The sequence below is a fragment of the Pyrus communis genome, chromosome 9 (assembly GCF_963583255.1).
Source record: "Pyrus communis chromosome 9, drPyrComm1.1, whole genome shotgun sequence".
Lineage (NCBI taxonomy): Eukaryota > Viridiplantae > Streptophyta > Magnoliopsida > Rosales > Rosaceae > Pyrus > Pyrus communis.
Window position 1 is genome coordinate 4166254 of NC_084811.1, and position 51813 is coordinate 4218066.

The 51813-nt window shown below is 37.6% G+C and overlaps 6 protein-coding genes across 7 annotated transcripts; 3 read left to right on the top strand and 3 right to left on the bottom strand.

The window, feature by feature from the left end:
* Positions 1 to 3328: 3328 nt before the first annotated feature.
* LOC137745537 (uncharacterized) lies at positions 3329 to 3742 on the top strand. Its single transcript, XM_068485497.1, has one exon. It carries the CDS (start codon positions 3329 to 3331, stop codon positions 3740 to 3742), a length of 414 nt encoding a protein of 137 aa, XP_068341598.1.
* A 4960-nt stretch (positions 3743 to 8702) lies between these two features.
* On the bottom strand, positions 8703 to 12712 carry LOC137745072 (uncharacterized). The gene is made up of 15 exons (XM_068484944.1): positions 12311 to 12712; positions 12044 to 12174; positions 11823 to 11955; positions 11575 to 11731; positions 11414 to 11492; positions 11056 to 11096; positions 10856 to 10972; positions 10685 to 10765; positions 10361 to 10423; positions 10237 to 10288; positions 9996 to 10070; positions 9857 to 9904; positions 9660 to 9695; positions 9495 to 9569; positions 8703 to 9025 (listed from the first exon to the last, which is right to left on the bottom strand). Exons 1-15 carry the CDS (start codon positions 12468 to 12470, stop codon positions 8951 to 8953), a joined length of 1323 nt encoding a protein of 440 aa, XP_068341045.1. The 5' UTR covers positions 12471 to 12712; the 3' UTR covers positions 8703 to 8950.
* Positions 12713 to 13804: 1092 nt separating this feature from the next.
* On the top strand, positions 13805 to 17742 carry LOC137745081 (ethanolamine-phosphate cytidylyltransferase-like). Its single transcript, XM_068484955.1, has 9 exons — positions 13805 to 14367; positions 14467 to 14702; positions 14816 to 14997; positions 15235 to 15306; positions 15628 to 15695; positions 16337 to 16457; positions 16748 to 16813; positions 16919 to 17041; positions 17239 to 17742. The coding sequence occupies exons 1-9, from the start codon at positions 14021 to 14023 to the stop codon at positions 17308 to 17310; spliced, it is 1287 nt and encodes a 428-aa protein (XP_068341056.1). The 5' UTR covers positions 13805 to 14020; the 3' UTR covers positions 17311 to 17742.
* Positions 17743 to 18356: 614 nt separating this feature from the next.
* On the bottom strand, positions 18357 to 19267 carry LOC137744703 (protein LURP-one-related 5-like). The gene is made up of 2 exons (XM_068484487.1): positions 18955 to 19267; positions 18357 to 18761 (listed from the first exon to the last, which is right to left on the bottom strand). The coding sequence occupies exons 1-2, from the start codon at positions 19213 to 19215 to the stop codon at positions 18357 to 18359; spliced, it is 666 nt and encodes a 221-aa protein (XP_068340588.1). The 5' UTR covers positions 19216 to 19267.
* A 24410-nt stretch (positions 19268 to 43677) lies between these two features.
* LOC137744906 (probable serine/threonine-protein kinase PBL8) lies at positions 43678 to 46924 on the bottom strand. 2 transcript variants are annotated; one of them, XM_068484721.1, is made up of 6 exons: positions 46762 to 46924; positions 46441 to 46663; positions 45845 to 46315; positions 45612 to 45748; positions 45401 to 45524; positions 43678 to 44320 (listed from the first exon to the last, which is right to left on the bottom strand). In XM_068484721.1, the coding sequence occupies exons 2-6, from the start codon at positions 46490 to 46492 to the stop codon at positions 43854 to 43856; spliced, it is 1251 nt and encodes a 416-aa protein (XP_068340822.1). In that variant the 5' UTR covers positions 46493 to 46663; positions 46762 to 46924; the 3' UTR covers positions 43678 to 43853. The 2 variants fall into 2 exon arrangements, with proteins under 2 accessions (XP_068340822.1, XP_068340821.1); XM_068484720.1 differs by having other exon boundaries at positions 46441 to 46924.
* Positions 46925 to 47912: 988 nt separating this feature from the next.
* On the top strand, positions 47913 to 50485 carry LOC137744908 (large ribosomal subunit protein bL17c). The gene is made up of 2 exons (XM_068484722.1): positions 47913 to 48191; positions 49860 to 50485. Exons 1-2 carry the CDS (start codon positions 47939 to 47941, stop codon positions 50267 to 50269), a joined length of 663 nt encoding a protein of 220 aa, XP_068340823.1. The 5' UTR covers positions 47913 to 47938; the 3' UTR covers positions 50270 to 50485.
* Positions 50486 to 51813: the final 1328 nt, after the last annotated feature.

Genomic DNA, 51813 nt, shown 5'->3' on the forward strand with positions numbered 1-51813 from the left:
TTTACTACTTAACTTTTTACTTACTTTTACAGCCAACAAAAGCCTAGCAGTAAAAAACTATGTGGCCTTGTTTGACCCTCTCCCACCGCTATATGTTGCCCTAGATTAGGAGATTAGTATTTGCTAATTAAATTTTCTAGCTAGGCTTATGCATGACCATCATTAAGCAAGGGGTTTAGGCAAAATTGAACATAGAGAATTCAAGAAATTTATTATTTGGTGTAACGGGAATATGTTGACATGACGTAATTATGAATTCACTCAAATTATTATACTTCATATTATAACGTCAAGCATTTATAATTGAAAAGCATGTTATTATTCACAATTATATTAAGCATATAACTTATTAAACCAAGTTTTAGTTGATATGCCGAAATTTGTTATTTCCTTATTATTAACTACGAGGTACAAGAAAACTTGGTACAAGTACAAAAGCATCTTTAGCATTGTTACTCAGTAACAAGTTAGGAATACGCTAAAAGATTGTTTAAGACTACTTTTCAAATCACTTTCTGACAATCAAAAATTTTCTAAGTTTCTAACTACGTTTGGTAGAAAAATTCATAAGTTATTTTGGATCTACTATTTCTTATGAAAGCACTTGCACTTTGTCAAAAAACGCTTTCAATTGTTTGAAATTTTTATAAGAGTACTTATAAATAGAAGTGTTTTTGACAAAAAAAGTTCCGTACAAATCTGAAACTAAAAAGAATATAAGAGCACTTAGTATGACATTTGTAAAAGAAAAATGCTATAGAGAGTCATATTTTTAAACTATATTTTATAAAACATATTATGTGTTTTATAAAAATAGTTCAAATTAGATTATCTCTCTAATGTCAACTTATTTTTGTAAAATATGTTATAAGACTTTTACAGTGAATTTTTTTTTTTGTAAATATCTAACACTTTTGCAGCTAGAGAACCAAAAACAGATGCGAACAAAAAGCAGCACGTTCTACCACAAAAAGTAAGCCGACTTATTTGAATCCCTAATACATAATTAGAGAAAGTAATCAAAAGATTAAATAATTTACTGTAAATAATCAAAAGATTAATAGATGAAGCAGTTCGATCAGAAGTACATAGATACATAATATGGTGTGGGCATTGCATGTAAAAGTTATTCGTCTTTTCGACCGTCGTCCTCTCGAACTCTTTCTCTTCTCCTTTTCTTCTCTTTCTGCATTTCTGACAGTCACAAGCTAAGAACACGTGAAAGAGAGACAAATTAATCAATATTCACCAGAACCCACCCCTTCCTTCATTTTTGAGATGTGAAGATTTCGACCACACTAGTCCTTTTCACACATTTCTGGACGAATTTCAATTCGTTAGCTTTTTGTTTTCCTCTTTTACCACTTTTTCTTGTGTCTTTTTACTCCATCACCATTCATCATGCAGGCATGTCTCATTATCTAAGTTTCTGGGTTCTTGTTCTTTTATGCAACTTCTTTTTCGTTTTCCTTTTTCTTACCTACAGTACATGGCACTACAAATTGAATGTTATGTAGCAGGGGTGGCCATTTGGCTTATACGTACGTAACGTCGTGGAGCAACTTGATTCTGGTACTACAAAGAAAGTTGAGATTCTTACATAAAATTCATCAACAATATGAGAAGTATCCAACTCTTCATAAGCAACAATATTTGATAAACTTTTAACGTGAGATATTTCTTTATAGTACGACGCTATGAGACTCTTGTCCCTCTGAAAATTGGATTTGGATCCTCTCTGGGGATCCCGAGGATCAAGACACAAGGACCGTTCATCAAAGATCGTGCAGCCATAATTAAATGTTTTTTTTACACAAAATGGGATTGCTTTACTTTTAAAAATATAAAAAGCATTTAATTGTGATCACACAATCTTTAATGAATGATCATTGTACCTTGATCCTCGGGATCTCTAGGGACGGGATCCGGACAGGATCCAAATCACTGAAAATTATTCACAATTGCCTTTTTTTCTATGAATAGCGCTTATGATTGTCCATATTTATTTAAAACTGGAAAGATCAAAACCAGCAACTTGACAAACAAAATCTGGAAAACGACAATCATGATGATGACATGGCCTACTATGCTATTGCGCTAGCTCCTTTCTCTGCATTTGAAGGACAGCTAGATAGAGATAGGGCATGCATAATTCCATTTGGTTGGGGTCCGTTTGGATATATATGGAGATGGACGTGGACTCTTCTTGTGAAAAGTGTTGGTGTTTTTTGGTCTTACTTGGATCATCTCCAACCGAACGAAGGATAAAGGGTTCGTTTTAACCCTCTGATTCTTCAAAAAATTAATATTTTAATAAACAGCATGATCATATTTCTTATCATCTCAAACCGAGGGTCAAAGGGTCATAGAGCTCATTTTAGCCACAAAAAATTGTCTCCAACAGAGGGCCATAGGGCCAAACTTAATTTATTATTTAAATTTAAAAACTACAACAACTTAAATTTATAGGAAAAAATGAGAATTTTTTAATTTTTTTTTTTTTTACAAATTTTGGCCGAAAAATATTCAAATTCAAATTCAATGGCTAGTTGATGTTAGCATGACGTTAGCTAGCCGTTGGATTTGAATTTTTTTTTTGCTGTTCACACACACCTTTGAATTCAATCTATTTCATTTCAATCTCTTTCAATTCAATTTCTTTCAATTCAAGCTTACAATGAATTCCAACTTTGGATGTCACATCCCCACCCGGGCCCCCACTACATTTCGGGCTCGACTCCACCGTAGTAGGATATTGTCCGTTTTGGGCCCCGACCACGCCCTCACGATTTTGTTTCTAGGAACTCACACGAGAACTTCACAGTGGGTCACCCATCATGGGAGTGCTCTCGTGCGCTACTCGCTTAACTTCGGAGTTCTGATGAACTCCGAAGCCAGTGAGCTCCCAAAAGGCCTCGTGCTAGGTAGAGATGAAAGGTATTGATTTTTGTTGATTGCTAGTTCATGATGCGTATGAACTATTACCTTACTGTACTATACCTATGCTCTGTATCACTCGTAAAATGGATCTAGACCCGCTCACCGCGCACTCGTGTACTTAAGGCACTTTTAAATTTTAATTTATTCACATTTTATACATTATCACACTTTATGGCTTCGTCACCTTCCAGGTGTCGGCCAACACGGCACGATTCGGGGTCCTAGTGGACATTCCGGGTCGAGGTGTATCATTGGATCCTCTTCGAATTCCAACTAGGGATCCTTATCCAATTCCGAATTGGAAGAAAAATGGGCGCTGATGAGATGAGAAGATGAGGAGTCTAATGAAGAAGATGAAGCATGGTGTAACACACAATATGTGGTAGCCATGGATGTGGCCATGGTGTATCAGCCAATTGAGGAACAACGTCAATGGGGTGGCTCTATTGTTGGTTGCTTTTACAAACCACGAAACAGAGTGATGACACATGCCAATATGATGAACAACTACTTCAACCCCAACTCCGTGTACACAGAAGATGATTTCAGACGTCGCTTCCGGATGAGGCCTCATGTCTTCAAGCGTTTACTTCATGATGTCCATCAGGTAAATCCATACTTTCAACAGAAGCTGAACAGAGCAGGTCGCCCTAGTTTTTCACCTTATCAGAAGGTTACTGTTGCATTACGAATGATGACCTATGCCTCCCCAGCTGATTCGATGGATGAAACCTATGGTATGTCTGAGTCTACATGCCCTGATACTTTTGCTGAATTATGTAACACAATTGTTCAGCTTTAAAAAGAGGAGTATCTCCACAAGCCAAATAAAAAAGATCTGGATTGGCTCATTCGCAAAGCTTAAGACCATGGGTTTCTGGGCATGATAGGGTCATTAGACTGCATGCATTGGAATTGGAACATGATAGGGTCATTAGACTGCATGCATTGGAATTGGAGAACTATCCCACCGAATGGCAATGAGGCTTTAGCGGAAGGTCGAGAAAGCCAACTATTGTGTTAGAGGTGGTTGCCTCGTATGACACATGGATCTGGCAAGTTTTCTTTGGAGTCCCTGGATCCCAAAATGACATTACAGTTCTTGGGCATTCACCCCTATTCAATAACATGATGGAAGGTAAATCACCTCAACTTGACTACTACATCAACGACTTTCAGTACAATATGGGATATTACTTGGCAGATGTCATCTACCCAAAGTGGTCGACACTTGTCCAAGCAATTCCAATCCCTAAAAATGATGCCGAAAAGTGTTTTACCTTATACCAAGAGGCATATCGAAAAGATGTTGAGAGAGCTTTTGGTGTTCTACAAGTACGGTGGAAGATCAATAAGAAACTGGCAAGAGGATGAAGTCGATAAAATTTGGACTCTATCATGATGTCTTGCATCATATTACATAGCATGATTGTGGATGATGAGCGAGATGGGTATATTGATGGAGAGTCCGATGACGACCAAGAGGATCCAAATAGGTCAAGAAGGGCTCGTGCAAAAATATATGATGGGCCTAATTTGCCTTTCAATCCAAGAACTGGTAGTATTTCTATAAATGAGTACATGAGGCACTATAGGATGATACGTTCCCGTACCACAAACAAGTACCTAAAATAGGATCTTGTTGTACATCTTTGGGCCAAAAGAAGCATGGAGTAGGCATTTAAGTTCATAACTTCTTCAATACTCAACGAAATCGAGTGATTCAAATATAAAAATCATACTTCTCAACGAGACGAAGAGAATGATACCTTTCTCGAAGGCTAACTCACCGTGGTTTAGCTAGAAAACGGCTAAAAAATGATTGTCTTGGTTATCGAGTTTGACATTTTGAGCCGTTTTCCGGCCAAACCAAGGTAGTTAGCCGTCGAAAAGGTAACATTCTCTTCGTTTCGTCAAGAAGTATGATTTTTTTTTTTTGAATCACTCGATTTTGTTGAGTACTAAAGAAGTTACGAACGTTTAAAGTTCACCCAATTTTCGGCTAGTTTTCCAATTTTCCCCCAGACCAGTCACCTTTCAGGCTATTTTCCCACCATCTTTAGCAATCATCGAGCTTCCAAATAGGTATAATCTTGTTCTACACTTTCCTACCTTCATTTTGATATATCATGGGTCAAATTTGGTTAAGAAATGATTGAGTTACGAAGCTTTGAAAATTGCCCAAACTTCCGGCCAAGAGCTTCTGGACCCTTAACGGAGTTTTTAATGAAATGACCAAAATAATGGATGGTGGACAATCTCAGGGATCGTTTATATTGATTTTCAATCTCAATGACCAAAGTGATGTGTTATGCAAATCTTAGGGACCATTTTGGCTAAAAAACCTTTTTATAAATGAGTACATGAGACGTTATAGGATGATATGTTCCCGTGCCACAAACAAGTACCTACAATAGGATCTTGTTGCACATCTTTGGGCCAAAAGAAGCATGGAGTAGGCGTTTAAGTTTTATGTTGTTAAATGTTTTTAAAAATGTTGTTTAAGTTTCATGCATGTTGTTAAATTTATTTTTATGTTGTATAATTTTTATGTTGGTTAATGTTATTTAATGTTGTTTCATATTGTTTAATTTAATTTAATGTTGTATAATGGAAGTTATAAGAAAAAAATAGAATTTAAAAAAAAAATTTAAAATTTGTAAAAAAATAACAAAAATAAAAAATAACAGCTAGTTGTTGGTTTTTTTAATCGTGGCCCATCCCGGGCCCGGTTGGCTGGCTCATTTGGACTGGCCGGTTGACCCTTTGACTCTTTTTTGTCCAGTGGGGTCCAAGAGCCCTTTGGCCTGACCCTTGGTTAGACAGTTTTCGGACCATTTTCGACCCTCAGGTCCTTTGGACCATTCGGTTGGAGATGATCTTAGCATCTTCACCTCTCAAATAGTTCGAGCCCCCCGGTCACAAACTCAATCCCCAGACCTCAACCAGTGCAGGGATCATGATTTGGTAGAGTTGAGCTTGGATAAATATCACTAAACTCAGAACTAATTTATTATAGCACGATTTTGATTCACAATCTTTTTAGAAAAGACTACAGTACAGGTTACTGTGTGCAACAAGTATCCTATTTCTTTAGTGCGGTGCTAGTACGATAATATGCCATGCAACTAGCTGACTTGCACATTACATATTAAAAAATGTTATTATTTGGCCGTACAAAAGTAACACATTCTCTGTGTGTTAATTTTGTGTGTTTAATTTATCTTGTCGTTATGAAAATTGATTACATTAAGAAGTGAAAGGTATAGTGATTTATTTTGATATAATTTCTACATATAATTGCAAAGGTGACAACAAAAACCTTTTTTTGGAGGTAACATGAGATAACTTGTGGGGTAAAGGTTAGGGCCCAAGACTTCCATTAAGAAATTTTTAGTTATAACGGAAACACGGATAATATACTTTGTGTTTTTATATAAGTGGTGGAAAATTTTAATTTTTAAGTTATTAATCTTTTAACACACATAAATCATTATTTATATAAGAACATGTGATGTACCACCTCGTGTGACGATCACACTGAAAAATCTCTCTAGCTTTTGATACCAATAATTACCCAATTATAACTCTTGGCCTTTGAAAAGACACGTTTGGCTACAAACACCCTCCCCTAAAAGTAACATGTTGACCAATGAAGACTTCCATTCAAACCCTAGAAACATATGGAGGGCTGGAATATTTGATGTTTCAGCTACCAATCCCGCTTCCATTAGTTCTTGTTCCGGATGCGTTGTTATACTGAGCGTGAGTTTGAATTTCATTCCTTACAATTTAGATTAGTTTAAGTTAACTTTCCATGATGTAGTAGATCGACTACTCGTGTTATAATATTGTTTGGTATGTGAAGAAAAAATAATTCTTTCATTATACACGATTTTGTATATATCTCTTTCATCACATGAAGAAAGATGGATCAAAATTTGTGAAAGGGACCGGTGTGGCATGGGCAGCGCAGGCAATGTCACATTATCATGTTAATTAATATTGTTAAAGTGATTGATCAAAAACTGAGGTAGGTCACATGGATGATATTGATGTATAGAGCATTGCACGCATTATATAGGTTAAAAATATTGATGCAGAAGGCGATAATCTGCAGTTGATCGAAAAAAGACACACAAAGGTTGTACCAAAACATTCGAACATTTACAACACAACAAAGGCATCCATTTCAATTTAACATCAAATTTAGAGTGTGGCTCAAAGCATAGGCCAAAACTTGCCGCTGGCTGTTCTTCTTAGCAAAGATATTCATAATTCATCTACAAAAAGCTAGCAAGCACACAGAGTCATGCATGCCATGATATGCCATGCCCTTTCAATAACTCCAGTCCCATCTCTCTCTCTCTCTCTCTCTCTAGGTCTCCCTCTCTCTCATATAAGTTTTGATAAGATCACTTTCGTGTTCGATTTGATTGATCTGTGATGTGGCCATACGCTGATCCACGCAAATTATATAATGTATTTTGGCAATATTATTGAAAGAGAGATGTGTTGGAAGGAAAATTACATTTGAGTGATTCCACAATAATATCTCCATGATTTCTTCCTCAAGGGGAGATTCTCACTGTCCACCCATGTACATACACACAGTTTTGTTTCACTGCTTATTTTTTGTTTGGTTTTTCTTGTTCCACAGTTGTCTTTGTTTTTTTTTTTTTTTTAATTCTTTATTATTGGGGAATTTTTTAAAAAAGTGTTTCTTGCTACAGATACACGGACATATATTTGATCTTCTAATTCAAATATTTAATTCTTCTTAATTAATTTGCATGCCTGGGTAGGGTAGTTTACTACTTCAACTACAAGTATGAATATTCACTTTGAAGACTAATGGTGGGTGAATAATTTTCAGTGTTTAGTTAATGCATCTCCAAACTTAAGAATACAGCAGCAATACGGCAGCAGCAGCTCCTGAGCTCTCCCTCTGACTCGAGTGCGGCAGCTTTAGAGATTGCTGTTGAAGCTTTTCTCCATCTTTGGCATTTGATAACTGTATTGGAAGCTCCTATATGCACGAACCAGGTTATCATGGTCCATTTCTGTTGAATTCAACTTGGCTTGATGGATTTTCTAGATGACTTTCTCTTATAAAAACAATTTTCAATTGCTTTGATTAGCTTGATGTTAGTTCCCTGCCGTTTGCTGATGATATTCTAAATATATTACTAATGAAAAACAGGTGTGAGTGATAAATTTGTATTTTAGTTATTAGCTTTCTTGTGACTAATAGAGCTTTTGTTATATAGGGTTGTTGTTACTAAGATTTTTAGTCATGAAGATTACTTGTGACTAAATACTTATTAGTTATTATAAGGGCGTTGTTACTAAATCTTTTAGCCATGAAGAGTGGTTGTAACTAAAAGATGTTGTGACTAAAAGTTAGACTTTGGTTTAATTTTCTAGTAATAAGGTGTGTTGTGACTAATACCTTTTTAGTTGGTCAATGTGTTGTTTTGGTGACTAATAAATCAATTAGTCACACAGGTTTCGGTCTCATTTATAGATCTTTTTCGTGACTAAACATTTTAATCACAATATTTTGTACTTTTAGTCATGACAATCGTTGTCTCTGAAAGCCAAATTTTTATCGGGCCTTTACAGAAATCAATTGGGCCTCCCTCTGCCCTCTTGCAGACAAGGAAATGCTCCCCTCTCTGTAAATGGTGATGCGCAAAGAAAGGAACGGATTCTTTCGGCACTTTAAAACTTTTCGGTTACAAATTTCGACAAATAAATGGTCATGGAATTTTGCTGATGGACTTGAATTTTCGATAACTGGTTGTCGGGCAGATAGGTAATATACGAAGGATTTATAATACAACATTCTGTGCGCCATCCAACCATCGCATGCCCCGATGATGCAACGTAAAAAAAAAAAAACGAAATGAATAACGTGATACAATTCAATGCTGACGGAAAAGTGAGAGCATCCATGCGGCATGAAGTTAAAACATCCACTCTTCAATCTGCGCAGATGCGAAAACACTCATTCTTCAACCTCATTCGCAGGTTGCACCGACTCTGCAACTGGCGGTATGCAATCTACCTTGAAGCGCAGAACCTATATTCCAGAAAATGAAAAGATAAAAATGTAAGAAAATTCCCATATTGGACGTACCAAACAAGAAACATCGGCTCAAAACTGGTACCAAAAGATAACAATGATGCATGTAGAGTTCAAATGCGATCAGTCATAGCAACGATTGAAAAATGGTCGGATTTCACTTTCGATCTCTCAAGTTCATAATAAAGTCATCTGACTACTTTAGCTACTTTTGTAGAGATGGAGACTTGGCAGCCACTATATGCGGTAACAAACGATGATTGAAAATAAACGTAACAGAATATATGGAAAAGACGCCAATTCTGTTGATAATGAGTTATGATCAAACAAAACTTAATGGTTCAAACTTCAAAGTAAAGCTTTCAAGTAGCATCTAAGGCCCAGTCGTTTTCAAGCAAGAACACATAAAGTGGCGTAGTAAAACAAAATAAGAATATATAGAAGATACCGAAACATGTCTGCGCACCTTCTTAAAAAAATTCGAATAGGAATTGTCCCAAATCAGTTTGTAGTTTCCAGCCTCGCATGTGCAGAAGTTTCCCTGTAAACAAACATGCATATTGAGGCCAGAACATTTAATATCACAAATGATGATCTAACACCACAAAAAGCCCGAAATAACAAAACTTACTTGGTCAGAATCATAGCGTCGGTAAGGTAAAATAAGCTGTGGTAAAACCAGCAATGCCCCAAAGTAATTACAAGAAAAGAATTAAGTTAGAAACAGAAACGAGAAAGTGAAAAAGGACGCAACAAAACAAAGGTTGAAGAGGAGGAGACCAAAGTGAACATAGTAATTAACAACGGAGACATCATAGTTAAACTTACAGATTTTTCCCCAGAAGAATTTGTATACTCGACACTAAATCCAATATCCTGACCAACAAACATAAATCTCAATATGGAATTTACACTGTAAAAACTTTTAAGTAAACAACATATGACCAACAACGTTTAGGAACAATACCAAGTTTATTTTCCCCTGTACAAGCGAGAAATCCCAAGCAATATATGAATTTATCGCATCCACAGCCAATAAAACCTATAAGAGTAATGAAGCCACATTAATTACTGGCTGGGGTAATAGTTAAACGGCCAGCGTTGTTAAGAAATAAATCAATAGATTTACACACACATGCATGTGAACACAAAGCATCTTCAGTCATGAGGAAAAAGAAAAAGTATCACAAGAAGATATATAAACAAACCTCATGAGTTTTCCCAGCTGGAACACTCGTTTCTTGGTAATCATCATTATTCCTATATAGAAGAAATTAGCAAAAGTTATTATTTCAAAATTACAAAAGATAGTTTAGAGCTTCAGTGCCTCACCTTCCTTCTAATGCGCCCGCAACCTCTGCTGGGATAAAAAAGGGGGAATTTGCAAAGACCTCACTGAAAAAAAAAATGTATACGTAAATTGATATAGCAATAAGCACAACCTAGCAGCAGAACAAAGGAAAAACAGGCTTGCAGCCCAATAAGACAACACAGCTTTATTTTGGGTTTTCAAGCGTGCAAGTTCTATTATGCATGTAATACACAAGCAACCATGATTAGCAATTTTTTTCCTCGACACTTTTTTATGGATCAAAAGGATAGTCAAATCAAAACCTTAGCGAAAGGAAGGGGTATATAAATTGATAGGAGTAATACCTGATGAACGTAATAAACCTTTCAAATTCAGTGGTGTAGACATCAACAGCTTCTTCCAAGACAGCTAACTCTTGCTTCTTTCTGCCCAAGTCATAAAATAAAAGAAAGTGTCACCATAAAGATAAATAGAACTACATCTTGAACATAAGCCAAAGATAAAAAGATTCTCACAATTTTCTATTCTCAAAGCGCCCCCAAGACAGCGAAATAAGAAGTCGTATAAGAAGCACCATAGTTGTAAGGCTGTATAAAGGGGGTCCATAACGTTGCCGTTGCTCTTCCATGGGCCTATTAATGAAGGATACAATAAGTGTATGAGAAATTAATTTACTATAGGAAATGCAATTAAAATACTACCACGAAAATCTTACCCATCATCATCATTTATTTGGCGAATAAAATCAAGTAGAACCTGCACCCAAAAGGAAGTGCAGGAACAGTTACCAACACATGAAGTCAATAAAACATACTTTTGAAGTTCATCTACAAATACTATAAATAGAAGCTCCATCGAATAACCACCCTCTCACTGATACATACAAATGCAGAACAAGTAATCTAAGCAGATAGGCAAGTCAAATTGTTAAGTATTTATCACGCCATTAAGAAAATTAACCATGCCAAAGAACAAACTAGCAGTGGACATTCGGGTCGAAACCCAGCAGTGGATATGGAGTAGTAGGCAAACCCAGCGAATAATGTGGCAAGCAACTGCGTAGAGGAGCATACCTGTGGAACCCCAACCAAGTACTTGACAAGCGTCTTGTAGACACCAGTTGCAGAACCAAGCTGCGCCAACAGTCTCCTCCTGAAAAGTTTTACGGCCAAGTAGAATGTAAGGTGGAGCACATGTTGCTTTTAACCCGACTGGCAAACGAAGGGAGTCTCACCTCTCCATTTGCTGATTCCACAAGAGAGCATAACGTTCACGTATAGTTGCTCCAGAACTAACCAAAGCTTCAACCTCTGCTTGCTTATTCCTCTCTGAACGCTCCCGCTGTTGTCTGATGAGCCTTCCCCGAAAATCCTGAGGAATGTAAGTCATAACTGCAGGCAGATTCAGCAATTCCATTATGATCAAAGCAGATTCACGAATACCTCATCTAAACACAACACGGGCAAGCGATAGGGAACTAACCCGTGTTGAACACACGTTCGGAATTTTTCGCTTGGAAAGACTCCAGTGTCTTCAAACTGGTTTGAAATTTCTGGCGGAGGCGATCAATCACAGTCGCAAGTTCAGCATCATCAAGACTCGACTGCTCTCGAAGCTGCCCAACAAAACACGAATAAAAAAACAACGAAAAGGCAGCATCTTTCGCAGCAAAAACCGCTTACATTAACTTAGCTTAGACTTACAGTTCGAGGCCAATGGGGTTTTTCAAGCAAAAATAGTATTTCCTCCATATGTTCTCGATTCTTCCACATGTTTTCGTCTACTTTGTGCGGCGGTTCACCCTCCAATTCACACACTAACAATCTCTCCTCGCCTAAAAACCACACCCTTTTTATTCATTCATTATCCAAAATACTGAAATTTTAAAAATTGCAAGCAAAAAATTGAAAAAGATGATCACTTTAGCAAAAATATGTAAAATTTTCAAGAGGGTTTGAAACTACGATGACCTTGAGCCGCCGGAGAGTGGTGGAGCAAATCGGCGGTGAAGGAGCGAATCTCGGAGGAGAGGCGAGCGACGCCGTTTGAGAGAGGGGGAAATTCGTATGTGTCGTAGTAGGAAGCGAGAAAAGCTCTGGTTATTGGTACTATACCCTCCGTGGAAGCCATGGTTACTTGTGAGCAAGACCAGTCCAAGGCGATCTCTCTCTATCTCTCTCTCTCTCTCTCTCTCTAGCTTTCTGAGTTCGTCGGCAGGAAGAGGAGGAAGGGAAGTTGTGGTGGAATAACGGAATTTGAAAGGGAATAAACGAAACAGAGAGTAGTAAAGTCCACGCCACCGGCCCACCGCCCACCACCCTCCACTCACCGATGCAGTTATTTTTAATTGTATTTCAACTCATCTGGTTTAGTGCAAGTTTACAGATTGTAGGCTTCTACCTCCTTCAAATCTCCTTTTTAAAACATCGTTATGAATTTGATGAAGAGATGAAAAGGTGATCTGTGATAACATTTATCGCAATTTAATAATGTTGATAATTGGTGAATGGATCAATCAATAAAGTAGAGCTCGTTTGTATGTACTTCTAAAACGATTGAAACCATTTTTTGGTGAAAATGTTTTTAAAACCAATATTTATTAAAAATACAAGTAAATTCTCGAAAAACACTTAAAGTGCTTCCTGGAAGAAGCATATAAATGGTGCTTATTTCAGAAAACACTTTAAGTGCTTTTGGAATCAAAAAATATTTTCTCTAAAAACGCTTTCAATCATTTTAAAAGTACATCCAATCCAGCCCGTAAATTCAAGGTTTTTTTTTATTTTTTTTTATAGCCAAAATGACTTTTAAAATGAACATAATTTCTCACTTTGGTTATCGATACTTAAAATCGATATGAATGGTCCTTGAGTTTGTCCAACGTCAGTCATTTTGATCATTCCGTGAGAAGTCTCCTTTAAATAAGACCAAAATAATAAAAAATACTCTTAAATTTTGTTAAATCATTTTGACATATTGTTTACTAATTTGAGGATATTCTTATTATTTTGGTCCTTATAGAAACAAAGATGTTTAACGAATGACCAAAATGATTAATAGTGGACAAACTCAGACCACTGCTACCAAAGTAAAGAGTTATATCAAGATTCGAACTATTTTGAATAAAATGCCTAAAATCAATAATAACTTACAAAATTTAAGGAAAAATAATGAAAAAAAATGCTTGAAAACTTTGAGTTTTAACGATAAGGACAAAATAAAGGGTAAAGTGAATAGTACTAGGATTGACTTTTTTAGTGTAAAAATGTGGTTTTTCGTTAAAATGAACGATACCGGAAACTTTTTATTAAAGTTTCTCAAAATTTACTCAAAAATTTTTTTTTTGGCGCAACTAACTTCATTTTGAAGAAAGAAAAATGGGCTTAACAAAGTCCAACTCAGAATCTCTTTGACCCAATAAAAATCAAAACTTTGAGTTGGACTGCAGCCCAAGACCAAGAATCACCCGCCGCACATGAAAAGGAAAAAGTGAGAAAATTGAGCGAGGGGGAGAAAAGTGAGGAGAACCCCGAACCGAACCCAACAATTTGCAAATCAGAAAGTGCCTTACTTTATTCGATTTCCCGATTCGATACCCGAAAAGAAATGTTGGGTTGTATCAAATGACTGAAGCTATCACTTTCATTTGATTTTATTTGGGAAATTTCGGAAGCTGCGAGATGGGTTTGGAAGATGGGAACTCAGAGAACGCGCGAAGCTGGGCGAGGTTTCTGGCCACGTGTCTCGTCGGTGGGGTGGTGGTAGCGGTGGGGGTCGGCGTCGGGGTGTCGCTTCTGGGTTCACAAGAACGCGGCGGACCTCATCTTCCTCTGGGACTTCGATGGCGGAGGAAGAAGAACAGACCCGTGCGGGTTTATATGGACGGCTGCTTCGACATGATGCACTACGGCCACTGCAACGCCCTCCGTCAGGCGCGCGCTCTGGGCGACCAATTGGTCGTTGGTGTCGTCAGCGACGCCGAAATCATCGTCAATAAAGGCCCCCCTGTGACTCCTCTCAACGAAAGGTACCGACTTTTTGTGTTAATGGAGCTGATTAGATTCGAAATTTTGGGTTATGGCATTATGTGAACGTGTGGTTAATCCTAATTAGTTGTCTTAATTAGGATGATTATGGTTAATGCTGTGAAATGGGTTGATGAGGTGATTCCAGATGCACCTTATGCCATAACCGAAGAGTTCATGAAGAAGCTGTTTGATGAATACAATATTGACTATATCATTCATGGAGATGACCCATGTGTGCTTCCTGATGGAACTGATGCTTATGCTCTTGCGAAGAAGGCCGGCCGCTACAAGCAGATCAAGCGGACAGAAGGCGTTTCCAGCACCGACATTGTTGGTTAGTTCTATTTCTAACATTGGAGCTGATTAAATAATATATACTTATGTTCTGCATGGAATTACAGTTGTTTTTGTTAGTCTAACTTTGCTATTTGCTAATGCCGTGTATAGGTCGTATGCTTCTCTGTGTAAGAGAGAGATCTGTTAGTGAAATCCAACAGCATTCTTCCTTGCAAAGACAATTCAGCCACGGTCACAGCCAGAAGTTTGAAGATGGTGGGTCTGGAAGTGGAACACGTGTGTCTCATTTCCTACCGACATCTCGAAGAATTGTTCAGTTTTCAAATGGAAAGGTAATGTTGTCTCCGTAACTGTTTCTCTTCTGGTTGTTTGAAGCGGAGCAACTTTTAGTATTCAATCCCTCACTTAGATTCCGAAGTTTGTCTCTTTATAAACAAGGGAGATGAAAAGGGAAAGACAAAACTTGATTTCTACATCACATTATCACATACGCTTATTTTAAGTGCCACACTCTGGCATTGCATTACTACTTTGTCACTTTTTAGTGAATGGTTTATGCCTGACTGCAGGGGCCTGAATCGGATGCGCGCATAATTTATATAGATGGTGCATTTGATCTTTTCCATGCTGGACATGTGGAGGTAATGTGGATGAGTTTGCTCACATGATATTTATCCTTAAATGATTCCTGAAAATTGCCACCTCTCTCTCTGTCTCTTTCTCTCTCTCTCACACACACACACACACAAACCTAAACACACAACACAGACACATTACACTTTATATCTGCACTGTTGTTGTTAGACGTGGGATTGGTTTTTTTGTTCATTCTACTATATTCATGCTATTACGGTCTTCTTGTCTGTTTTTCTTTTGTTTTCCAAATTTTTCTGTAGATTTGATAAGCTATTGAGGGATAAAAAAACTTACCTTTTGTTTACTTGGCCATCTTTTTCATATAGATCTTAAGGAAAGCACGAGAGCTTGGGGATTTTCTTCTTGTTGGAATACACACTGATCAGACTGTCAGGTATCATCTTCATCTTACTCTCACTCTCACATGTCAATTTCTATGACCAATAACACTTTAATCATTTGGGTCTACTTTAGAACCATATATAGTGTGACCATAATAGAAAAATCAAATCCAATAGTAGTGACTTCCACACACGTGTGTGTATATTATCTCTTCACATGAAAAACAAATTTATCCGTAAGTCAATTTTGTACCTATTGTTCTAGGTTTTCTCATTGAATGGGTTTTCAGTAGCATACTAGTTGCAATAGAACCTTGTCAATGGTCACCACTTTGAAAAATTTGGCTGAGTATCAGTTTATCTTTCATGAAAGTTGATTTACTTAATCTACCCTTACGGTTGGTGCCCTTTTCCCTACCCTCTGTGCATTTTGGTGTTACATAAAAGCGCAACTTTGCTCTCACCATATATGTGGATTATTTCTAATTCCTGGGAAGCAACTTATCTTTATATAAATCTCACTGATAATTCAATTCATGAACTTCCATCTCTTACAGATGTTCATTTATTCTTGCAACCTCTGATTAGGGTATTTTGTTTTACTTCCAAGTACACATCCTTTTTTTACTTCCGTCTCTTATACTGTATTTCAAAACCCACTAGGTAATAGCTGTTTCTAATAATTACATTACAGTGCTAATAGAGGAGCACATCGCCCAATAATGAACCTTCACGAAAGAAGCCTAAGTGTTTTAGCTTGCCGCTATGTGGATGAGGTTATAATCGGTGCTCCGTGGGTAATCTCAAAGGACATGGTGAGCTTGTCCTCTATTTTGTACTGAATTTGCTTCATTATGTATTTAGTCAGCCTTCATGCTTTTCCTGTAATCTTCTGGTTATTTTTCTCATCGCAAAATTTTCCTATTCTTGAAATTGGGTATAGTCTCTTTTTTTTCTCCCTCAGCATTAGTGTTAATTGAACTAGAATTTGGGTCTACCCGTAATCTCGTTTTAGTACTTTCCATATTTTTGTGAACTTGACTTGTTTAAAACAGTGCTCACACTTGTATTATATAATTCCTCGTGGAATATCTTATTGCTGCAGCTCACAACCTTTAACATCTCCTTGGTGGTCCATGGAACGGTAGCAGAGAATAGCAACTTTGAAAAGGTAAATTGCAAAACAAGTTCCTAATGCTGATGTCTTTACTTCATTAGCTTAATTCTGGAGCCGCCAAGATGCATTGGTTAGTAAAACTTTTTTTTTTTTTTGCAGGAAGAAGGCAACCCATATGAAGTCCCAATCAATTTAGGCATCTTCAAAGTTTTGGAAAGCCCGCTCGATATCACCACTTCCACAATAATTAGAAGGATTGTATCCAATCATGAAGCATACCAGGTTTTCCCCTATACCTGAGCTTCCTTGCAATACTATTGTTCGAATTTGGACCCGTCATTTATAATAAAAATTTCAAACATTATAAATATAACGAGCAAAAGAATTTTTATGTTTGACTATTGTTTTACTTGATATCGTTTGGATTTCTACTTAGCATGCTTCAAAAGTATGGCTTATCACTATTTCCTTTCCTGCAGAAACGTAACGAGAAAAAGGCAGCAAGTGAGAAAAGGTATTACGAAAGCAAGGGTTATGTTTCCGGTGACTGATAGAAGTAGATCTCCGAGGCCGATACATGGCTAGGCATTGAGTGCACCTGTTGTTGTGGCACTTCTACGAAATATTACTAACTTCACAGATGACACAGCTGGGTTTTGGTACATTCACATGATGTTATTCACAGATCCTATTTTACAAGTGATTCCCGAGTCCTGTTGTCTTGCAGCTATCTATTTGTTGTTTACATCGCTATTTTCGGATTCAATCCAGAACCTCTAGAGCTTGAGAAAAACTAGTTTGATGGGTTGATCTTGGCAAGCTTTTCGGAGTTTGCAAGTTCACGCCCATATTTTTTCAAATTAATACAAATTTAGCATGCAATATAATTATCCTGCTGTTTTATGTCATACTGCTCTCGCATGACGCGTGAGAGGATGATGTAAACGTTATGATCTGAAGAGAATTTTACTTTCTTTTTGTTTGTTTGTTTGTTTTTGTTTTTGTATGGGAAATTGATTGAATTTATCATTTTACTGTTTTAGTTGTTGAACCGATCAAAATCAAATAGTAGTGATATATGGATCAAGATTTAACTTAATATCAACCAATCATTAAAAAGAGAGCATCTCAACGAGAATTGTAAATGGATCATTTTGGCCAATTTCCTTGTTTCTTTGAAAGCAATATTCAAATTTTCCGACTTTCGGGAAAAGAAATATGAACTGGAGTGCAAAAGGGCACCGTCATGGCCAGTTGACTTAATCCAAATACGCAAACTTCTGTTTTCATTTAGATACAAGTTTTTATGTAGATACAAGAAAATTGGAGTGATGGCTCATATTACTGGCTCTCTCCCCTCACATAATATAAGATTCGGTAGGGTAAAAAAGAGGAAACTTTAACGAAAAACTCCTAGTACTGTTTACTTTAACAAAAAAATCATATTTTTACACTAAAAAGTCAATCATGATACTATTCACTTTACCTTTTATTTATCCTTATCGTTAAAACTCAAAACTTTTAAGCTCTTTTCATTAGTTTTCCTTAGAAAATATCCTATTTACATGGGTTTATTTCTGTACATCAGAAGGTAAAATCAAGAACACAAAATTGGTGTAAATGTCTTCCCACAAATCCGATCCAAAACCATTACAAAACCCATAATTAATTCAAGATCAAATCCATGTTGCACCACCAAGCTGAACACATCGTTTTCAAGCAAGACTGAATTATTTACTCTTTTTCTAGACACAGTGGCAACAAGTTCTCCACTGCGATCTCTGATTTTGCAGTTTCTTCTCCCAAAACAACCTTCAATTCTGAAATCTGGTGTATTATTTGAACTTGGCCCTCCCATGAACACCTCAGCCGCTTCACTTTTGTTTCTGCTGCCAAAAAGATTTGATCCACTTTTCATGGTGAAGACTCTGCTGGATTTAGGGTTCTTTCCATATCCATCTTCTCCTCTATATGCATTCCATTGATCTTGCAAGCTAAACATCTGTTCATTACAAAAATGGATTTGAATAAGCTTTCATGTACCAGATAATATATAGAGAGACGAGCATGTTGCTCTGGTCAACTGATCTAATTCACGCTTGCTTTAACTCATATAAGTTCGACTTATTATTATTTGTATTGGCTACTAAACATGCATAGTACACTAAAAGGAGGATTTGATAACAAATAATTACCTGGGGTTTGAGGGTTAGCAAGGCTCTTCCAGCTCCATCCATGAGGACAAGCCCTCCTCTAACACAACAGCTCTTCCTCGAATAATTGTCTACTCGAAAACTTAGTATTCCGCGATCGTCAAACACTGTAAATCCATCAGTTCCCTGGAAACTCATGCTAGATCTCTTCCACACGGTGAGCACAGACGGAGGCGCATGAACATCTTCCACCTGATGATGAACCCTTTCTTTCAACGCCGATGCTGGATGTATCCTCGACATGGCTAGCTAGCTAGAGAGATGGTAGAGAGGAATATGAGTAGTGACAAATGGCTTAGCTTTGGTTTTGCTGTCTGAAACTTGAGAATAAAACTATGTGCTAGCCAGAGAGATGGTAGAGAGGAATATGAGTAGTGACAAATGGCTTAGCTTTGGTTCTGCTGTCTGAAACTTGAGAATAAAACTATGTCCAAAGATGTGTGTGTATATAGAGGCAGGAGCCTATATATATAGAACTTGGTATAGACTCTGAGGACGTATGTACGTCGAAACAAAGAGAGAGAGCTTTGTGTTCTCTCTGTTGTCTAGCATAGTGGTTAGTAAAGAATTCTTACGTAGGTCCCCAACTTTTTCAACGCTGCAATATTCTATGGAGCCTGCCTGTTTTCCTTCTTATATCTTTTGAAAAAATTACTATCCGGTTCTTGGTTACTAAGGTTTATTAAATGAGACCTTATTAGTTTTCAAATTTTGATTGAAGTTGTGAACACGAAAGTTTCTTTGAAACAAGAAACCAGAATAACGTGTACAAAATAATATTTGTAGTGTTTAATGATTTTGGGGTTACGATCTCTCTCAAATTTGGTCCTCTGATTCTATCTCCGTAGGGTGTAGGTTTGTGGATGAGTTGTTGATCCAAAGGGCCGTCGGGGCTTGATCTAAGGATGAACAGTTGATGAACGGATCTTCAAGGGGCGTTGGGCTTGATCTTGAAGAATGGGTGTATGGATTTCTTCAAGGGCTTTTGGGCTTGATCTTGAAGGTTGATGGATGAGCAGATCTTCAAGGGCTTTTGGGCTTAGTCTTGAAGAACGATTGGATGTGTGGATTTGTTTGTGCTGTTGATCCAAGGGGCCGTTGGGGCTTGATCTTAGGATGAACGATGAACACTTTCTTCAAGGGCCGTCGGGGCTTGATCTTGAATAATGGTTGTGTGGATTTCTTCAAGGGCTTTTGGGCTTGATCTTGAAGGTTGATGGATGAACGAATCTTCAAGGGCTTTTTGGGCTTAATCTTGAAGAACGATTGGATGTGTGGATTTGTTGAGGTTGTTGATCCAAAGGGCCGTTGGGGCTTATGCTTAGGATGAACGGATGAACACTTTCTTCAAGGGCCGTCGGGGCTTGATCTTGAAAGAGGATTTAACGAAGAACGAAGAGAGCTTTCTTGATCCTTCGGAATTCTTGGGAATTTGGATGGTTGGAAGCTTTGGAGTTTCAAAGCTTCAAGGATTTGGGGAATTCTCTTCTAATTTTGGAGTAAAGAAATGTATTTGTGAATTCCTTGATGCTTGATACCTTGATGGAGAAGCCTATTTATAGGCTTTGAGAATGAATCACCACCACAAAATATTTTTTTCTTTTCCAAGCACCATTGCCTAATTTTCCCACTTAATGCAATATTGAAATTGAAGTGGTGTAACTTATGGCCTAATTTCCCACTTAATACCATTTTAAACTTGAAGTGGTCTAACTTATGGCCTAATTTCCCACTTAACACCATTTTAAACTTGAAATGTGTATGCTTTGTCATTGCCCAAATGAGAAAAACTTGCTTTGATCCGTAATGGATTGAAGTGTGCTTGTCTTGTCATTGCCCAACATGAGAAGAAAAACTTGTTTTGATCCTCAATGGATTGAAATGTACTTGCCTTGTCATTGCCCAAAATGAGAAGAAAAACTTGTTTAATCCTTCAAGGGTATTTCTTCCTATTTTGTTGAGTCACACGCCATGTGTACAATTTGTACAACACGTGGCGTATGCCATGTATGCCTTGACACGTCAAAACTTTAATGCATTGGTGAACATTTGTTTTACTGAAATTTCGATGTCTACAAATGCCCCCACTTCAAGGCGCGTCGTAGACATGTGCTTGTCACGTGTAGAAGATGCGTTTTGAAGTCCCTTAATGTAGATGTCAACCCAAGGGCCGTCGAGGCTTGATCTTGAATTGGGCTGGAAATTTCTTCAAGGGCTATTGAGGCTTGATCTTGAGTTCGACTGGAAGATTTTCTGGTTTCCTCCAATCGTTGATTTTCCACAGGCTTAGTCTTGAACTAGGCTGGAGGATTCTTTTGGTCTCCCCTGAAGGTCTGAACTTACTCCTTTTATCTGGAGTTGAATTTGATTCAAGGGTGGTGAACACTTGATTTTGAATCGGACTTGTGATTTCTTCAAGGGCCATTGAGGCTTGATCTTGAACTGGGCTGGAGGATTCTTCTGGTCTCCTCCGCTCGTTGATTTTCCTTTGTGCTACTCTTGAACTGGGCAGCAGGATTCTTTTGGTCTCCCCCCGAAGGTCTACGAGCGGTTTCAGGATATGGCAGGCAAGTACGAGGTGGAGGTGCTGACCTGTTTCTTTGTTCAATCTTTCCAATTCGTATTGAATACGAATTGGAAAGATTGAAGTTTCCTTGTCCCTTCTCTGGCAGTGTATCAACCGTTGAAGATGACTACTCGAGCAACGCTAGGTAAGCAACCAGGCAAAGGTTCCAGGTAGTCGGTTTCAGATCGGAAGACTGACTCCAAGTGTCGGCTGATTACTCTCTTTCACTTTGCCATGCGAGTAATAACAAAGACAAAGGAAAAGACAAAGGAAAAGACAGGGAAAAAGCATGATATGAAATACCTTTGCTTTCGAAGAAGCAGCGAATGAATCAGCACATATATTTGTTGTGCTTGTCTCCACATGCTTCGATGTATCATTTTCACTTGCCTTACTTACTCCCTTTGCAGAAGTGGTATTTCCTTATGCAGGTTTAGCATCTTCTCTTGTAGTATTTGTCCTCTGATGCAGGAGTTGAATGCAAACCTTGCATTTGAATGGACCCTCACTTCTTGGTGGCAGCGCAAGTTTGAGTGGAGGTTCCGGCATATTGCTTTCTCTGTCCTTGTCTTGGCAGGTGAAAACAAGGGCAAAGGAAAAGACAGGGAAAAAACATGATATGAGATACCTTTGCTTTCGCCCTTGATGATATGAGATACTTTTGCTTTTGAAGAAGCAGCGAATGAATCAGCACATATATTTGTTGTGCTTGTCTCCACATGCTTCGATTTACCGTTTCCTCCTGCCTCATCTGTATTCCAGGCATCTGGTATCTTCTTTGGGGAAGAAGAAAAAAATTGAGTGTTTCGAGATGCTTTGCTGGGAGTGCGCCCTCAGAGGTGAGGAAGAGTTGGGCATTTTTTTTTTCAGGTCTGCCTTGCCATAAAAGATGAAGGTCGACATATATAGGGATTTCCCAATAGCAAGTGGTGGTTATGTTCTTTTACATTTGTCGACAAACGTCTCTTCGATTTTTTAACAAGCGTCTCTTCGATTTCTGAGCGAGCGCCTCTTCGAAAAAGTAGTCACGGGTGCGGCTCTGTCACCACGCTTGTTGGCAAAGGCGCGTAGTTGGGATGATAACCTTCACGTGTTTTCAACTTTGTCAGAGATCTTTTGACAAAGTTGAACGCGTTATCTGAAAAGCCGCGAAAGCGTCGCCGAACTTCACGCAGGAAAATCCGATTTTTTGAATCGGTGGTCGTGTCGCCTTGGCTTTTTATAGAGGTATCGATCACCTCCAACATGCAGACTTTGAAGATCGCCCGTTTGTGAAAATCGTCTTCGGCCCTTTCTGATTTTACTCCATCCACCTTTCTTTTTTAACCTTTTGACAATGGCTAACCCGTCTAACATTTGCTTAGATTTGAGTCTCAGCAGTGATCCGAGTGCGCCGCGTCAGGTAAATGTATGGTGCCCTTCTTTCTTATCTTCTAATGGCCCTTTGACAGGTGAAGATTCTGTGATGAATGACGCAACAACAGCTACGATAGTAGCTAGGAACTTCCTCACTCCAAAAGATAGTAGGCTGCTTTCAGAACGGTCCGATGAGTTGGCCGTTCAAGAGTCCCTAACTCTCAGTGTTCAGTGCGCAGGCTCTGTGTCCAACATGGGCCAACGCCTACTTGCTCGATCCCGCCAAGTGGAATCATTGATGGCGGAGGTGGAAACTCTTAAGCAAGAGATCAAACAGCTTAAACACGAGAATAGAAGTTTGCATGTGCTTGCAAATAACTATTCGACGGGCATGAAGAGGAAGCTTGATGAGCTGCAAGAATCCAGTGGTCGAATTCAAAGTGACCGTCAAAGGCTTGCTGCTTTCTTCCAGATGCATCTTTTTCCTGGCTCATCTAGCGTTCCACCAAGTATTGAGGCCTCTTCTTTGATGCCTCCCGCTTCTGTAGTTTTCCCAAGTAGTGGGGCTTCACGTGAACAACCTTTATGAAAGCTTCATCTCTGTTTTTTTTTTTTTTTTTTTTTTTTTTTTTGTACGCACTTGTAATTTCTCGGAGATCAATGTACATGCTTTATTTTATTTAGTGTATTGTGCTAAATACAGATAAAACATATACATCACCAAGATGTGTTATTTCCCTTTTTTTTTTTTTTTTTTTTTTTTTTTTTTTTTGATGATGTGACTGTACTTGAAGTTTTGAAGTTTCAAGTTGCCTACGTACCCTTGGTTGAGGAGGGATCAAGTCATGACGTAGTTCAAATGAGTGATGGTTTTTTTTTTTTTTTTTTTTTTTTTTTTTTTATGATTTTGCCGTACACAGTTTATGCTCTTGCGGGACAGGAGCGTGGTGCGTTTGCTTTAGGGGTAGTAGCGCTTCAAAAATCTGCCGTTGATGGGGCCGATCTTCAACCCGTCTTCTGCCATGATTAAGTAAGCGCCATTGGTGTAGATCTCTTGTATTACGTAGGGTCCATCCCACTTTGATGTGAACTTGCTTTTTGTCTTATGAGTTGTAATGATAGGCCTACGCAATGCCAGCACAAGATCTCCGGCTTGGAAAGACCTTGGGCGGACTTTCTTGTTGAATGCCTTGGATAACCGTGCTTGGTAGCATTCCAAGTATTGTTGAGCTTCGAGCCTTCTCTCATCCAGCGCTTCCAACTCCTGAAGGCGCAACTTTGCATTTTCTTCATCAGTCAAGCCTTCTTGTATAGCCATCCTTAGTGAGGGAATTTGACTTTCGAGCGGTAGAACAGCTTCTACGCCATATACGAGAGAATAAGGTGTAGCTTGGGTAGGAGTCCTATGTGTAGTCCTATATGCCCAAAGTGCTTCACTTATTCTTTCATGCTAATCTCTCTTTGTTCGGCCGATTACCTTTTTCAGAAGGTTGCACAACGTCTTGTTGAATGCTTCCGCGAGGCCGTTGGCCGGAGCATGATACATGGAAGACTTGTGCTGCTTGAACTTGTATTTGTCGCAAAGCTCGTCCACGAGTCGGTTGGAGAACTGCTTTCCGTTGTCAGTGATAATGTAGCGAGGCACCCCATATCGGTGGATGATATGCTCCTTGATGAAACGAACAACAGTTTCCTTTTTTACTTCCCTTAAAGGGATGGCTTCAGCCCACTTGGAGAAGTAATCTGTTGCAGCTAGGATGTAAGCTTCCCCTGCAGATGACTTTGGCGTAATTGGTCCTACAACGTCTAATCCCCATGCGTCGAACGGCCATGAAGCAACTGTAGGGTGTAATGGTTCAGGCGGTTGATGTATGAAGTTGGCGTGGAATTGGCAGGCTTGGCACCTTTTGGCGTGTTCCAGGCAGTCCTTCACCATGCTCGGCCAGTAGTAACCCATTCTTTTAAGCCGGAAATGTAGCTTTGGTCCAGACTGATGTGCCCCACACACACCTGAATGTGTTTCTTCCATGGCTAGATTAACTTCTTCCTCACCTAGGCATCTCAGGAGCACTCCTTCAAGAGAGCGTCGATAGAGTGTTCCTTTGTAGTAAAGGAAGCGAGGTGCTCGTCGACGTATTTCGGAACGGTGTCTGAGATCATCTGGAAGCTTTCCGTGCTCTAAGTAGTCGATCAGCGGCTGTCTCCACTCTTCAGCATCGACTGGAAGTACTGAGATGACATTTGTATCATCTAGTGACATTTCATTAACGAGCGGAATCACCCATCTTTGGCAAACTGGCACGTCTGCAACTTCATCTTTTCCTAGTGTCATACTCGAGGCTAGATTGGCGAGAGCGTCTGCCATTTGATTTTCCTTTCTTGGCACATGTTCTAGTGTCACAGCTTCGAACTTTTGTAGCAGTTGGGTCGCTAGCCGGAAGTATGGGACGAGATCATCTTTCTTCACCTCATATTCAATTAAGAGTTGATTGATTATGAGCTTGGAATCGCCATATACCTCAAGAGCTGTGATTTCCATGTTAATCGCCATTTGGAGCCCGATGATCAATGCTTGGTACTCAGCAACATTGTTGGAGCATAGCTCATTCAGTTGGAAGGAGTAAGGTAGTATTTGCCTTTATGGCGACATGAATACTACTCCTGCCCCCGCTTCGTCTGCTCGTGCGGATCCGTCGAAGAACATCGTCCATGTTGGGAAGATGTCGATGTAGAACACCTCCTCGTCAGACAAGTAGTGTTTGGTGCTGTTTGCAGTTTCAGCTCGTGCAGGCAATGAGCGTTTGGTGCCGTTTGCAGTTTCAGCTCGTGCAGGCAAGGAGCAAGGAGCGTTTGGTGCCGTTTGCAGTTTCAGCTCGTGCAGGCAAGGAGCGTTTTGGTGCCGTTTGCAGTTTCAGCTCGTGCAGGCAAGGAGCGTTTGGTGTCACCTTTTAGGCTCGTGCGAACGAGGAGCTTGTGGACAAGATGGTTGCTGCTTGTCCAATTTCTTCGAAGCGATCTTCGAAAGGCATTCCTCACAATCTTCATAGCAATGAGCCTTGATCGAGAAATTGAATAAGTCTTCGATGAAGAAGAGATCGCGCATGAACGATCTTTGTGTTGAAATTTTCTTATCTTCAACATTTTCACATTGCTTTGGAGGTTGGCAAAAGTTGTTTTCCCTTCTTTCTGATTGGTGCACTTGTGGAGAAGACATATGTTTCTCGTGCAGTTTCTTCGGAGTGACATGAGTCCATCCTTCAATTTCACTTGACTTGGAGCATGCCCCCAACAGTCGAGGTGAAGACTTTGAGTCGAAAGAGCCAGAAGTGACATCTTTCTTAGGGATTTCATCTTCAGTGTCGTTCTCTTGGGTTTGTTGGCATGAAGATTTGCCAGTGTGGACGATGATACACCTCTTTACCTTCAGTGGTCCTTTTGTGTCGACCTCTAGGATTGCTTGGCGCTTCATCCTTGAAGGAATCAAGCTTCGAACGTCGCCTTTTTCTGCTAACCTATCGAACTTTTCTTCCTTTGGTGTTGTCTTCCTCTTTCCAAAAGGCTTCTCATTATCTTCAAATCTTTCCGAAGCTGATCGTCGCAGAGGAGAGATAGCTGTGTTGCTTTATTTTTTAGGCTTTAACAACCTTTCAAAAACAGAGCTTTGGGATGTTGGCGCATTAAGCCTCTTGAAGACAGAGGTTCGGCCTTGACTACCAATGCGATTAAGCACTGAAATTCTGGAGCTTGAATGGCTTATCCTATCGAAGACCGACGTCCGAGGGGCGGGTTTAGGCTCTTTTTGGTCTTGTTCAATGCTCACGCTGATGTGTTGAGCGCTAGCTTTCTTCACTTTGCTTGAAATCTTCACGGGTGCATTTGGTGTGAAGCCAAGTCCAGCTTTGTTGTTGTCAACTCCGTAATCATGCTCCTTCAACTTCTTTTGAGTCTCGGTGAGGTCACGATCTTTGTCATTGACGGTGTTTGAAACCTTCTTTCCAAGATTTGAAGAGGAAGAAAAGTCATGCCTAGCCTTTGACATGAGTTCGTAGGCATTTGGGTTAAAGCCTTCTTCGGTCTTCTTAGTTGGAAGAGAGCTTGGTTTCATTTTGACGCCATGCTGTGCCTCCAGACGGTTGATGAGTCCGGCGGTTTGCAAGTTTTTCTCCTCTGCAGTCCGTGTGAGCTTTGCGATTGCTTCATTCATCTGAGCTAGCTGCTCCTCGATTGAAGTTACTCCAGTGGTCATGACTTGCATGGTTGTATTGCCGCTCGAATCAGCGTCGGAGAGTAGGGACTCTGAGTATTTCCTCGGGCTTTCCCCTCTTGATGCCCTTAGCGAGGCTAGAGTGATCACAGGCTCGTGCCTCAGGTGCTCTTGTTCCTTTGACAGAGTTAATGCAGGGGCGGAAGCCGCGGCAAAAAGAGCTCTTGCCTTACTTCGGGTTATGGTGCCCGAAATATCACCACTTGCGGCGATGATGTTCTTGTTCTTTGCTTTGATTGCAGGAACATCTTGATCCTTTCTTGATGCCATTTGCGTTTTTCGATGATTTGAGGATAGAGATGAGAGGTAGAGATGTCCCACTGGGCGTGCCAAATTTGTGAACACGAAAGTTTCTTTGAAACAAGAAACCAGAATAACGTGTACAAAATAATATTTGTAGTGTTTAATGATTTTGGGGTTACGATCTCTCTCAAATTTGGTCATCTGATTCTATCTCCGTAGGGTGTAGGTTTGTGGATGAGTTGTTGATCCAAAGGGCCGTCGGGGCTTGATCTAAGGATGAACAGTTGATGAACGGATCTTCAAGGGGCGTTGGGCTTGATCTTGAAGAATGGGTGTATGGATTTCTTCAAGGGCTTTTGGGCTTGATCTTGAAGGTTGATGGATGAGCAGATCTTCAAGGGCTTTTGGGCTTAGTCTTGAAGAACGATTGGATGTGTGGATTTGTTTGTGCTGTTGATCCAAGGGGCCGTTGGGGCTTGATCTTAGGATGAACGATGAACACTTTCTTCAAGGGCCGTCGGGGCTTGATCTTGAATAATGGTTGTGTGGATTTCTTCAAGGGCTTTTGGGCTTGATCTTGAAGGTTGATGGATGAACGAATCTTCAAGGGCTTTTTGGGCTTAATCTTGAAGAACGATTGGATGTGTGGATTTGTTGAGGTTGTTGATCCAAAGGGCCGTTGGGGCTTATGCTTAGGATGAACGGATGAACACTTTCTTCAAGGGCCGTCGGGGCTTGATCTTGAAAGAGGATTTAACGAAGAACGAAGAGAGCTTTCTTGATCCTTCGGAATTCTTGGGAATTTGGATGGTTGGAAGCTTTGGAGTTTCAAAGCTTCAAGGATTTGGGGAATTCTCTTCTAATTTTGGAGTAAAGAAATGTATTTGTGAATTCCTTGATGCTTGATACCTTGATGGAGAAGCCTATTTATAGGCTTTGAGAATGAATCACCACCACAAAATATTTTTTTCTTTTCCAAGCACCATTGCCTAATTTTCCCACTTAATGCAATATTGAAATTGAAGTGGTGTAACTTATGGCCTAATTTCCCACTTAATACCATTTTAAACTTGAAGTGGTCTAACTTATGGCCTAATTTCCCACTTAACACCATTTTAAACTTGAAATGTGTATGCTTTGTCATTGCCCAAATGAGAAAAACTTGCTTTGATCCGTAATGGATTGAAGTGTGTTTGTCTTGTCATTGCCCAACATGAGAAGAAAAACTTGTTTTGATCCTCAATGGATTGAAATGTACTTGCCTTGTCATTGCCCAAAATGAGAAGAAAAACTTGTTTAATCCTTCAAGGGTATTTCTTCCTATTTTGTTGAGTCACACGCCATGTGTACAATTTGTACAACACGTGGCGTATGCTATGTATGCCTTGACACGTCAAAACTTTAATGCATTGGTGAACATTTGTTTTACTGAAATTTCGATGTCTACAGAAGTCCCTAGCATTAATGTGATAATGAATTTACATGTTTATTACATATTTTTTAAAATAAAAATTAGTAATTGATTTAGGGTTTTAATACTCACACCTCTATTAAACTCCTAATTAATTTTGAATTCAAACATTTATAAAATAAAAATAAATAAATTAGAATAAGTTTGTACCATTAATTTTTTATAAAAAGATTCTCAATTTTTTAATCTAAAATGTACCCATTCATATAATTTTCAATTTTTTTAATCTTAAATGTACCCATTTTTAAATATATCAATTTGTTATATGTCAAATGTATCCCTTTTTAAATATAAATGTACAATTTTTTTTTATATAAAATGTACCCAATTTTTTAATATAAAATCCATTAATCTTTTTTAATCTATTTTAAAACTTATATGGGTACATTCTTTTTTCGTTAATTTGAGAATGTATCTATGTCAAGTTTAATCGAAGAAATTTACTAACGTTATTAAGCCTAATATCTTCTTTTTTCTATGTTTTGAAGAATGTATCCATGTTTTGGTACAATAATTTTTTTTTTTTTTTGGTTAATTTTGAATGTACACCCCCCCCCCCCCCAACACACTATAATAAAGAGTATTAATTTGTATTTTATTATTTTTAATCCCACAAATTATGAGTTATATTTAAAATCTCATTAATATAAACAAATAAAATTTTCAATTTTTAATTTTTAATTAAAAAAATATAGTAACTTACACTATTACATTAATTCATGAACTTCGATAAAAAACTAAAAATAAACAAGATTTTAATCAAAGAATATTGATAACTAAAGAACGTATCCAAATTTTTTTTTCCATCATTTTTTATTTGCAACTTACAATTATTTATATACAATTGACAAGACTCTCTGACCTCACCAAATCACCAGTGACCAGCCCACCTACTTTACATATATTTACAGGTTGTTTGAAATAGTAAATTTATTTTTGTTGTCACATAATCTGGTACTTTAATACATGGGGCTTAATTTGAATTTTTCGCATGTTATTATGGGCTTTTAAGGAAGTAACTAGTGGCTTCGTTATGACAATTGATTGTTTTTGGGTCCAAGAAGATCCGTAGAGGTATTTCAGCCCTTTCTGGCCACATTGTGTGATTTACGAGTACCAGCTGGAATCGAATCTAGGATGTGTCATATGAAATACAGGCATGAAATTCATCCCCAACCACTGAGCCATCCCATGATAGTTATGTTAGTATGTGTTATTAACTATTGCCTTACCATTTATTAATATAACAAAAATTAAATATTAATAAAAATTAATAATCGACACTAGTAGTGTAATAAACAATACCATTTTATAAACCTCACCATTATTATGTAATGTTAGACGGTAACTTTTGACATTTATAATGTAATTTATTAAAACAAATGATATCAATAACTTTTTCTAAAGGGTACCGTAGAATTATATTTTGGCTTTGTGAATGTTTTTAAGTTGTAATGTTCAATCTTTTGGGGGACACATTAAGTGCATGGTCGAGGGGTTAGGCCAGAGCAATCATTTTAATTATTTGGCTTTGTGAATAAATTAGCAAACATCATCAATTTTCATGTTTCTCATGAACCTAAAGAATGCATCAATGGCACTAAAGCCATACGAAGTGGGACGAACTGTCTTGTTTGCTTTACAAATAATGATTAGTATAAACCTCGATCGATCTGGCTTAAGATCAATGAACTCCATGATGAAAGTGATATAATTCAAACAATTATGCCCCAAGTAAAAATATTTGTTGCTCATTAGTCCAAACTTCATGCATACATTTGACTCCATTTGTCGGCATACTGAAACTTTGGACCAATCATTCCCATTTGTATATTTCAATTTGGGATATTATATAAGCTAAACAGCCTATATGCTACTCTATATGACCAATATTATTCGAAACCAAGAATATATTTTGGTGGGATTTAGTTGGAAAACAAGAGATTTCTTGTTCTGATGTTGTGTGTCGTGATTCATAATATGTAGTTAGCCGATTAATTGTTCATAAAAAAAACTCTTAAAAAAGGACTAAATACCATGGGAAATAATACACAAGAAATGTTTTGATTAAGGGAATGTATTATTTAATATAATATCGTTGGTTTTAGAGATTTAAGCAAGTTGCTTAGTGTTAGTGCCCATTGTTTTGAGTCACTGAATCACTAACAAATCACTATAATGTGTTGATAATATTTATGTCTCTATTGAAAAAATTACCACTTTATTAAAATCATTAGTCAATTTTGGTTTTCATGATGAATTTTTGACACATCATAAGTTATAGATTAAGGCGGGATATGAAATTATTACACTAGAAAATGAAAGAAACTCTATTTTTTAACAATCGATATTATCTACAATAAGGTGATGGGGGAGTGGGTTAAGCCTCACAATGGGCTAGCTGTGGCAACTCGTCCCTAATTTTACAATTTTATTAATTTTTAAAAGAGTGAATTGACGAAAATGCCCCTTGAGGCAATGACTTTGACTTTCGATGACTGTCATTGCGTAACATGTATGAACCATTCTCCTAGCATATTATCTTTGTACTCGTCACTACGAACGTGTGAGCGCAAGTGGAATCGAAATCGGAGTTATGGTTAAAATTTTACGAAACTACGAACGAAAATGGCGTTTTAGTAATTTCACGTTTACGGAGGATTTTTTTTGTTCTATCTTTTGTGGTCTTGTTTGGTGAGGCAGTAGGGCCCACAACCCATTCTCCTCCCTTACCCTGGTGTCTCCCTCTCTTTTTCATCTTATTATTTAAAAAAAAACACACACACACTCTCATCTATCTCTAATTCTCTCGAAGCACCCTATTTCCCTCCTAGACTCCTCCCCTCTTCTATGAGACGTAGTTCCATCGCTATTTTCACCCATTCTGGCAAGCACCACCGTCGATTGCCATAATTTCCCTTCCCTCATTTCACTCTCTCACTCTAACTCTCCCTTTCTGTGCTTCACCATGCCGGAGCTTCTCTACCACCCTTTTTGCCATTTTTCACGATGAACAACCCAGACCACGGAACCACCATGACTTTACAAGCCACTAAACCCTTACTCGAGATCTGTACTCTCTAGGTGTTCACGGACCGAGGAGAGGACATTCTCGAGTTAAATTTCTCCAACGTGACTCTGCCATTTACCGCCTAGGTAAACCTCGAGGTCCACCTTTTCTCTTCCTCTTGATGAGATGGCTTGATTTCTAAATTACCATGTGAAAAATGAACATGTTTTGGTGCAGAAATACCTCGGGGAAATATTCCCCAGCTTTCCGGCTAACCATCCAAGTTTTGCAGGCCATTTCCGACCAATTCCAGCCACGGCCCCCCTCCCATTGGTATATTTAGAACCCTTACTTCACGAGCTTCATTTTGATTTTTATTTCGTTGAAAATGGTTGAGTTTTGAGCTCGAATAGAGCTCTGGTTCGCTGCCTAGTTTCTGGCCAAATCCGACAACCTGCAACTGGGTTGACCCGACTCGATTTAAAAAAAAAAAATAATAATAATAAATAAAACTAGCCCAAAACTTGATCCATGGGCCATCCTATGTTAATTTAGATGCCCTGAGTCCGTTTTTGACATCCATTTAATGAAATTCCAAAGTTTTAACGTAGTTAACTGCTAGGGCGACTCAATTGACTTTTTAGGGTTGACCGTTAACTTGTCGTTTACTTTTTACAAAATTTGCTCGGGACCCTTCTTAGTGTATTTCGACTCGTTGATTTCGAATTTGCTGTCTATTTCTCCAAATTCAAACGTATTGATTAAGTTTTACTAATGGGTCTCTATTATACTTAGGTCCGAACGGCTACGATTTCGCCAGTATCTGTGAGTGAATCTTTTCTTTTATACAGTATACATATATTTATTTAGTTTCCATATATACTTAATAGTGAATTTTCTACGTGATGCCAAAATTAAATTAACGTTTATAAGAAATGTTGTATTGTTGGGAAATTGTGAAATAATCTTACGGGATGCACATGTAAGCTTTCTTTAAGGGGATACCTTGATCAGATTTACAACTATGAATAGTTTTATGTAAACTAGAATTATCGAATTACCGTGCATATTTATATTTATGTTAACTGCTCATCGTGTGCTACACTGGTATTATACTCGGCCGGGCTAGGGCCAGGCTTCACGTGTATGTTCATATCGCACCACACACTCACTTTGGATCCATTGTAAGTGCCAGTCCTGTCCTAGATTGTTATAGGCAATTAGGACTCGTATGTGATGCACATAACGCCAGTTTTCACATGATTGTAGTACTAAAGCATAAATCATTATTACACCCAATCCTATTCATGTCAGAATATCTCTTCATGAACTCGAGTGTCAGCATATGTTGATGAGCACTTGATATGATATGTTTGTTTATGTGAGATTACACGATACTGAACGTTAGGCATTTATTTACGAAATATTATGACTTGTTGAATTCTTGAGATATTGCAGGCTATGGTAAGTATTTTCACAGTATACGTAGTATGTATATTTTGGAAAATATACTTTTTTTATGGCGAGGGGTTATTATGTTTTTGAAAAGGTTTTTACAAAGCTTTATTTTTAGGCCCCTTCACCCTTGTTTTTTGCCCTTCCAGGTTTTAGTAGCAAAGCTTTCGTATCGACAAGGATTCTTGGCAAACATTGGTATAGAAGGTTACGTTCGATGGTATAATTCTCAGTCTGCTATACTGTACTTTACTTATGCTTTGACATCACGTGTGGAATGGGTTCATTCCCGCTCACTAGCGCACTCTTACATTTAGGCACTTTTAGGTTTAAATTTACTCACATTTTTCACATCACTACAATTTATAGCTTCGTCACCTTCCTGTTATTGGCCATCACAACTCAATTCAGAGTCCAGGTGAACATTCCGGGTTCGGGTGTGTCACTAGCAATAATGTGATTCAAGTTTGCCTTTGGCGAGAATCGAAATCTAAGACGTTTCACTTACAAGTGAAGACGAATATCACTATATCGTAGTAATAAGTGGCAAACTCTCATTTTGATAGTTAATAAAATAAAATGAAAAGTGAAATTAAATAAAACGGAAGATTACGAAGATACCCAAAATAAATATATAAAAAAATTGTTTTTGACCCACTAAACGTTATTAAACGCCTGAAATTCATTGTATGTCGTGGAAAAGAGATTAGTTTTATTAGTCTCGTCGTTCTCTTTTTAGAAAAGTATTTTAAACCGGAAGCGAACCTTGTAAACTCCAAACACACTCTTCAATGCGAAAAACCTAGCAATATGGAAATCACTATTCACGCCGAAACTCTCAAAATCTAAGTTATTCTTCTAGTTCTATGTCAATTGTAATTATTATAAATAATGAATTTTAGTTAGAAACACAAAATTAATCACATTGGTAACTTTTTTTTTTTTTTAAAGACAAGGCCCGATCATATATATGTGGTATTCATATGTATTAGAATATTAATTAATAACTAATGTGGTTAATTTTATGCCTAAAGAACATTTCTTTTTATTTTATCATGTACGTATAGAACAATAACAAAAAGGGAGCCTCTCAAATGGATGCCGACATCCATTAATTCAAAAGGTTAGAAGTTAGGTGACAAGCAGCCATCGATCTATATACCCCATTCCCATATACACGCATAAATTCGGCTTCTCTCCAATGAGTTCCCCGTCCACTAATATTTACTTTAATTCGGACATCCATGTTATATTGGTATACAATACTTGATAAGAAGATGATGATGATGTCGTCTTTTTACTTGAGTATATAGCATGTGTCTAAATAGGGCCAGTTACTTCTGGGGTTTTTAAAAAGGGTCAATTATTTCACCAACTTTTAAACGGAGAAAAGTTTTACATAATTCTAAAAAGGTAAATTGTTATCCTATTCTTATGTTATGCTAAGTACAAAGCTAAAAGGTGGTATTGGAATACAATGCTAGAATTCACAATCTCCTACCAACTTTGAAATTGCATTTGCATAATATTTAAGAGTTGCTAAAGTCTACCCATTTTCTTTTGTCTATTTATAGTTCAATTTCATTTTGTATTATAGTTTTATTATTTAATAATCTTTTATTTAATCTTAGCTTCTTCTATTGTTTTTTTTTTTTCTTTCTAAGTTTTAAGTTGAAGTTCTTAATATATACTTATATTAAGAAAAAAAAATAGACGGAGTTAGTGAAAATGACCAAGGGTGCAACATGTTATTAAATTCGAGGACTAAAGAAACTAATATGAGAGTTTATGGTCTAAAATTCAAATAAGGGTTAGCTCCAACTAAGCCTAACATATAAATAGGAGTCTACATAAAGAGAAAAAAAAAATTGTCCAATATCATTTTCATGTGTGTGTGTGTGTGTGTGTGTGTACACACACACCATCATGTAACTTACCTATGGATCATGTATTCTTTATTAAAACTCTCACAAAGATTATGAATTTGGTATCATGAATAAGGTCGCTACATATATCAATCACAATACAATATCACATCTATTAAATCTATAAGATAAGTATATTATATCATATGAAAATGGATTCGGAAAAATATGTATTATTCGAAAAGTTCAAGCCAAGTGACACTTTCCTCTTCCTTTACGTGCATGCATGGCATATTAACTAAACTGTCCCTTCATGAACAGAAATCCCGAAGTCACGCGGGTTCATGGTAATGGAATAGTGGAGAATGGAGATATGACTACGCAGACACAGAAATTGAAAAGGGTTGGATCAATTTCTCCTCTAAGATTAAAATAAGATATGGTATACGTGTAAACACGATATTTATGAATGTTTATGTAATATATTGGCGTGAGTGGCCTAAATAGTAATTAAACATAACATTAACATAATCCAATATAATTCAAAAGCTTCAGTACTTTAGGCTGAGTTGTTAGACCTAAATGGTTTAAACAAATAAAACGCTACTAACCTGGAGCAGCCATGCATGGATGAAAGCTTTTGGTTGCTTGAACCTCAAGGAAACTTCTACACGCTACTAACCTTTATGCTATCGACTCAATTAATGGGGATCAAGTTTGTGACTTTCATGCGTATGTTAGGCGTGCAGGGACCCCTTGTATGTATAGTGATTAGTGACATAAGCTATAGAGGTCCGTACGTAAAAGAGCTCCACAACTCAATTCAAAAGCCTCTAACCTAATCCTCATGCCAATACAGAGTTCTATACACTTTAGTCTTTGATAATTATAATCCAACACGACTTAGGAGACCTCTACCATAAGTCTAATCCAATCCCTATCCTAGTTAAGTTTTAAAGGAAAAATTTGATATAAGTTCAATTTTTTGAGTCAAGGATAGGAGTCAAGGATAGTTCAATTTTTTTAAAATAAGTCAAATCCCCTAAGTTTAGAAGTATTTAATTATCAATAATTATCTTTTTGGTGATAAGAAATATTATAAAAAATAAATTTCTTCCTAATTATGTCTTTAATTTTTTTTGTTTTTTGTTGTTATTTCTTGCTCTTCTTCTTGCTCTAAACACAATTTATAGATTTATTTTTTTAATTTTTATAATCAACCTATATCACAGGTAAATTTTATTTATCTACCTATATGACAAATATTTTTTTTTATAATCAATCAACATCATAGATTAATGTGTCTGACTTGTAGGTATATTATGCTTTTGTACCTTTTAGTTAGATTTCATATCTCGCTTACAGATATAATATATATATATATATATATATTTGTTAAGTTAGGGTCATACTTCATGTAGATAGATTTGTGTGTTAGTATATTAATTTTTTGTTAGAAGATATTAAGTAGATTTATTGGAACTAGAAGATGCATGAAATTAGAAGATTTTAATTTATTTTTAATATTTCTAAAAATAATAAAAATTTCAACAATTTAAAAAAATATAAAATAAGTATAAAAGAAATAAAAGTGGAGAAAATATAACACTAAACCTAATAATCAAACCCTAAAGCGAACACATGTGTGGTAAGACTTCAACATGAGTTAGATCATCGGATTCTTCAAATACGGCAACAGATTAAGGCAAGAGTGGCATCCGTACGGATAGCGATTAACAACGTTTAACAATTTTATAGTGGATAATACGTATTATTATTAAACTAATAACTGTTCTTTGGTCGGAATAAAATAAAACATTTGGAGAAAGCGCAGCCTTTTTACTATTTGACGGAGGTGACTGGTGAGAGTAATCGGAGTAATGCCCCATTAAGTAAATTACACCATTATCCAGCCACCTGGATAAAGTTAGAAGAGCTGCAGCTTTCAGGATTATAAAAATAGCCGCACCTGATCAATTTAAAAAGAAAATTATAAGAATTAATTACTGACGGAGACAGCACCACATCGTGTTTAATTGTATGAATCTATAACTCTAATCCGGTATTAAATTTGTGTTATTTTATCGTTTTCGTTCATCAACTTTTAGTTCATCATTCCCACTTTGAAATAAAACAAATGAAAACTGACACATGAAAGCAAAAGCAAGGAAAAAATAGATCAGCAAAAGCCCAAAGAACCAAAAAGGGAGCCAAATAAAAAATAGGAACACAACGAAAACTCACAAATTCCCAAGATCTAAACTAGAGAAAACAAACCGAAGGGAAAGCAAAAGCAAAAGAAAGAACGAGACACCAAAGGCGAATTACCTCTAGAGGGATCACACCGCTCTAATATCATTTAACAAATTAAAGGACAGAAAGAAGAAAAACTAATTACAAACTCTGATTTTTGTTACATATATAAGACATGAAATAAAGAAGAACGTTATAAATATACTAAGATAATTACGTACGTAATAGAAGGACAACATCTTGTTAGAATTTTACAAAGGTGTATTTATAAAGATCTAAATATGAAACAAATGGAAAAACAGTTAAAAAAATAGGAAAATAATCCTAAACCCGAGTATATTATAGAAAAGCGGTCTTTATCTTGCTAAAAAACCATAATAGATAAAATACCAAAAATACCTTAACATAAAAATAAATTCAATTGCTAACTTGGTACTTTTTTAAACAATTACCTTTAACCAGACACCTGATGTAATTATAAGAATAACTGCTGCTTTCAGGTTTCACAACTGATCGAGACATGCATCACACCGTGTTAATTTGTGCACCCAAATTAGGATAAGTATACAGTCTAATCCTGAATTAATTTGTGTTGTTTTACTATCGTTTTAATTCTTCAATTTTAGTTAACTTTTCCCACATGTTGATGGGAGTGTTCGGGCAAAGATTTATCTAGAGAAGGTCCTTGGACCTTAACACAGCTCCCCAAGGAATTGGCACTTTGGACGTGTATATTTGGTAGTCAGGCTCCTGCTTGCCTTGTATGCTGCAATAAGAGCTTGAAGTTAGTTTTGAAGGGTGCCTTTGTGGGGCCTTAGGTGCAGGCCTTGAGGTTTGCAATCAAAACTAACTAAATTCTTAGGCTTGCCACTGCTATCTCAGTATAGCAGATGTAGAATAAGTGTGTTTCAAGTCGATTACTTGCGCCCCAAGTTACTCAAACTTCTTGTTATCAAAGGATTGTCACAGATGGGTTAAGTCTGTATTAAGTTCTTTTTCTTGCGTTGTAAAAAAGGACTTTTAGTTCATGATCTTGTATGTTTGAATGGAGGGAGTCCAGAGCCCCTTAAGTCATTTGTTTGTTTCCAAATTGCTCTTAATGAAAACATATCCATTAAGTTAATAAGATCCATATGCAAATGGAACTGTTAAAATAGGAAAACAGGTGGAAATAACTTGAATATATGCTGGAGAATGCATTAAGTAATAGATCTACTAATTCAAAGAACAAACAAAGAGATTTGGGCAAGATTTCACCTTATCTGGCAATGTTGAACTTTTTGCAGCCATTTCTCTTTAAGTTTACAGGGTTTGTATGCTAAAAGGGATGGATGGTAAACAGGTTTACAGGAGGGAATCGATACTACAATACTAAGGGAGGTAGCAGAGCTTTTATACTAGACAAAAGATAGCTTTTATGAGGAAACTATTGCTAAAGAGACTGAATCTGAGTTGATTGCAAGCTTGAAGAGTATGAACTGGCTTGAGAGCAAAAGTTTGTATGCTTGTTTGTTTGATTGGTTGAGTATCCTTGACTCTGTTGTCTCCTCTTGCTTTTATAGGCGATTTGGCCCGAGGGTCAGGGCATTGCTCTTGCCCAAAAGCTCTTGGAAAGTAGTGAGTCATCAGCTTTTTTACTTATAATGCCACTGGAAAGTGTTTTTTGGTTGATAGTAGGTTAGTCTCAATCACTTGTCACCTCAGTTATAGACACGTGGCTTGTGTCTTGGCTGAGAAGGTTTCAGTTTGCTCTTGGGCTTGATGCTGGTGCTTCGGGCAAGTCTTCCTTTAATTTGACATCCTTGGGCTTTCCTTCATTCAAACTCAATATTCAAATATTAACCCAAACAAGGAGAGCAGGAAGAGTAAACTAGTGACAACATTAGTGAGAAGCGTGCAACTGCTAATTTGACTTGCTTCTCCATAACCATGCTGACATTCAGATTATTCCAGTAATTAGTCAAGCATATTACCCTTCTTCATTAATTTGGATTAACAAATCCTTTTACTGGAAATCAAACGAGAGAATGTCGTAATGTTGTTAAATCAGATGTACACACACTTTCAATAATTAATTGATAACACACCTAATATAATTAAATTTTATTATCCCTAAGAATATGTACTGGTACTTAAAGATGAAATGAGTGGTGACAATTAAACTGGTGGCAGCAATCTGCTTTTGTTGTCCCATCTCTATATGCTAATTGCTTTTGAAAGGAACCTTACTATAGTAGTATAGTGTGATTAGGGATCGGATAGACAAAAGGAATCTATATTACAGATAGCGGTTTGTCAATATATTTTACGTTCTTCACTTTAAATTGAGCAGTTTACAATCCTTTTGCTTTTACTGAAGTAATTTAAAACACTAAACAATGAGTGCTAAAATCACTAGCTTAAATATATAATTGAGGTCATTCACTTAATCGATCTGATTCGAACATGCAAGGCACGATGAGCTCGGTACCCTAATTAATTAGGGAGATGACCGAACAAAATAGTCAGCTAATTAAAATTTGCAAAAGCACTCCTCGTTTACTATATATTATCAATATGGTCTTTGTCGTCCCATTATAATTCATTAATCATCTTAAGATGTAAGCATCAATAACGTCCATTAGCACCAAAGATAAGTATTGCGGTTTGTTTTTTGAGGAAATAAAAGGCACAATATGTTGTTTTTTCTGTGTTCAGACTATAAACTAATGGGGCAATACCACCTACTCTAACTATATAAGAGGACTTTTAACTTTGGAAGAGAATGTGCATATGTCATTCAATTTTTTAATTTATGTATTCTAATATAATTATATATATTTTTAAGTATTAATAGAGATTTATTTATATATTATATAATAAATTTAATTAAAATTAGAAGTCGCTTAGACGTCGCCCACACGCCTAAACGTTAGGTTTCTACTTGTTGCCCGTCGATCACCTTTTAGAACCTTGAATGAGACTACAATAGCCTTTATGATAGTAATTTGGTAAATTTTTTCATTAGTATTATCATGTCAAATTGTGCGAAAAGCCCCATTTTAAGTTTCACACACTGCTCTTAAAATCTCAAAATGGGTCTGCATGCATGGCTTTATTTTCTTTTTCGTTATTGTTTTGTTCTTTGAAGTTTGACATGATGAGTTATGGTCCCAAAACAGGCACTAGAGTCCAAACATACAAAACATTCATTCCTGCTATCAGATTTGCGCCTTTATTTTTTCAATCTATTCCACTCATTATTCTACATCAAAGTGCTAGGTGCTTCCATGAGCCATACATACTTTTAAGTTTATTTACCAAACTTAATCACAAAAGTGTTTTTTAATTGTTATAAAACTATTTTATCTCTCCTATAAACAATCTCAAATATTACATAAGAGCGTTTTCAAGAAATTAAAAGGGTTTGTAACATTCTGGAGAAGCTTGAAATGTGCTACTCTACTTTGTCAGTAATTTCATGATGGGTAGCACTTTCTTTTAAGAATAGATCTGGTTCCATCTTTCTTTCATTAGTTAACCCACTTTTTTCTAATGGGAGTTGTAGAATTTTAGTATTACATTTTTTGGAATGGATCTCTCATATTGAGAGATTCTTTGCAATGACATTCAATCATAGAATCCATACATAGCTGCATGAATGACGAGAATTTGTCTTTCAATCGGAAGTGGTGCATATATACGTTGTTTTTTTAAGCCTTACACCTCTATTGCATATATGCCTGAGTCTCTTCAAAACACTGTTGAGTGCAACTCATTTCTATTAAAATATAAATGTACCTCTAGCAAAACGAGCTTCAAACAAAATTAGAACGATTATGAGCAGAATTAATTCCTACCAACACACTCAACAAACAATAAAACTTCTGTTCATAAAACTTAATTATATATAAGGCCATTCATCTCCATTCAACCATGTACTAAAATAATATACAAGAACAAGTATATATCATATATGTGTGATGGGTGTGGAACTGTGTGGATCGATGCATGTACAAATATTCAAGCATTATATAACAAGTTGCCCACGTGGGTGCGTGACAACATGATGGTTTTATACAAGAACTTGTTGGTTTTAAGATTTCTAAACATCGAATAATAATCTGTACCCTCTGAAGCCTCAAATAGTGCAAGGTTGTCATTTGTATTTTAGCCATCGGCTCAAAACCCTAATTTCAAATCTGTGTAGTGATGTTTCCTTTCCTCCAGTCAAGCGCCGTACCAGCGGAACTCAAGCAACTGGCTGGCCGGCGAAAAGATCTAATAGGCTAGACGTAAAAGATATAGGAAAAAATAGAGTGCACTTCTCAAATTTCAAATTTGTTATATGTTATTACCTTCACTCACTTTAATCTGAAAATTTACCTATAATGTGTTATTGTAGCACAATAAGTCAATCACGCATGGTTACACATCCTAACTTTCTCAAATTACAATACCTGATTGGCTTGTGAGAGGCAACTGGTGTGACTCAAATATGGGCTTGCTAAGATCTAGTACACAAGTATATACGAGAAGATGTATATATTTTCAAAGAGAAAGATGAGACCTGAATATATAGCTAGCTTAGCTAGAATTTATAAATATATATATAGCATCAAGCAGGAGTTGTGCAATTGGTGCAGTTGCAAGTCTTGGGGACAAAACCGCAAACTCCAAAGGGTTTGTTGGGGAGTTGGCAGTTGATGCCGAAGCAGCAAGGGATGAAGATGCAGGTGGTGGCTGAGCAGCACTTGCACTGCAAGCATAGCTGATACGGCGCTAGCCGCCGCCTTTGTGTATCGTGATGAGTTTTAGTCACGCCATCGATCAATAGCTTATACTCCGTCGAACAGGCGGGATGAAATGTTTCCGTTGTTGTTGATTGGTTTAGGTTTAGCTCATACGTCTCTACTGCATGATAAAAAGAGTAAATATATATGCGATTGTATATAAATTAAGCTTAAGTATTTGTTGCAGAAATTCAAATATATAATTAGTTAACTTACCAGTTGCTGATGCAGGGTTAACGGTTAATAGCAGCCCCATGATGAAGATTAAGAAAACCACCAACTTTATGGTGTTACTGTTCGTGGCGTCGTCCATGTCTGGTAGCTAGCCAAGCAAACACACCAGAGAGAGAGAGAGAGAGAGAGAGAGAGATGATTGGAGAATGAAACTTTGTGTGTGGTGGGAAGGAGTGGAGGTAGAGATTTGTTGGAGGGAAGTGGGACAATGAGAGTGGATATATTGTTTTAATCTTCTTTGGTTCTTAGACTTTTCCTATGTATATATAGTGGAAGTTTTATGAAAATGGTCGACAGTGATGGAATCTGGGGTTACTTGGGTGTATATGTTAATCGTGGTGAAGATTTGACTCAATTTTTTGTCGGTTGGCAACAAAGAGAAGTTTTTATTAGAGAAGAAATTTAAGGTTACTGTTATTTAACTTTTAAAGAACACATATGAAACAAGTAAATTTAAAGATAGGAAGATATAAAATAAGGAAACTATAGGTCCAGTTTCCTTCTTGTTAAGCAATGTTCTTGCTTCTCTTGTATACAAATTTGAGTTCTTTTTTTTGTTCGAGAAATTTTATGTGTAGTTAAAATACGACCATGTGACTTACTATTCTACTTAATTTATAACACATGAATTTGTTTTATTTGTTAATATACGTACACTAGAAGTAAGACATATCAACCTTGTCATTCATTCTAATTATAATACGTGAAATAATACATTACACAATGACAGAGCTATTATAGGCCCCCACTCAAATTTTTTTGTAGGAAAAAAAAATCTACATGTAGTACTACATGCCTAAGTAATACAACCCACTTAAATGAAATAACATAATCTTGTTAATATTGACAACACCCTACTCAGGATAAATGATTACCCATACACAGACACGAAATAAATTATAGAGTTGTGAAATCAGATAGGAGATCAAAATGAATGATAAAATGGTTATAACCAGAGGTGGTATTTGATGATACTGATGGGTTGTCTTCGTTAGTCTCGACTAACGAGTAGTACAAATATTTAACCATATTTGTTAATGTTAATGTTACTATATGGTTTGGAGTTGCCCTGTTGAACATAATTTTAATTTTAATGGTAGTTTATGGTTTGGAGATGCCATATTCAACATAATTTCTGGCTTCCTCCCTGACTTGTATTCCTAATACTTACAAAAAATTCCCTTCTCATTAATTATATATAATAGTTTAGACTAGCTCTTGATTTACTGTCATTGTTTATGTGAAAACATGTTCCAATGTCCCTCCTCCCTTCGATGTGAGATTCATGCTCAACAACGATACTATATATAACGAGCAAATTCTGTCATTGCAAAAAAGGTTGGGGGATAATTCATACAAAGCACATACAAGTATACAATACAGATGACATTCTCATCTAACTCTGCACGCTGCAGGACCTCCGGGCGATAAATTTGGGTTGGGAGATCGACAAACAACACCCGGACGTACGTTGTTAGAAAACCTGTGATGCGTTCGGTACTCGGGGATTCTGGTCATGGCAAATGGACCGCCAGTTGAGTCGCTTGCTTCGTTGCAACTTTGTAGAGGTTCCAAAGTTTCAACTACATCACTCATTAAGGGCCTTGCTTTGGGGTTTTGGCTGAGACAGTAGTATGCCAAGCTGCAGGCCTTCTGTGCTGCTCTGACCGAGTACTGATTCTCCAACCTAGGGTCGATTATTTGTAGCAACTTTCTCTTGTCGTTCAGTTTTGGCCGCGCCCAATCTACCAGGTTCTGCTCCTTGCTTGGTCTCGTCTTGTCAACAGATCTTCTTCCTGTCAAAAGCTCAAGGAGAACAACTCCAAAGCTGTATACGTCACTCCGGGCAGTTAGGTGGCCTGCTCATTTCATATGGATTTCAGAAAAGCAGCACATAAGCATGTACAAAACATGCAAATTAATACCCTTACATTATGTGAACAAGAAAACTAAACACATGGACAACTAATGTCAGCATTTCTTCATCTGCTCATATATATAATTTTGAAGTGAAAAAGGGACCACAGAAATACTTTTAATCAGCAAGTTACAGAGAAGAAATAACAGGGTAAGTGGACACAACAAAACTCTCGAGTCAGATCAACAGGTTCCTCATCACTTCAATAGTAAACTGCATATGAATTGGTTAATCACAGTGAGAGCTCTAATCTTAGATCAACCAGGTCAGAATTGATTACTGATGAGTATTTACCTTAAGGTTTGGGATTCCTACCTAAACAAAAAATGACGATATTTCTGCAGCTCATACATTGTTATCTTTTTAATGAAATTTTAGCAGTTTATAAAAAGATTTGAACAGAAAGTGGATTGAAGCTGACAAGAATCCACGAATTTAAGTACAGCTCTAAGCATTTATGAAAAGATCTGGCCAGAAATTGCAATAGAGCTGCCAAGAATTACGAAATCAATTTCAGTTGCTAGAGAAGCCAAGTTTTTATGAAAAATCTCAACAGAAAGTGCAGTGAAGCCAAGCATTCAGTACTACGTAAAATCAGGGTTTATCACAACCTCTTATGTTTATCACAAGAAGAGAGAATCTCTATATCTCCCCTTCCAAGAACATGCTTTGGAAGTGCCTAACCAGGTGCGGCCTGCCCCTTTAAAAACCTATGAATCTAAATTCTGACTCTTTCTTTCACCAGTGAAAGGACAAAATTCGAAAGAAAAAGCTTCCATAGCAAGCACAGTGTTTCTAACATGGTATTACCACTGGTGATACCAATCATCCCAAGTTGGCAGTTTTTTCTGAAGCAATCGGAATTTAGAGTTACTAGAACTAAATGTTGTTCATCTTTACCTGAGAAGAATCAAGACCCTTTCCCGCTCAACTAATTCAATCAAAACCATCCATATTCATCATGTTCCAACTACTACATTAACTAATTCAAGAATTTCGAACATGTAAGAACGCGACATACCAGTCATTACATACTCCGGGGCTGCATATCCATAGGTACCCATAACGCGAGTAGATACATGAGTCTCATCCCCTTGAGGTCCAGCTTTAGCAAGCCCGAAATCCGAAAGCTTGGTAGCATAATCCTGCAACATGCAATCAGTGAGACTAATCATTAACACTTAATTTTTCTTGTGCAGAAAGAATCTTAAAACTCAAGAAACACAACTTACAGAATCCAGCAAGATATTCGAAGTCTTGAAATCTCGATAAATCACAGGCCTTTCGGCATTGTGAAGAAAAGCAAGCCCCTTGGCAGCTCCCAGAGCAATCATCATCCGCGTCCCCCACAACAATGGGACAGTTGCCTCTAAAAATGTTCACAAAACCCCTAATTAGCAACACCAAATCAATAAAAACCCAACACACAAAACCTGAAAAATCGAAAGACGAAGAGCTCAATTACTCCGGAAAAGATGATTCTCGAGGCTCCCTCGGAACATGAACTCGTAAACCAGCAATCTGTGATCGTCTTCGCAGCAGTATCCAATCAATTTCACGAGATTGGGGTGACGGAGCTGGCCGAGGAAGTTGACCTCCGTCAGCCACTCGCGGTGGCCCTGGAAGCCCTCCTTGTTGAGGACCTTGACGGCGACAGGCAGAGATTTCAACCCGACCCGAACGTTCTCGTCAATGTAGCCCTTGTACACCGTCCCGAAGCCGCCTTCCCCCAAAATGTAGTCGGAGCGGAAGCTCTTAGTAATGGTCTCGAGCTCGAAAAGCGTGAAGGCGATGACGTGCGTGTATAGTACCGCATTCTTCCGCGCGTCCTCGAAGTTGCGTGGCGTCGAAGGATCGATCAGATCTGAAATCGAACGGCTGTGATTCTGCTTCCTCTCGCCGCCGCCGTTCTTCACCAGAGTGCTCAGCTGCTGAACTGCTCAGTCAAAAAAAGCCATAAGTCAAACCCCATAAGCCAAAAGCTGAAAAATCATAAAATCCCAAGATTTAAGCAGAAAGATCTGGACTTTTGAAGTTATCTGGAGCTAGCAAAGCACCAACCTTGAGCATTGGTCACCACAGCTGATTCTTCCCTCGTGCCGCAGTTCCCCATCTTGACTTAATTTGACCGTTACAAGTAGCAGAAAAAGCACTTCCAGCAGAAGCAATAAGTAAAAGCAGAAGTTGCTGAGGATGATGAAGTTGTTGTGCTGCTCCGACTCTGCTGGTGGTGCAGAGTCTCATTCTTCAATGGCTTTCGCTTTTCTCCTCCTCCCCTCACCTGCTAATTACTTACTAATACTAATTAACAACTGTAATTAGTAAGTAATCACTATTTTTTAACCGACAAAGCAAATTATGGGGTTTTAATCAGAAAATTACAGGGCCAAAAGGGTAAAGAAAATATGGGTTCCTTCTGCAAGTCCCAGTGGCGGTTGAAGGTGCAAGCTTTAATCTGGGTTCTCCTTACGCTCTGTGACGGGAGAAGCTTTGATGGTGATTGACCTATGGCTCTGGATCTCCTCTCTCTCTCTCTCCCTCTCTCCCCCTCTGCCTCTCTCTCTCTCTCTCTCTCTCTCTCTTCGCTGTTACAGTTTGTGGGGACCACTTTTGGTTTTAATTGCTTTCTTTCCAATTATGTCTAACAGACAGATTCCGTTTTGTTGCCAATTGGGGCAAAAGCTCGAAAGGCCCAAGTTGAAGAACTGAAGGGCTACAAGAGAAGCCTTGTCCAATAATTCTTTGTCCCCCAACTTGTGAGGAATTAATTCTCGTTATATCTTCTTCGTTATAATCGATATCATTCATTTTTTTTATTTTCAAATCGTGTTTTTTCATCATAGTTTATATATTATTTTTACAAAAATTTAATAAAAATAGGTATGTTTAATTATTTATATGTATTGAATAAGTGAACGGTCTATCAAGAAGATCTTAATTATTACCAAATCGTTGCTTGTTTGATACAGATTGATAACTTCAAGGTCTCTAATTTAAGTAATTTCTTTTTCTAAAGAGGATCCGTGCTACCACATTATCACTAGCCTAAAGCCCACTCTCCCATCCCTTAAAATAGATAATATTGTTTGTTAAAAAAAAAAGAAAAAAAAAAGAAGAAGATGATATATGCTGCTTTTGTTGGAAAAAAAAATATATATTCATAAGCTCTATTTTTAGAATTTCTTTTATCGTAAACACGTTAAACTTTTTCTTTTATAAAATCAAGTGTTACACATTGAAAAAATATTTAGAAGTATTTCTATTTGGAAAGTGCTTTTCCAAAATGCGATTCTATGAACTATAAACGCTTCCAAATTTTTACGTTCCACATAGTAATAAGGTTTTAATTATCAGATAACGCTTTTAGTACTTCCCGAAGCAATTTTAAAGACACACACACTTCCTTAATCACTAATTGGGGCAAAAGTTTAAAAAGGCCCAATTTGAAGGACTGAATCTTGGGCCCTCAGGCCTGCCCATAAACCCAGAAGGCGTTATCCAGATAAGGAGTGACAAAACAGGAAGAACAGAACCAGAGATATTGTTGTATGGTTTTGCAATGGCGACGACAATGGCATTGGCAACGGCTACCGGAGTAGCAGAAACCAGCAGATGGAGCATGGCGTCTCTGAAGGCGGCGCTGCCACCCCCGCCCGAGAGGTTCACCGTTCCTACTGCTTCTTCTTCTTCTTCGGCAACGTGCGGCCATCGGAGCCTGCGCCTCAGCGTCGGACTCCGCAAACCCGAGCTCCAATTCGGGACTTTCTCGGGTCTCTCTCCCCTGAACCCGCTCCTCTCCCTCGGCCTCTCTGGTACCACTCTCTTCTCCGTCACTTCCGTTTCCTTTTGTTGCTGAATTTTCTGTTTTTATCAATGGTGGCAACTGGGTTCGTATTCTCGAGTGCAATTATCTATCTTTTTGCATTACTTCAGATCAATGTGGTATCTTTCTGCATTATTTTAGTTCGATTTCGTATATTTGTGCATTATTTTAGTTCAATCGATTATTTTTGTGCATTATTTAGCTCAATTGTTTAACTTTGAATGTTTTCAGTTTTCATTTCCTTCAGCAAACAGTTTAATTGCATCCGCGGCAATGTTGTTTATACTTCCTCCAAAGTAACTCTAGTTTTCAAAATTCATTTGTGTTGAGTTCCGATTTCGGAATGTAGTTCAAATTGTTTGGGGACTTTTACATTGGGAATTTATGTATCTTTGTTCATTGTTTCAGCTCACACTGTGGTATCTATGTGCATTAGTTATGTTCAATTTGGTATCTTCGTGCATTAGTTCTGTTCAGTTTGGTATCTTATGCATTATTTCAGCTCAATTTCGTATCTTTGTTCAGTTCAGTCTTGTATCATTGTATGTTTTCCTTCTCTTCACAGTACTTCAATTGCGCTGTAGCAACACATTTTTTATTTCTAAAGCCTCATTGATAGCCATTTACGTTTCTTGTGCTAGATATAGAGAGAAAGTGTGTGAAAATGACGAATTGAGAAGTATGAAGGGAGGCGGTAGGAGTGAGGAGGGAAAACAACTTAAAATTTTGGTATTCAGTCTTCAATTTTTGTTTCATTCCATACACATTGTTCCTTTACCCTTCTTCACTCCTCCTTTCTTCCACATATTGTTCCTCTATCTGTAGCACAAAAAATGAAAAGTAGAAACAAAAATGAAATGGTTTTCAAACAGGCCCTAAGTGACTTCTGGTGTTCATTTTCAACTTGGTGTTCAGCTTCTATGTCAACGATGTAGTTCGGGTGGTTTTGGGACTTCCAAAACGGGAAATCCATACTGCATTGCATTGTGGATTTTGTTTATCTTACTTTCATCCGGAGGTTATTTACTGTCACGTTTATGTTTAGATGGTTTTGGGACTTCCAAAACGAGAAATCCATACTGCATTACATTGTGGATTTTGTATCTTACTTTCATCCAGAGGTTATTTACTGTCACGTTTCTGTTTAGATATGTTTAGATGGTTTTGGGACTTCCGAAACAGGAAATCCATACTGTATTGCATTGTAGATTTTGTTTATCTTACTTTCATCCAGAGGTCATTTACTGTCGCGATTCTGTTTAGATATATTGAGATGGTTTTGGGACTTCCGAAACGGGAAATCCATACTGCATTACATTGTGGATTTTGTATCTTACTTTCAACCGGAGGTTATTTAATGTCACGTTTCTGTTTAGATATGTTTAGATGGTTTCGGGACTTCTGAAGTGGGAAATCCATACTGCATTGCATTGTGGATTTTGTTTATCTTACTGTCACTCCAGAGATTATTTACTGTCAAGTTTCTGTTTAGATGGTTTTGGGACTTCTGAAACGTGAAATCCACTCTGCATTGCGTTGTGGATTTTGTTTGTCTTACTTTCATGAGATTGTTTACTGTCACGTTTCTGTATAGATATGTTTTCTGTCAGTTGGTGTCTATTGGCAGGACCCACAAATGCTTTTTTCTGTCTTGCAGAGTCCACGAGTTTTGAACACAACTTCATCATCATTGATAATGGTGGTCGTATTTCTGCCATGAGACATGGCAGGAAAGTTCCTAAGCTCAACAGGCCTCCTGACCAGAGGAAAGCACTTCTTCGAGGCCTCACAACTCAGCTCCTTAAACACGGACGCATCAAAACCACCCGAGCAAGGGCAAGTGCTATGAGGAAGTACGTGGACAAGATGATCACACTGGCCAAGGATGGATCTCTCCATAAGAGGAGACAAGCGCTGGGATACATCTACGAGAAACAGATTGTCCATGCTTTGTTTGCAGAGGTACCTGACAGATATGGGGAGCGGAATGGTGGCTATACAAGAATCATCAGAACTCTGCCAAGGCGAGGGGACAATGCACCCATGGCATACATTGAACTCGTGTAGGTCTGTAATTCATTTCAATTTTGAATTTGTGTAGGTCCGAGCGTTTTTTTACATCTTCCTGGAATTTTATGAAATATCTAACGGCATTAGTTCTTATGGAAGCATGCATTTCCAGCCTATGTTTAAGCTCATTCTCGCGTTTTGCCCCTTAAATCTTTACATCTGTAGACTGTGGTTCATCGATAGTTCAGTTAATTCATATTTATAGGTCATTGGCGCAATCTGATATCTTTTTTGTGTGTTTATTTTTCCTCATGCTTACTTCCTTTGATCTTACCTCTGCTGTGTTAGTGCTCTTATGTAAAACTTACCCCGTTATATGGATCCTTGGGGTTGATTTTGTATGTGTATTAGCATTGCAATGTTTGTAAATTATCCCATCAATGTCCTATAAAGTTATCAATTATCCCATCTCGAGATGGTTTTTCCCTTCACGTATCACTCGGCACTTTGCAGTGTAGAGTACGCCAAAAGTTATAACTTTGGGTGCGTAAAATTCAAAGGGAACGTGAATATAACATGTAATAAAAAGGTGAATTGTTATTGACACTCTTAAGTTTATAAAAAGCTAAACAGAAAATTTATTTAAGGAGGAGTTCCGATGACATTTTCGGAGCCTTAGCCTCCTGCTACCTTCTCAAGAAAAAAGAAATTCTTCGGACTTCCTTCTTCTTCAAGAGTGTTTCCACAATCCGTTTGAAAGCTTTACCTTTCCAGTAATGTTCTTCAGGTTGGATAACATTTTTCTTGAAGGTCCATTCAAACTTGCCAGATTCCGAATACCGGACACGATGTGTTCTTGGTCAATCACATTGCCATAGTGTTCGAGGGCAATCAAGCTCCGAGTACAACTGTGAATACTAGGGTTACTCGCCACCACCGGGTCTCTCGGAAATAACATTGGATATGTCGCATGTTTTATGGAATGATATCTTACGTCGAAAAACAATGCACTGCCGTCAGAATCCAAGAAAAAAATGCCGTGCTCCCACTGACCACAACCAGCAATCCACGAATAATCCCTGAGCGTATGACCATGAACCCGAAGATCTATGGCGTATTCAAGCGTCCGCTCGTTTTTTTCATAATTTTTTAGCGCCCATATCTCAACATGCGTACCTGTGACGGCCAAAAACGCCATATAGCCTCTCAGAATAAATAGATGCATATTCCACCTTGTTTGAATAGGATGGGGAGTGCAATAGAACTCCTCTTTCTTGAAGTCGAAAGAAGTTATACGGCTCTCTTTTAGTTAAAGTAATTGTCGATCCATTGAAGCAACCAATGCATATCTCCGTTTGCAAATAAATTTGTTGAGCTTAAATCATAAGGAGGAACTGAGTGTTATCTTCCGCCACGAGCTTGTGCACAAGACAAGAACTTGGGCCACGATATTGTTCTGCATATCTGCAGAAACACGAATAATTTTATGGGTGCTGGTTAAATCATCAAATCCCATACCGTGCACATCATAACGGTGTTCTACGGGAACTTTGGACATCACTCATCAGGAGTGGTAAAACTTGTCCCTTAAAAGGATCAAA

Excerpts from the sequence above, each read along its gene's own strand:
- LOC137745537 (XM_068485497.1), top strand. The coding sequence starts at position 3,329 with ATGGATGTGGCCATGGTGTATCAGCCAATTGAGGAACAACGTCAATGG.
- LOC137745072 (XM_068484944.1), bottom strand. The coding sequence starts at position 12,470 with ATGGCTTCCACGGAGGGTATAGTACCAATAACCAGAGCTTTTCTCGCT. Across the intron at positions 9,696-9,856 it reads ATTCTTCTGGGGAAAAATCT|CTTATTTTACCTTACCGACG; the intron begins GTAAGTTTAACT and ends GTTTTACCACAG. Across the intron at positions 9,570-9,659 it reads GACGCTATGATTCTGACCAA|GGAAACTTCTGCACATGCGA; the intron begins GTAAGTTTTGTT and ends GTTTGTTTACAG.
- LOC137745081 (XM_068484955.1), top strand. The coding sequence starts at position 14,021 with ATGGGTTTGGAAGATGGGAACTCAGAGAACGCGCGAAGCTGGGCGAGG. Across the intron at positions 14,703-14,815 it reads TTCCAGCACCGACATTGTTG|GTCGTATGCTTCTCTGTGTA; the intron begins GTTAGTTCTATT and ends TGCCGTGTATAG. Across the intron at positions 16,814-16,918 it reads AGAATAGCAACTTTGAAAAG|GAAGAAGGCAACCCATATGA; the intron begins GTAAATTGCAAA and ends TTTTTTTTGCAG.
- LOC137744703 (XM_068484487.1), bottom strand. The coding sequence starts at position 19,215 with ATGTCGAGGATACATCCAGCATCGGCGTTGAAAGAAAGGGTTCATCAT. Across the intron at positions 18,762-18,954 it reads TGCTAACCCTCAAACCCCAG|ATGTTTAGCTTGCAAGATCA; the intron begins GTAATTATTTGT and ends TGTAATGAACAG.
- LOC137744906 (XM_068484721.1), bottom strand. The coding sequence starts at position 46,492 with ATGGGGAACTGCGGCACGAGGGAAGAATCAGCTGTGGTGACCAATGCT. Across the intron at positions 46,316-46,440 it reads TGTGGTGACCAATGCTCAAG|TTCAGCAGCTGAGCACTCTG; the intron begins GTTGGTGCTTTG and ends TTGACTGAGCAG. Across the intron at positions 45,525-45,611 it reads CGAATATCTTGCTGGATTCT|GATTATGCTACCAAGCTTTC; the intron begins GTAAGTTGTGTT and ends TGCATGTTGCAG.
- LOC137744908 (XM_068484722.1), top strand. The coding sequence starts at position 47,939 with ATGGCGACGACAATGGCATTGGCAACGGCTACCGGAGTAGCAGAAACC. Across the intron at positions 48,192-49,859 it reads CCTCTCCCTCGGCCTCTCTG|AGTCCACGAGTTTTGAACAC; the intron begins GTACCACTCTCT and ends TCTGTCTTGCAG.